Source organism: Dermochelys coriacea, chromosome 7 (assembly GCF_009764565.3).
Source record: "Dermochelys coriacea isolate rDerCor1 chromosome 7, rDerCor1.pri.v4, whole genome shotgun sequence".
NCBI lineage: Eukaryota > Metazoa > Chordata > Testudines > Dermochelyidae > Dermochelys > Dermochelys coriacea.
In genome coordinates this window covers 48,435,072-48,497,175 of record NC_050074.1, presented here as the reverse complement: position 1 = coordinate 48,497,175, position 62,104 = coordinate 48,435,072, and the positions used below count along the sequence as shown (strand labels likewise).

General features: G+C 55.0%; 2 protein-coding genes and 1 long non-coding RNA gene across 9 annotated transcripts in view; 1 reads left to right on the top strand and 2 right to left on the bottom strand.

Moving 5' to 3' along the window:
* Window positions 1-3,836: 3,836 nt before the first annotated feature.
* On the bottom strand, window positions 3,837-33,041 carry RASSF1 (Ras association domain family member 1). Of its 5 annotated transcripts, XM_038411321.2 has the most exons (6): window positions 32,625-33,041; window positions 24,322-24,446; window positions 8,143-8,247; window positions 7,545-7,839; window positions 7,024-7,139; window positions 3,837-5,398 (listed from the first exon to the last, which is right to left on the bottom strand). In XM_038411321.2, exons 1-6 carry the CDS (start codon window positions 32,944-32,946, stop codon window positions 5,252-5,254), a joined length of 1,110 nt encoding a protein of 369 aa, XP_038267249.1. In that variant the 5' UTR covers window positions 32,947-33,041; the 3' UTR covers window positions 3,837-5,251. The 5 variants fall into 5 exon arrangements, with proteins under 5 accessions (XP_038267249.1, XP_038267252.1, XP_043374296.1 ...); XM_038411324.2 differs by lacking the exons at window positions 24,322-24,446; window positions 32,625-33,041 and adding an exon at window positions 20,565-21,128; XM_043518361.1 differs by lacking the exons at window positions 24,322-24,446; window positions 32,625-33,041 and adding an exon at window positions 19,990-20,295.
* A 392-nt stretch (window positions 33,042-33,433) lies between these two features.
* Window positions 33,434-44,731, top strand: LOC122460942. Of its 2 annotated transcripts, XR_006282585.1 has the most exons (4): window positions 33,434-33,536; window positions 42,529-42,795; window positions 43,418-43,537; window positions 44,394-44,731. It is a non-coding gene; the product is annotated as an uncharacterized LOC122460942 (long non-coding RNA). The 2 variants fall into 2 exon arrangements; XR_006282586.1 differs by lacking the exon at window positions 33,434-33,536 and having other exon boundaries at window positions 41,002-42,795.
* Window positions 44,732-49,565: 4,834 nt separating this feature from the next.
* ZMYND10 (zinc finger MYND-type containing 10) overlaps window positions 49,566-62,104 on the bottom strand; it is a 20,429-nt gene continuing 7,890 nt past the window's right edge. For both annotated transcript variants that reach the window (XM_038411688.2, XM_038411690.2), the window contains exons 6-12: window positions 59,605-59,693; window positions 58,893-58,993; window positions 57,439-57,611; window positions 56,303-56,428; window positions 52,427-52,548; window positions 51,913-52,038; window positions 49,566-51,051 (exon numbers count right to left, since the gene is read on the bottom strand). In XM_038411688.2, the coding sequence (XP_038267616.1) occupies window positions 50,952-51,051; window positions 51,913-52,038; window positions 52,427-52,548; window positions 56,303-56,428; window positions 57,439-57,611; window positions 58,893-58,993; window positions 59,605-59,693 (837 nt within the window). In that variant the 3' untranslated portion in view covers window positions 49,566-50,951. The remainder of the gene's footprint in view (window positions 51,052-51,912; window positions 52,039-52,426; window positions 52,549-56,302; window positions 56,429-57,438; window positions 57,612-58,892; window positions 58,994-59,604; window positions 59,694-62,104) is intronic.

Genomic DNA, 62,104 nt, shown 5'->3' with positions numbered 1-62,104 from the left:
CCCGTCCCCCTCCCGCAGCCTCCACCCCGCCCCCTCACACTGTCCCCGTCCCCCTCCCGCAACCTCCACCCCGCCCCCTTCGCACACAGCCCCCGTCCCCCTCCCGCCCCCTTCACACTGCCCCCGTACCTCCACCCCGCCCCCTTCACACAGCCCCCGTCCCCCTCCCGCAACCTCCACCCCGCCCCCTTCACACAGCCCCCGTCCCCCTCCCGCAGCCTCCACCCCGCCCCCTTCACACAGCCCCCGTCCCCCTCCCGCAGCCTCCACCCCGCCCCCTTCGCACAGCCCCCGTCCCCCTCCTGCAGCCTCCACCCCGCCCCCTTCGCACACAGCCCCCGTCCCCCTCCCGCAGCCTCCACCCCGCCCCCTTCACACTGTCCCCGTCCCCCTCCCGCAGCCTCCACCCCGACCCCTTCACACAGCCCCCGTCCCCCTCCCGCAGCCTCCACCCCGCCCCCTTCGCACACAGCCCCCGTCCCCCTCCCGCAGCCTCCACCCCGCCCCCTTCACACTGTCCCCGTCCCCCTCCCGCAGCCTCCACCCCGACCCCTTCACACAGCCCCCGTCCCCCTCCCGCAGCCTCCACCCCGCCCCCTTCACACTGTCCCCGTCCCCCTCCCGCAGCCTCCACCCCGCCCCCTTCACACTGTCCCCGTCCCCCTCCCGCAGCCTCCACCCCGCCCCCTTCGCACACAGCCCCCGTCCCCCTCCCGCAGCCTCCACCCCGCCCCCTTCGCACACAGCCCCCGTCCCCCTCCCGCCCCCTTCACAGCCCCCGTCCCCCTCCCGCAGCCTCCACCCCGCCCCCTTCACACAGCCCCCGTCCCCCTCCCGCAACCTCCACCCCGCCCCCTTCGCACACAGCCCTCGTCCCCCTCCCGCAGCCTCCACCCCGCCCCCTTCGCACACAGCCCCCGTCCCCCTCCCGCCCCCTTCACACAGCCCCCGTCCCCCTCCCGCAACCTCCACCCCGCCCCCTTCGCACACAGCCCCCGTCCCCCTCCCGCCCCCTTCACACTGCCCCCGTACCTCCACCCCGCCCCTTCGCACTGCCCCCGTCCCCCTCCCGGAGCCTCCACCCCGCCCCCTTCACACACAGCCCCCGTCCCCCTCCTGCAACCTCCACCCCACCCCCTTCACACTGTCCCCGTCCCCCTCCCGCAACCTCCACCCCGCCCCCTTCACACTGTCCCCGTCCCCCTCCCGCAGCCTTCATCCCGCCCCCTTCGCACACAGCCCCCGTCCCCCTCCCGCAGCCTCCATCCCGCCCCCTTCGCACACAGCCCCCGTCCCCCTCCTGCAGCCTCCACCCCGCCCCGGGTCACACACAGCCCCCGTCCCCCTCCCGCAACCTCCACCCCACCCCCTTCACACAGCCCCCGTCCCCCTCCCGCAACCTCCACCCCGCCCCCTTCGCACACAGCCCCCGTCCCCCTCCCGACCCCTTCACACAGCCCCCGTCCCCCTCCCGCAGCCTCCACCCCGCCCCCTTCGCACACAGCCCCCGTCCCCCTCCCGCAGCCTCCACCCCGCCCCTTCACACAGCCCCCGTCCCCCTCCCGCAGCCTCCATCCCGCCCCCTTCGCACACTGCCCCCGTCCCCCTCCCGCTGCCTCCACCCCGCCCCCTTCGCACACAGCCCCCGTCCCCCTCCCGCAGCCTCCACCCCGCCCCTTCACACAGCCCCCATCCCCCACAGTCCCTGTCCTCCCACACCCTCTTGGTACACACAGTTCCTGCTCCTCCTCCACTGCCCATTTCCCCCACTCTCAAGCACACATGGCCTCTTCCCCTCCCCCTTCCTAGGCACACACTCCCCCAGGGCAAGGCCTGACTGGGTGCAGGGGTGCTAGGGGAGGGTTGGGCTGGGGGGAGAGAGTGTAGAGGATTCAGTGGCAGGGCACATCTGCCTCCTAGCATGATCCATCAGCACCTGCCACCAGGCTGGCACCTGGGCTTCCCAGCCCAGTGGGGCATTGTTCCTGGCGGGTGAGCTTTCCCAGCTGTGGTGAGAGCTGGGGGGAGCAGGAGGGCATCTCCCCTGCTCCGGTACCTGTACCCCTTATGGTACCTTTCAGACACACAGCCAGGGCCTGCTGGAAGCCCTCACCTCCAGTCCTTATGTGTAGTCTCTTGTTCTCCCAGGGGCAGAAGCTAGGATGGGCAGGCAGAGCAGGAGTCTGGTGCCTGGGCTTCTCCTCCATTCTGCTCCAGCAGCAAATCTAGCTGGCTGGTAGCATGTGTTTGAAAGATTCCTCCACCCACTGGCACTGCCTGTCTTGTGGCCAACGGTGCCGAGGCCTCCAATGCCAAGCTCAGGAATCCAGCCTGGGCTGGCAGCAGGGTGGAACCCACCCAGCCCTCCACCGCTACATGGGCTCTGCAGGCCCGCCAGGGACAGGGGGCTTGTCCCTAGGCTGAGCAGCCGGTGCAGGGAGTAGAATGGGTTTAGCGTAAGGGTTGAAGTAGGGAACTCCTTCCCAGGAGGCAGATTACATAGTCCCTGCTCTCCCCTGACTATGGCTAATGTCAATCCACAGCACACCGTCTATTACTGTCGGGGAAAGTTCATCCCATTGACCCTCCTGCCCCAGCCTTGCTCGGCCAATTGTAATGAGTCCTCCTCAGACATTCTGTAGATCAGTACCCCAAAAATTGCTATGCCGGTGTGGGATGTAGGGTACAGAGGGGGAAGGTACTGAAGGTGGAGGTCACGGTGGGAAAAGGCTGCATGGGGCAGTTCTGGCAAATTCCCAGCAGTAAGAATTCATTTTCACCTCCCTAATTCCTCCCTGTGGATACTGGCATCAGCTTCACTTCCTGGTCTGCACTGGTGCATATCACTGCCATGGGTAGTTGGAAACAGCTGCCATGCTTCACCCCAGAGGGACAGAAGAAATGAGCCTTGAATTTCTAAAGGGGTCTGGGTGCAGGGGTGCTAGGGGAGGGTTGGGCTGGGGGGGAGAGAGTGTAGAGGATTCAGTGGCAGGGCACATCTGTCTCCTAGCATGATCCATCAGCAGGGTGAGTGGTGCCATACCACTGTAATTTGTTATATGCTCACCCATTCTTCCTCAGGCCAGGTTTCTGGGAGATGGGGGGGGAGAAGAAGAGGGCTGCTGCTCTCTATTTGCATGCATGGGGGCAGGGGGAGCTGCACAGGTTGCATGGTGCGTAACTCATGGTGTGAGACAACAGCCTGAATCCTTATAGGTTGACCCATTGCTCACCAACACAATTTGGGCTACTGTAGTGGGCCAGCCAACTCATGACTCAGCAAACCTCAGTGACTGTGAATCCAGTGTTACCAAACACGCACCCTGCAGAGAAGGGCAGCCTTCTGCAATAGCCATTAGCTTGCAAGGGAGAGTGCAGTGCACTTTCTACCCTCCCTGTCACCACCACCATTCCCCTCCCGAGAGAGAGGAGAGCATTGCCTGGACTGAGACACGAATAACAGACCAACAGGTCCTCAGGTCACATCAGCGCTGATCACAGGTCCATGTGGAAGATGTGGGCACAGCTATGAATGGCAGCAAGTGGAAGTTGCATGGAAAGCAGGTCAAGATGAACATGGCAAGGGGCGGGGTCAGTTTGCCCCCTGTGGTTCAATGGCCCCTCCCCCTTTGCCTCACTCTCCTGGGTGGCTCAGGCCTCCCCACTGTTGCACCTCTAGGAGGCTTTGCCTGTTCCTCTGGCTGTGGCAAAGCATGGTGAGAGGCCACCGCAGTGCAGGTGGGGAACAGGTTCAGGAGCTTTGGGGTCTATCATTGATGCTGGGCAGACAGGTTGTCATTCTGCACCCAAAACTGGCTCCAAAGAAACAAAACAGCCTTGCCCTGAATCGTTTATTGATCCACACAGAGCCAGCACCACGCACAGGCCGAGCCACCAAGGAAGCGCAGCCCCCCTGGAAGCTCAGGACATTCAACAGAGTCGAGTTCAAAAACATTCACTGAAAAACTCAAATCCCAAAGCGAGGCCCTGCTGCAAAGAGGGGGGCCTCTTGGGTGCATTCGCACGGCCTCAGGTCCCAGGCACTTATGGGGAGTGGCTCAGCTGCTTCACTCCAGCCTTGCAGCCCTGCACTAGTGCCCCAGCTCCCTGGGCACAGGGGGTCTGTCGCTCCTTGGGGGAGGGTTGGCAGTGCCTAGCAGGGTCTGTCCAAGGCTAGAGCTACCATCCCTTGCCCTCCAGTGCTATCTACTTGCCATTGCTATTGGCCCAAGCTCCCGCCAGGATGCACCGAGCTTGCTGGGGGCAAGTTGTGGGGTGTCATCCCTCCATTCACATGATGGACCTAGCACGCAACAGTGCCCAGGGTCTCTTCTCCAGGATACCTATGGGGGCAGATCCATCCCTGGCACCAGGTCCGTTGAGGCTACACCTGGGGATAGGGTTGCCCCATGTGGTCCCCTGAGCTCCTTTTCCTGGCCTTCCTTTGGATGCTGCCCTCTACCGAGGCCACCTTTGGTAACAGGATCCTGGAATGACCGACACAGGATCTTGAGGACTGCATTGGTCCCTGGAGCAATTCCCCTAGCCTTGCCCCTCAGATGGCCCCGAGCGTGGCTGAATCGAGAGTCTTCAGCCCTGCCAGCACAGCGCCCTGTGGCTGCACCTGTCCAGGGACCTAGGGTCTGGCCACGTCAGGCAGTCTTGGTTGTCCTGCTTAACGACAGAGCAGGGCTGAACAGATCGAGGGCCTTCCCACTCTCTGAGTCCACTGTTACCCCCAACCCAAGGAATGGGGAACAGGTTCAGGGGCTGCCATTAAGGTCCACATTGAGCCTCCATCTATCCCCAGACACGGCTAGGCCCAGCGGAGCCCGAGGCCCTGGCAGGAGGATGAATCTGGATCAGCTGTACCGCCCCACCTCTCCCCAAGGCGCAGCCAGAAGCAGCCATCCTGGCAGTGACCCAGCAGCCCCACTTATACGCACACATGATGGGGGGGTCAGTTCACTGCCCCCCACCCGGGGGAAATGTCCCCATGCACACAGTCCCTCCATCGCTCACATTCGCGCCTCACACGGCACTGGGGGCCCCCCCGCGGGGGAGCCACCCACCTCCCATTCCTCTGCTGCCCCCTCCCACACTCCCCCCCACCTCCCTGCACCCACACAGGGGAGCTCCCGACCCACAAGCATAGTCCCGGAGCGGATCCGTCCATGTCCACCTGGCCTCGCCGCCTCTTCTCCTAGCCACCTGGTGTCGGTTGGAGTGTCAGGTCTGGGACGGGGGCGGCTCAGCCCGGGGTGCGGGTAGTCAGTGCCTCCTGCATCTTCTGGCGGCAGCGGGCGTACTTCAGCAAGATCTGGCGGACGTGCTCCTCCTCCTCACGCTGCAGGATGCGCAGGAAGTTGTGCAGCTCAGGCATGCTGAAGGCGTCCCACTATAGGGCAAGAGGGCAGAGGGCCCATCATTCCGGGAGCCTGCGCCACGGTGTGCAGCATCACCTAGGCAGTGGGTCAGGGCTGCGGGGCCTTAGCAGAGCTCTCAGGAGATTACAGGGTTGGAACGCAAGGCTGGACTAGCGTGCGGCGGGGGGGGAGGGGAAAGCTGTGAGTCAGGATGGAGGGGCATCAACAGAGTTGTGTGGGATCCATAACAGAAATAGCAGGGTGGCTGCAGGTTAGGACTGATGGGCATTGGCAGGGGGAGAAAAAGAGGGAGCCCAGGGCTGCAATAAGAGTGGCTGCGAGTCAGTTGAGGGGCACTGGCAGTACTGCGTGGGGGCCACAACTGGAATAGCAGAGTGCTCCAGTCCAGTATCCTTCAACTACACTGCCCCATGCTGACCAAACCTTACACGAATCAGTAGTGATCTCAGATTCCCTCCCAATGGAAAGGTGGGGGGGGGTTCTCATGCTGGGGTAGTGCCCTGCACCTCACTGTGAGCATCTCATGGTCTCAGCCTTCTGTTTCTACCTCTCCCATGCCCACGTCCCAAATGAGGCCTTGCTGAGCTCCCCTATTTACTCCCATTGTTCTCCTTATCCTCAGGAACGGATGATTTTAGGACATTGTAGCATGAACTGACTGTGTCAGGGAACACCTGTCTATATGTGGATCCCCCAAGATTTAGCAGGGTTGTGTCTGTCTCTGCCAGGCCAGAGACAATGGGGACTAAATCAATCGTGCATTCGAAGTAAAATGCTTTGGGACAAGGGGATTGCTCCAGCTGGGAAAAGACACTTCCTGCCCATCTGAAAGGAGGGGGGTTTGGAAAGTTACCAGGAAGAGAATAAAGGAGCTCACCAGGGGGAAAGGTCCAGGAGTGAGCTATTTTTGCAGCTGATGAAGAAAAGGGAGGTTGCGGCAGGGATGTGCCCGCCTGCCGGAACACAAATGTTCCCCAAGGGAAGGGTGAGCTAGTGAAGGACATCACGTTTAGGGTGTTTGTTTGTTTGGTACAGTCTAATCTCCTGTGCGTCACATCAACAATATAAAGAGCATCAAGTTGAAAGACTGTACAAAGCATGCGTGCGTGTGTACGGCTGCCCAACTATTCTGTGCCCCCGAGACAGTTAAATTGGAACCGGCGTCACCCCTTTCGGGAGGAGTTCTGGGGGCGGGGTGTGTTCATGCAGCCTATGGGGAGTGTGAAGGGTCAGTGCTGCGCCCCAAAGGGCAGGCAGCTGGACAGCAGGTTCCAGCACTTGAAGCGGGGTGGCCCAATGCGAGGTCTGTGCCTTGAGTGTGCCTAGGGATCCTGAGACCAGGGCAGTGGCTCCGTTCAGGCTCCAGGAACTTGAAGCACCCTGGGGATGCGGATGACAGAGGCTCGGATTCCCCCTCGCAGCAATCCTGGTGGGTGGCCAGGAAGGGGCGCTTACAAGAATCCCTGACACCCCTCTGCACTCAATTCCCCCTTTCCAGCCGGCGGCCCTGCCATCAGGGCCAGTCAGTGAGGCAGCCAGCAGAGGGCAGTGCTATAACACCCTTCCCACAACCCATAGGCTTCCCAGAGGGACTCAGGCTCCCCCTTGAGACACATCAGGCCATTCCCAGACTCACATTGACCTCTCCGGTCTCGTTCTCCTTCAGAACGAAGCTGAGGACCTTCTCGTTGGGGCCAGCCAGCAGCCGGAGATGCAGGGGCTGCTCCTCATCTGAGAGCTTCCGCAGGTACACTGCAATGACAGACAGGCCACGCAGCTCAGTACAGTGGAGCAGACGGCTCCAGCTACTCCAGCCCCAGCCTCTCCCAGCAGGAGGTGCTGGGGGAGTGGGGCAGGAGTACTGGCTGCAGGGGGCTCCCAGCCACTCCAGCCTTGGCCTCTCCTAGCAGGGGGCACTGTGGGGAGCAGGGCAGGACTGCTGGCTATGGGGGGAGCTCCCAGCTACTTCAGTCCCAGCCTGGGGCACTGTGAGGAAGTGGGGCAGCCATTGTGGCAGGGCAAAACTTAAGCCCTGGCTAGTCAGTGTAATCTGCACACCAGGAATAGCTCTGGCTGGTTTTAAAGCCGGTTGAGATGGGGACTGTGAGGCGGACGTGTGGAGGGACTGAGCCCAGGGGAGGAGAGGAGGCCAGGTACCTTGGTCGTCCTTCTCAGCTCGCTCGAAGAGGGCGAACTTGCGGGGGTTGTCGACCACCATAAACTTCTTGAGCAGGGCCTCGATGACCTCACTGGCGCGGGTGCGGGAGATGATGTGCAGGTGCTTGACCGTGTCCTTGGGCAGGTAGAAGGATGTGCGGCGTGTCACCACCTGGGAGCGCGGTGCCTTATTGGCATTCTGAATGGAGGGCGCCTTCTTGCTGGCCGGCACAGAGACCGGCCGAATCAGCTTCAGCTGCACCTTGATGAAGCCAGTGTAGGAGCCGTCTTTGTTCTGGGAAGAGGAAGAACCAAAGAGAGAATGAGCTGGGCAGAGCCAGGGAACGGGGCAGCGAACATGAAATGGGCTCTGGGTGCAGCCCCTGAGAGCAGGGAACACCCAGAATGGGATCCCTGTGCTCCCTGTAATGGGCTCTGGATGTAGCCCCTGGGAGCAGGGAAGACCTGGACATGGAGCCATGACCTCCCTGGAATGGATTCTGGGTACTGCCCCTTTTTGAGAGTTCAAATCTGAAGCTGTGAGCTCCTTGCCCTGCCCCATCGCCCAGGCGCAGACCCGCCGTTCTCCTGGCCTCACCAAGCTCATGAAGAGGTTGCTGTTGATCTGGCTGTTGTATTCCTTTATCTTCTGCTCGATCTCGGCTTGGGTCAGAACCGGCTTCTCCCAGTCAATCTGCTCATCCTGCAGGAGAGAGAAGGGTGGAGTCAACCCACCTCCCTGTTCAGCAGGGGCTCCCATGCAGCTCCTGTCCCCACAGCTACCCTCTGCCTTCTGCATCTCAGCCCAGCCATAACCCAGGCCCACTCGATGACGTGGCGATTGGCACAGCACCCACAATGCCCTGCTGCAGGAGTTAGGACTGCTATGCTTCCCCCACCCTGAGAACTTCCTGCTGCCTGGTCTCCAATAGCCCTGGGCATGGTTGTTCTGGATCCTGTGCGCCCTTCCCCCACCCGGCCCCCTCAACCCTGCCCTGGAAAGTTCACCTCTAGAAAGAAGAGGCTCCCTGACCTGGCCCGGCTCAGGAACCCAGCTGCACCAGCACCAAGAAGCACCATGACAGGGTCCATGCCCCATTTCCTAGGGGTCTGTCCCTGATGTGGTGCACATCAGGAGTGACACTGATGTAGCCAGTGGGTCATAGTGAAGCAAGAGAGGGGGCCAGGCACTGTGTGTGACACGGATGGCTGGATATCAGTCCAGGGGGACGTCCTGCTGGTTTGGCCTGGGTGAGCCAGACAGCTGGGGGGGGGCAGAGGAGTTCCCTGCCCCCACAGGAGACGTAGATACCAAGTCTGTTTTAATCACACCTGCTCCACACAGCAGACCAGAAACCCCCATGGGCAGATACCTCATGCGAGGGGTGCATTTGGGGAGAGATAAAACCCTGCTGAGCCCTCCCATAGGGTCCCCCTAGGCCTGGCTGGGGAGAGCTCCCTGGACCCACAGGCAGGATCAAAGTGGGGAGTCAGGAATCATCCCCCCTGCTTGTTATCCCAGAGGCTTCTAAGAGGCAGCGAGCCAGACAGAGGTTTATATCATGCAGCAGCCAGCCCCACACAAGCCAGGTGGACACTAGCGGAGTGGCAGGCACTAGCAGGTGGACACTAGCGGAGGCCGAGGGCAGAGGAAGGCTGTGCCCATGTTGAGAACGGGGGGGACTATGCCAGCCAGCACGGCAGACTGTCATTACCACTGGAGAAACCACTTCACAAAGCCAAGAGCTACAGCAGCTGCTGGCCTAATCCAGGGGCGAGGAGGCACTCACTGCCGAGCAGTGCTCACTGGCAGGTGTATTGCTCACACCCCCGTGCTGACACAGGGCACTCACACAGGCGGGGCTGGGGTGCGAGTCAGTGACCAGCCTCCAGAAGGAAAAACATAGGACACTCCAGCAGGAGATCCCATTTCCAGGGCACCTCAGGTGATTGCATCCCCGATCCTGCCAGCAGGCCAGATACGGGGCTTTCCCATAGTGCATCTGTGCCACCCTCAGCCAGGGGGTGATCAGTAGATGCCCAGCATTTGAACTAGAACAGGCTACTCAGATCACCTGCTCTGAGCCCCTGCAAACACAGGCCAGAAAATTTCCAGGATTGCTTTCAAGGGGCTAAGTGGCCCTGTGGTACTAAATGGGGAGCAGACACAGCACGGGGGTTCCAGGCTAAAGACCTGTCCCCCCTAACCAATGCAAGGCAAAGAACAGCTGCTTGGTCTGGGGTATTCGCTTCAATGCAAATGTTGCTCTTCAGGAGCTAACTTGGCATTGCCCATGCCATTCAGGGTTGGCACAGAAGATCTAGACACAACTCTCCACTGGGGCATGTCCCCAGCCAGGGACACCACAATGACAGGCCATCTTACAATACCTCAGTAGGATAATGCAGCCAGCTCATGTATTACCAGCTCTTACTTCCCACAGATCACACACAAACACGCCCAGGACACACATGCCGCCAGAGCAGGAAGGCCAACCCTCTCTCTTTCCGCTGCCACAGAACTTCATTGCACCCTCTTGCATCAGCCTGGTTTCCTGTTGACACTCCCCCCCCACAAGGGGAATTACAGATGAGCTCACCACAGACCAATCAGAGCTCTCCTGGAATTTCTGGAAACCACTTCCTTTCCTTTCCCACCGCAAAGCCACCAGCTGCCTGCACATGATGGCAGTGGGGGAGAAGAAAGAAGCGAATGGCACATGGCACACACACCCCTTCACTGCATGGCACACATCTGACATGCATGGACACACTAATGGATGCTCACACACATGTACACACAAACAGATACTACATAGCGTATGGGTAGTAACCCGCACCTGGCATTAGCACTTGCCCAGTATGCTGTCCAGAGGAGAGAGATGGCCAATGAGAGGGCAGATTGTGCTGGGGAGGGGGCCCCGAAACCACCCAAAGGGACAGCTGCCAGAAGTGTTACAGAAGGAGAATGGAGATGCTGAGCTAGCGGGCGAACCGGAGGTGGGCCGAGCAAATAAAAGAAGAACAGAAGAATACAAGAAGGGGACTGGGAAGAGAAAAGGAGGAAAGAAGGAAAAATAGGAAAGGTTTCAGGTCAGGAAAAGCAGGGGGGAAAAAAACAGACCTGGGTACATGCACAGACACTGTTAGAGAAGGGAGGGAAATCAAATCTATAGATTTACCAGAGAGAGAGAATCAAGGAGAAAAAAATCTGAAATATAATTGGGGAAAAAGGGAATTGATCAAAGCTGCGTGAGATGCAGACAGATCCTGAAAATGGTAAACAAGAAACCTCCTCACAAAACACTTACAGTTCTTGTAAACAGAGAGAAATTCTTTGAACATCTTTGGATAGAACACAGATCAAAAGGTGCCCTATGGCCAGGTGAGGGCCCACTAAGTGTGGATAAACTCGGCGCAGAAACATAGAATCTAAGGAGCACTTTGAGCCGAAGAGGAGCAAAAAAAGAGGACAGCAAGAGTGGAACTGGACTTACAGCCAAGGAGAGGAAACGTTGATTCTTCTCCGAAGAGATGCAGGATATTGTTGAGTGAGCTTTTGTGTTCTTGTTAACAGCAATGCATTTGGTGCCAATCGCACAGTGTGGACAAGCACACAAAGGTTAATGAGTTGGTCACCTATATAGCTTATTATTATAAGTAGTAAGCCTTTGGTAATGTTCAATATTATTTGTGCTCCTGGTACAATTTGGGGGTTTTCCCTATAAAATGTAAAGTTATCCCTTTTGCCTTGGTTTGCCTCTGGCTCTCCTCACAGCTAGCACAGCCTAGCCAGGTCACCACGTGTGCAACAAACACACAGTTCAGAGACAGACCATGCACACACACCCCCTGCTGGTGTTGCACATCAGAGACCAACTCATCTCAAGCATAAGCTACAGCAGCTTCTAATTTGCAATTGCTAGACCTGTTTTCTCCTCTTAATCAATGTCCACCTGCCTGCCTGAATCCAACTCTAAACAGTGCCATCAGCCCCTTACTACCATGCACACCACATTTACCCCATCAGGTCCAGCAAGCATTCATGGAGGGTGGCAGGACTGCTTCCCTGTCCCCAGGCTGCCTGCTAGTTAATATCTATCAGGTGTTTGAAACTGAAGTGCTCTGTGGCTTAGCTAAGCTGCTTTATCACCCACCAAGCTATGGTTGCTACTGTGGTCTTTCCCCCAGCTCCCATATCTCTGACCCTGCAGATCAGTCAGTTGATGATCCTCTAGGGCAGTGGTTTTCAAACTCTGGGTCGCAACCAGTACAGGTTTGCGGAATGTAAGGCACTGGGTCCTGGCGGCTCTGGTCAGCACCATCAACTGGCCGTAAAAATCCTGTCAGCGGTGCTGCCCGGCTAAGGCAGGGTAGTCCCTACCTGTTCTGACACCACACTGCGCCCCGGAAGCAGCCATCAGCAGGTCCAGCTTCTAGGCGTGGGGAAACCCCATCGGGCTCTGCGCGCTGCCCCCGCCCCAAGCACTGGCTGGCCAATAGGAGCTGACATGGGTGGGTGGGGGGGCACTGCCTGCGGGCGAGAGCCACGCAGAGCCTCTTGTGTGCCTCCACCTAAGAGCCAGACCTGCTGCTGGCCACTTCCAGGGTACAGCGCAGTCCGTGCTGCCAGGACAGGGCCTGCCTTAGCACCTCTGCTGTGAAACTGACTGGGAGCAGCCTGAGGTAAGCCCACACCCCAATCCTCTGGTTGAGCCCTGACCCCCCCAAACCTGGAGCCCCTTCCTGCACCCCAAACCCCTCATCCCTGGCCCCACCCCAGAGCCTGACCCCCTCCAGCACTCCAACTCCCTGCCCCAGCCCCCTCCCACACCGTGTACCCCTCATTCCCGGCCCCACCCCAATCCTCTGCCCCACCCCCGAGCCTCTCCCACACCCCAAACCTGTCATCCCCAGCTCTGTTGGGTCGCGGGCATCAACAATTTTTTTTCAATTGGGTTGCCAGAAAAAAAAGTTTGAAAATCACTGCTCTAGGGAATGGTTCTCCAGCGTGATCATTCAGCCCGCACTGCCCTAGCTGTGGGCAGGTGCTTGTCCCCTGGTTGTGGGGGAGGGAGCAAGTACCCAGGTTTTGCTCCACAAACAAGAGACCAGGAAGTAACTCTGAGCAGCAGCTGGGGGCCCTTCAGGCTGAGCCAGAGACGCCGGAGCCTGAAGCACATTAATAGCATGACACACCACGAATCACGAGGAATTATCCGACATATTCAGGGGTGTGGAATCCCACACAGCCTCCATCTAAAGCCGGGGACAGATGTCTGGACACTGCAGACCCATCTCCTGACAAATGCGATTAGATCAATGGCTTGTCCCACCAACACAGTACAGCTGGGCATTACAATTACCCTTATTTTCCCAGAAGGCTTGACAGGCAACTGGAAAACTGCGGGGTTATGTCAGCAGACACCCGAGGGATGAACGATGATTAATGAAAGGGAACGAGAGCGCAAATGCTCATACCGGTCTGTCTTTGTTAACACCCATCTAATTCAAATGCTCAACAAATAGGCAGGAGGAAAACCCTCCCTGTTAAAGTTTCAATACCTTTCAAATAAAGGCTGAGAAAGCTCTTGCCCCATGTCACGGAGTCACCAGAGTGATGTTCTGGAACTACTGCATATGAAGGCAGTCAGGACTCCGGGGGAGCATAGTGTCTCCAGGGCAAGAAGCTTCCACAGCTTCGACCTTCCTGGGTCTGACCTTAGAGCATTCAGCCTCCCCTTCCACACTGTGCGCTTCCCGCAGTGAGTCCGCCCATGTGGGGCTCCTGGGGAAGCCAGAGGGCCCTGCACCCCAACTCCACAGTCAGATGTGACTCTCAGACAGCTAGTAAAACAGAAGGTTTATTAGTCGACAGGAACACAGCACAGGACAGAACTTGCTAGCACAGAAATCAGGGACTTTCAGCCAAGTCCAACCTGGGGGGAGGGGAGCCCAGAGCCAGGGCTCTAGTCCTCCCCCTGTGCCCCAAGCCAGCCAAGACTGACTCACTTCCAGCTGCCTGGCCCCTGCCCTGCCGGTTGTTCCTCCTCCAGCCTGTGTCTCACTTCCCCGGCCCAGAGTCGCCTGGTCATCACCTGGTTGTATCCCCCTCCCGGGTCTCAGGTTATGAAGGGGTGGCCATAGCATTCATGTAGGCAGCTGGAGCAACCCCTGCAAAAGTCACACATCCTTATTCCCACCACCTAGACACTGGTGCAATACACAGGGAAACTGAGGCACACACAGCATTAATACAAAACAGCAAGACTTGCATACAACTTGCATAATACAATTCCTAACAAGGGAAAATTCCCACTTCGTCACACCCCAGTTCTCTAGTCCTCCAGGGACATCTCCAGCAAAAGCAGGAGACACACAATCGCACATTCCTGCTCTTTGTACAGAAGCAGTCCAAAATAAATAAAAATAAAAATTTGAGCCAATGCCTAGTTTTCTGGTTGCCTTTCCAAGTCACATTTAGGACAGGAAGTGCAGAGCTGCTTTAAACTCCTGCATGCTATGGTTGTAATGTGCTCTGTTAAAAAAAGACTGCTTCCCAAGGCCCAGCGTCTGGCTGCCCCCAAGTCTGGGAAAGAGGTTGGGTCACATGGATTTTGCCTCGTCCATGTAGACGTTGGGAATCAATGCATTAAGTGCAAGTTACTAGCACTGTTCTCGGTCCACAACTGTAATGCCATGGGCGGGAAGCTCTGCTCTGCGACCAGGCCTGCTGCAACTTAGGCAGAGGCTTACAAAACCCAGCTTGGCTACGCGCTGACAGGATGAGGGAACATGGGTGTGTGTCGGGGTGGAGCACGTTTCCCATGTGCAGAGATCAGATTCAAGGAACTAAAGGGGGAAGTCTCTGTATCCTGAGGCCCAGGGCAGGCGGAAGCCTGCGAGGGTAGGGTGCACAGTGCAGGGAGCCCGGCCCATCCCAGGACGGAAAAGGCTCGCTGAGAGCTTGTGGCTGAAGGATGAACAGTAACAGGGAGGGACACAGGCATCCTGTTTACAGAACAAAAAATTTTCTCCAAGGCCCATTTGCTGGGACATTACATAACGCATCACCCCCTGCTCCAATGCCACAGCGCCTCCTACAGGCACCCCTGGCTCCAAACATTTCCTGCCAACTAATGCTAGGGCAGCGATAGCATTTCTGCACACACAACGGGGATACCCTGGCAGGGTATCTCACACGCCTCCCCCACACCAAGACCCTCAGCTGTTCCAAGCCCAGCTAGGGGAGTAGCTGCCACTTTGCTCAGTTCAGTTTTGTTTTGCTTAGAACAGCTTTGAGGTCGGCTCTGCTGCTCCGCAATGGAAATAACACAGAGCTGGTTAGTTACCAGGTAACGGCAACACAGACGCACAGGGCCAGGGTGTGTTACAGGCCCCCTCACCCGTGCCAAGCCACACAGGAGGAGTCCGCCACAGCCCAAGCTAGGCAGCCACAGCTCTGTCACTCAGCTGCTTGTGCATTTAGACCTGGAAGTCCCCGCAGAGTCAGCCCCATGTATGCAGGAAGAGGCCCCTAAGCGGCGCCTGAAGGGGTGGTGAGATGCCCAGCCCACCTGCATGAGCTGCATGTCACGATCAGCACAGGCCAAAGATGGGCAGCCTGGAGCACTGTCACAGGACATTGCGCCAGGGTGCAGCGGATACTGGGCACTCACTGTATGTTGGACCCAGGGAAAGGGGGGTGTGCCCCCTTGGAATGGGAGAGGGAGGCCCTGGCAGCAGCGCATCCTCCCAATGGCATTAAGTCATTGCAGCCACACCCCGCCCACAACATGGCACACGGCACAGGAGACAGCTGCTATGCCAGGGTGTAGACAGCAAGGTGCCTAGCAGGTATGGGGTGCCCTGCCGGCTGGGAGTGAGCACCCCCCAGTGCCACATGCCCAGCTGCCTGTCACCAGCACCAGTAGGCATGAGACAGGGCTGTGACCCAGGAGGGAAGTTCAGCAATCAGGGCGCAGGAGGCCAGGGGTGCAGGTCAGTGAGGTGCCACTGCAAAGCCCGTCAGCCGATCTATGCTGCCTACACCCCCCGTGCAACACAGCCAGATCGTCTCCTCTCCTGGCCCCAGGCTGCCCTTATCACTCCCCTGGCCTGCGATAGGCCCTGCTCACTCCCTATCCCAGAGCCAGCAGCACCTTGGGTTATCACGTGGCAAATAACCATATACAGGCATAATGCCCTCTCTCACAACTGGGACTGTGTTCTTGGGGATGGGATGGGCCCTGTGTTCTGTGGCATTGACATTATACACACACACGCTGCAGCCTCCAGCTTGCAGTCAGCCAGTTTGTCCTGAGTCCATGTCCCGTCCCCAGCTCCCCACAAGAGCACCCCACGTTCCAAGAGCCCATCAAGCAGGAGCAGGGCCTGGGCTGCAGAATGGACGAGATCTGTGTTTGGTCCCTCTCCTGACCCTGGGCAGCCCGGCTGGGCGTGGGGACCACAGAAGATTTTCACCTTGGCTCCAGCAAGGCCTGAGAAGAGCTGTTTACATGTTTGAGAGGCCTGGGATTGTTGGATCCTAACAAATATTTAACCCCTGGTGCCACCCACTGCCTCGGCTGGGATCTCACAGCCCCCTGCCTCTGCTCAGTGGGAGAAGATGGGGGTGGGGCAGGGAATTCCTTCCCAGCCCATTCCCTTCTCACTTTCTGGCTGCATTTCTCCCTCTCCTTTCTCCAGTCTGGGGGCATCCTGCCCCTCCAGTCACTGCAGCTGGGCTCTCAATTGCCCCTTTGTTGGGCAGGGCACCAAAGCTACAGCCAGTCCAGGGGCATTGTTCCCAACTGCCTGCAACCTCCCTATCTCTCTTACTGCCCCTGCTGAGAGGGCTGGCTGCTCAGGGACATGGTGAAATGGTTAACAGCTGGTCTGGCTGCCTCCTCTCTTGGATTCTGAGTCAGATAGATTGTATTACAACCTTGCTCCATCACCCTTAGTCACGGGTGAGTAGCACTCCCACTGGGCACAGCACCTGGGGGGGGAGGGGGAGGTACCACTCCCCCAGTGCGCAGACACCACACAGCTGGGGTGAAGGCAGCCCTTTGCACGGAGCCGGAGAGCAGCAGCCCTGACTCCCCTTAAACCTCCCGAGCAAGGGACGAAGAGCCAGAGTCACCTGGAAAGGAGCAGACAGGGTTTACCCTGGAGAGCAAAGCGCAGCCTAGAACCATCCGCAGGAGAAGGCCCTGCGCTCTTCTGGCCTGTGCCTGGGGGTCAGCCTCAGCCCCTCCCCATCCAATGCCCCCATTAAGAACCTCCTGCTTTGTGCTTTGCCAGCTCTCAGGGAAGCAGCAGCTGGTGATGCTGGGCAAGGCCATGGCGACGCTAACCCAACAAGGGCAGCACTTGGAACGTCTCCTGGAATCCAGGATGTCCAGTCGGCCACAGCCTTGGGGTCTGTTCAGACTCCTGGGTGTCGGGAGAGGCCCCCAGAGCCATGAGGCCAGAGATGCCCCTTTCTTATTTGCCACTGGCCAGAATAACTCACCCACCCTCCCCATCAGAGCCAGTATCTCACACAGTTGTTGCCTCCAGACATGAAGCTCCCCACCTTGAGAAGCCCAGCAACACAAATCACTGCCAGCTGCCCTCAGCCCCTCCACAGTGCCCTGCCCTCTCCCCATTGAACAAAGAGCCCAAGGCAAGGTCCCAAAGCCTGCCACGGCCCTGATTATCCAAGACACATCTCTCCTGCTACGCCACAATCTCCAGTGGACCAACAGGGAAGAAAAGGAATAGGGGCCAGTAGCTACAGCACGGGACTGGGGCTCAGCAGATCTGGGCTCAATGCCTGGCTCTAGCACTGGCCTAACAGGTGACATGGGATGAGCCCCAGATTTTCTGAAGAGCTCAGCTCCCCCATAGGCACCTAAATGAAGTGGGCTGATGAGACTAGCTGTGCTTTCCCGTGGTAGTCTCAGCACAGCCACTGACTCATGCACAAACACTACTTCTCCTGCAGGCCCGCCGGGGGGCGGTTTCCATCATTAAGTGCTTGGTAGTGCTCAGATGGTGGCCAAACCCAGACAGCACCAAGGATTTGAATGCACATTACACCTGGGAGCGAACCAAGCTTCTCAATCCAGCACGCCCAGGATCACTGTACAGAATGGGGAAACTGAGGCACAGAGCTTTGAAGTGAATCGCCCAAGATCACCTGGTGAATCAGTGGCAGGGCTGGCAACAGAACCCAGGAGTCCTGACTCCCAGATCCTCTCCTGTAACCAGTAGATTCCATTCCCCACAGATCTGGCAACAGAACCCAGGTGGCCTGGCTCCCAGCACCTCTGCTCTAACCATTAGGAAACACTTAATCACATAAACAGGAGACTAACAGGGCTCTGCCACTCACATAAGGACACCTCACAGGGGTGTCCCCAGGGGGTTTCCTGAGCCAGCTGGGGAATTTACTCTTCTGTTGGGGTCTCAATGTATCACAGCTGGGAGGCTACAGCCTTTGCCAGCAGCAGATTTGGCACTCAGGGAACAATTCTTTCCCACCAAGCCCTGCAGAGTGGCGGGGGGGGTGAGGGGGGGGTCACGCCTTTTGCTGCTGACTAACAAAAGCACCACACAAAGGCCAGACTCTGCTCAGCAGCAGCCCAAGACTGTTACAGCAGAGGGTGCTGCAGGGTAGGCTTGAGGAGCATCAGTCAATCTGGGGGTCAGGACAGGACCAGCAAGGGAGCTGTGGCCAGGAACATAGTGCACTAGCAGAGGACAGGGGGTTGAAGTTTGACCAACACTCATTCCCACTTTGCTTAGTTTTTGCCAGCTAAATCAGCAATTCCCTTTGGGAAGTATTGAAAACTCCCCCAATTCATCCACGCCTCCCCATATGTATGTACACACACATACATACAACCTGTTCCAGTCACCAGTTGAGTGGAACCAACTCATCCACACCCACCCCACCCCAGAGGCTGAGATCATCCCATGTGTCTCCTGACCTCAGATCATCTGCCAAAGCCACAGGCTGAGCCAAAGGTCAGCCAGATTCGCGGTCCTTTGGTGAATGGCACCAAGGGGCAACACTTCCCACAATGCTGGCCCAGCTCAGCTCCTGTAGGGCCACAGGCTGAGTGGCCCCAGAGCGCTCTATAGGGCTCCAAGGAGACACCATGTGCAAGGACCTCCCTAGCCACCATTACCCACTAACAACGCAACCTCCTTTGGCTGGTGGCAGCTGGAGGTTTGTCATTGCAATGCTGGGCACTGGTCCATGGAGCTCTTTGGAGCTGGAGTCCTTCCATGGCCCGCCATACAATTTCTATTCCCAGATGTGGCCTTCAGGCCAAAAAGTTTGCCCACTCCTGGGCTAAGAAGTGGCCAGGATCACAGAGCTGGAACAGCCCTGGGCCCTCCAGGAGGGGGGTCTCCATCTCCACACCAGCTTGCCAAGTTCAGACACCTATGTCCTTCTTCCCACCAGCTTGCCCTCGGGTAGCACAGAGCCGGGTGGGCTGGGCCTTCTCAGGCACAGAAAGAACCTGGCAGAGGCCCCATCCCAGGGCGATAGTACCAGGTGGCAATTTGAGCCTGTCCCTCAACGACCATTCACCTTTCTGGTTGCCAGACACAGCTCAAACTGCCAAGGGTCCTCTGGGGCAGATCTCCCTAACTCAGCCTCCATCTGCCACCTCCCCAATCTGCCAGGATGACCTGGGAGTGTTGGATAGATGCGTAAAACCAGAGAGCTCCTCCTGACCTTACCACCACCTCAGTGCCCAGCACTCTGGAGACAAACACCACAGGAACTGGAAGCCCGAAGACAGAGGGAAAAGGTGAAGAATTCAGAGAGCTGGATAACAATGCAACTGCACTCAATCTCAACCCACAGTCCCTGCCTGCTGTTCCAGTCCTGGGTCCCCCCCCAGTTTGGCTGATGCCCCTCAATCCTGACCCACACCCTCCCAAAAGCCAAGTCTTCCAGTGGTGCCAAACTAAGTGAGGGTTTTAAGCTAAATGCCCATTAAGGGGCTGGCAGAAGACCCACCAAACTCATGCCATGTGTGATGTCATCACAGCTGAAGGGCAATACCCCACCTCTTTTTACCCCACAGACCTCGGCAAGCCATGCGCTGGCCAGGCCAGGGAGACAGGAAACCCCCCCTCCCGACTGGCCCCCCATGGCATTTGGCCAAGATACTTCAGCCCACATGACAGCAGCGTAAGGGTTAGTTTCACTCCCACCCCCCAAAAAAACCCGGTTCCCGGAAAATCGCCTACCCAGGCAAGCGCATTTGATACACCCATGGGAAGACTCAGTGGAGGCGTATGGAGGACTAGCCTTTTCCCCCTTCCCCCCCCGTACCCTGGGATGAGCCCAATCAGTTTGCTTGCTAAGTGCCCAGAGCCTGGGCTGGCGGGTACGGCTCGCTGGCTAGCTAGACACCCTCCACCGAGCTTCGCTCACCTCGGAGACCCACAGGGCAGCCCCCCATCCGCGGCCGTTCAGCTCGTGTGGCTCCCCAAGGCACATAGGGGACCAGCCAGTGGAGAAGCAGGACCCAGGAGTAACAGGATGGGGTCCGAAGAAATCGGATCAGCCGGCAGTGAGATCTTTTGGGCAGGGGCCTTGTTCACCCACCCCCCAGTGTGTCTGTGCAGCGCCAAGCAGAGCGGGGCCCTGGACACACGAAATGATAGTCATCTGGTTCAAAGGAAGGGGGGCAAAGTCCTCCTTGAGCAACCTCCAGCTCGAGGATCTGGATCTCCCCATCCACACACGGCGAAATCCGGATCCCCCACGCACACTCCCAGTCGGAGCTCCTCTACCGGGCACTGGGGGATTCGGATCCCCCCCCACTCCGAATCGGGGCTCCTCTACCGGGCAGTGGGGGGATCCAGGCCCCCCCACTCCGAATCGGGGCTCCTCTACCGGGCAGTGGGGGGATCCAGGCCCCCCCACTCCGAATCGGGGCTCCTCTACCGGGCAGTGGGGGGATCCAGGCCCCCCCACTCCGAATCGGGGCTCCGTCTCTGCCTCACCTTGTCCTTGGGGGGTTTGCGGACGAAGGAAGTGCGCGCCGTGAAGTACTGCTCCAGCTCCGAGTCCGAGTCCTCCTGGCTGCAGTAGCCGCTGCTGGTGGTGCTGCTCCAGGTCATTTCGAAGGACGGGGTCCCCGGCTCGCACTCGCTCATCCCCTCCCCGGCCGCTGCTCGCCTCCGACCCTGGAAAGCAGCCTCGCCCTCCCCCGGAGCGCTCGGATCACCGGCCCCCCGACGGGCCCGCTCTGCCGGCAGCCCCCGAGGCTAGCTCCGAACCGGGCTCGGACGACGGAGCGGGTGGGAGCGCAGCGCAGCGCAGCGTGCGCCCTGGCGAGGTTCCGTGCGCCCACGGGTGGGAACCCTCGGCCCGAAGCGGCCGCCTGCACGCCCGCGGTGCCCGGCTCCTGCTCGCCTTCGCCGGGCTGCGGCCGGGCCGTTGAGATTGAAACGTACACACTGCGCCAGGGGCCGGCCCGGATTGGGGGAGGCGGCGCGGCCAGCTGGGGCGGGGCGAAGGCGCGCCGCCCCCCCCTTTCCGGCTGTGATTTCATCCCCAAAGCAGCTCGCCCTGCGGCTGCCGCGCGTCGTCGGCACTTCACAAACGTTAGCCAGCCTGGGCTAGCATCGCCCTTTATGCAGAGACGCCACTACCACCTCCGCCTCGCTCAGCGTGTCTACATGAGCCGGGCAGGGCGCCCGTCATGGCGGTATCTGGGCGCTTCACAGGCCTTTTGCATTTATTCTCCCAGACCCCCGTGCCAGGCAGGGAAGGGCCAGGACCCCCATATCACACATGGGGAACTAAAGCTCAGGGACTGTCTAGGGCCAGCTCCTCCGAGGTCTTTACGGCTCAACTACCTAGCAGGAGCTGGGCCTGAAGTGACTTGCCCAAGGTCACACAGGACAGGTGGAGGAGCAGGGAATTGAGGTCAGGCCTCCCCTGTCACACCTGAGTGCCCTAAGTCAGCCTGCGAATAGCCCCGATTCTCAGGCCTGTGCTCTAACCATCCGGCAATGCTCCCAGGTTGGCAGGTAGGTAGGTGTGTGTGGAGTTAATCAGCCCATTCACCCAGGAGTCAGAGGTGGATGCATCTTAGGCCAGAAGGACCAAAGGAAAGAGATAGACACTAACTCAGCAGGACATGGGGACCATTTCCATTAAGACAAAATTGCCTTTCTTCTGCATGAGGGAGGTGGTGACAGCCCCAGCAGCAACATGGAGTTCAGTGCGGGGCAGTGCAGACAGGGGATAAAACCTGGCTGACCTTTGTCCCCTCCCAGATCTGCCTCAGTGATTGTTCCCCAGCAGCTCCTTGGAGACACAGGCAGGGTACTGGGGCTGACCCTGCTTTCAGGTTCTCACTTGCATTGGGAATCCCAGGCAGTCTCACTTCCTTGCGTTTTTTGATCACAGAGTGGCAGCCCAATTTGGAAAGAGTGAGAATCGTGGGAACCTCCCCCCCAATGCAGACTGACCCCCCCATCTTAGCCCCAAAATGCAAACCTCTCTCTCAAACTCAAGCTAGCCCCATAAGCATTTAGCCAAACCAAAGCACAGTCTAGCCCCCCCCACTCCAAAGTTTCCCCCAAACACAAACTGAACTCCCCTTACCTAAAGCACAGAGCCCCCGATTCCCTGCAGAGACGGCAAGGTTTGGTTCGCTTCACTCCCCTCTGTGTTCCCTGGTCATGGCCAGTAGTAGAGTCACCAGAAGAGACGCAGCTATCAATGGATTTCTGATTGTACCAGGAGGAACCAGTAATACCATGACAAACCCCGGCCCTTTATGAATTCCAGTCCGGATTCGCAGGCCGGGGCATTCAGACAGCTCCAAAAAGCACCCAATTGTCTGGGAGTGGGTCAGACCCACTGTAGGAGGCAAAGTACTATTACAACAGCCCAACAGGGCCACAAGGAGCCTGCTCATCAGTGAACCCCTCAGCTGGGGCAACGAGAGACACGCAATGACCTACAACCCAGCCAGGACCCACTCTGCTTTCGGGTTTTCCTGAGCAGGCTACACAGGGGATGGAGACCTTCACCAGCTCCAGTTCAGCCATCTGGCTGTGATGATTCATTGTTGCTATGGCCCCCGGAGGGCCCAGTCAGCATCACTCTATTAGGCCACATTGTACTAGGCGCTGTACAGACAGAGGAATATGGGCCCTGCCTAGGGTGAACACATGTCCCGATTTTATAGGGACAGTCCTGATTTTGGGGTTTTTTTCTTATATAGGCACCTATTGCCCCCCACCCCATCCTGATTTTTTACACTTGCTATCTGACCAAGTGGGTATTCACCCATGAAAGCTTATAGACTAACAGACATATTGGAGCATAAGGTGCCACAGGACTCTTTGCCGCACTTGCTATCTGGTCACCCTAGCCCTGCCCCCACAGGGTTCCCATTGTCACCACCTAATGGCTGCATGGCAGCCCCGGGCATGTGCCCCAGAGCCAGAGCTACTTATATAGTGCTCATCAGGGTTGTCGGAGCACCCCACAAGGGATTGTACATTCAGACCCCAAGGAGCTAGGGAAAGATCCCCATTTTAAAGATGGGAAAACTAAGGCACTGGGAGTCTGTGGCTGAGCCAGGAACTGAGCCCAGGCCTCCCAACTCCCAGTCCAGTGTCCTAAGCACTAGATCACACTCCCTGCTGCTCTGCAAATGGATCAAGAGCCCCTCGGACTCCATTCACCAGCACAACACTCACTGCTGTTTAAAAGGTCGTCCCTTCAGGGTGGGGCTCAGACAGGATTTCCTTTGCACTGGATTTCATCCTGAGAACCTTTCCACATGCTCAGAGAGGGACAATGGTGGGTCTGTGGGAGACGGGAATTGGGGTCTATAATGTGGGTGGGTGGGAGATGATGGGCAAAGGGCAATGGTGGGTCTGTGGAGGGGGGAATAGGGGTCTGTAATAGGGTGGGGGGTGATGGGCAAAGGGCAATAGTGAGTCTATGGGGGAGGGGATTTGGGGTCTATAATGGGCATAGGTGGGGGTGATGGGCAAAGGGCAATGGTGGGTCTGTGGGGGAGGAGATTTGGGGTTTGTAATGGGGGTAGGTGGGGGATGATAGGCAAAGGGCAATGGAGAATCTGTGGGAGAGGGCATTTGGGGTCTAATGAGGGTGGGTGGGGGGTGATGGGCAAGGAGGCAATAGGGGTAATGGTGGGTCTGTGTGGAGGGGAATTGGGGTCGGTAATGAGGGTGGGGTGACAGGGAAGGTTCTGACGGACTCAGCAGCCAGCGCAGGGGAGGGGCGGGCAGTAGGGGATCCAAACCCTCTGGGTGTCCCAGACAGGGGGGCCGGGTGCCCATCTGCAGTGTTGGTAGGTGTCAGGACAGCCACCCCGGCACATGGCGTGGAGTTAATTAGCAATGCACCCGCCCAACTGGGCGAATGGGCCTCATCTCCCTTCCCCCACTGTTCCTGCCCTTGGGGAGGCCCCAGCTGCGAGGAGTGGAACCACAATCTCAGGATGAAATTGGAGCTGGCTCCTCCACCAGGGCCACAACAAGATTTATGAAGCTCTCCCTGGACACCAGCTAAGCCCCACATGCACACTGCTGTGCATGGAAGGGGCAGCACTCACGCCTTGGGCTGGGGACAGACAGCAAGGGGAAGAGCTTGATGAACACCAGCCCCAGCCTCTCCCAGCAAGGGGCGCTGTGGGGGCCAGGGCAGGAGCCCTGGTTGGGGTGGAGTTCCTGGCTGCCCCTGCCCTGTTTCCCCCAACTGCTCTCCTACCACGTTGGTGTCTTTCTCCACCGTCTGTTCGTTGGCCTCAGCCGGGTCGCTGTCCTGGTACCGGGGGCCACTGCAGTCCAGCTGGATCAGGGCGCGGCACCGATAGTGGCAGGTGAACTTGCAGTCTGGGGGTGGGGAGAGGAAAGAGGAGACAGCATTAGGCAGGCGGGAACCAGCCTGAGGGGGAATTCAACAGCCTGCTGGAAAGAGCAGCAGTCCCCAGGCTCCAGCGCTTGCCAGAACCCCAGGGCTGGGACAGGGCCAGTCTGACACCATTGAACATCCTGATCAGCTGCATGATGGCTCAGTATTTCCTATCCCAGCTCCCTGCTTACATCCCCAGGTCCCAGGGAGAGCCCTGCTGCATGGGAACTCGGAGGGGGGCTGTATGACAAACCTAACCTTGGATCACCCCCACCCCTGGCCAGACCAAGCTCAAGCCAGGAGGGAGTCATTGGCCCCCATCTCAGCCAAAGCTGGTGGCCAGTGTGGGGTCCTCAGAAGCAGAGAGGCCCCTGCTCTGGGCTGAATCCTGACTATCTGGGCCTGCGCTTTGGGATTTCAGGAGGGAATGGAATAAAGGAGCCAGGGTCCCATGAGATCCCCACCAGAAATCAACCAGCAAGTGCACAGGCCTCCTTCAGCTACTTGGAGGGGACCGCACCTTTACAGTCATGCCAGCTCTGCTGCCTGCCCCCAAGATCAGCCGGGGAGGGATGGTGGGAGCAAGCTCCGGGGACACTTACACACATGGGTTGCCCAGCCCATACCACACCACACACATCCCTGCAGAGCTGAGGTCTGCTAAGGAAGTGGCGTAGGGGGATGAGGAGACACGAGCTGGGTGCTCAGCCTGGGAAGCGGCTGTGCGGGTGGAGGGGAAAGGACCAGGCATTACAGGTGAACCTCAATCCCAGGTGGAGCCAGAAACAGCCTCAGCCTCCAGGGAGAGGGACAGAGGGGGCAATGTCACCCTTGGCAGGTTCCTGTTCTGCCCTCTTTACTCTGGTGGTGGTGGAGCACCTTCAGTGGCACACCCAGCATCTGCCAGCGGCCAGGGAAACAGACCCCAGGGGATGCTGCTGCCCCTCCAATTTCTCTGTCCCTGTGATTAATGCACCGTGCAGCTCTGTGGCACTCGGACGCTACCCTGCCAGCCCCAGGATCTCTGATGGACCCAGCAAAGCCCCCTGTGCTCAGCCATGAGGCCTCCACTCACACACCCTCCATGGGGTGAGGGAGAGAGCGATCCCTCCAATGCGCACAAACTTCAAAGGGACCAAGACAAAGAGTCTCTGTCCCAGCAGCATCGCCTTTCCCCGGAGCCACACTGCCACCCACCAGCACAAAGAGCCTATTAACGGGCACCCGGCTGCCCCCGGAACCATTCGCCTGGATGGGCTGCAGCCGGACGTGGCTCCTGCAGCGCAGATGGGCTCGTGCAGGAGGAATGCTCCAACGGCAGTCACACGATGACACAATGCAGCCTAAGAGATTTCCCCTCACTCGCCCCGTGTGTCCCCTGATCTCTGCAGGGATGCCCTTTTCCCCACCTTCTATCTCACAGGGGTCTCCTCTCCCCCATAGCAAAGACTTTTCCCTGTTAAAACAAATTCTCCATTTCTTTCCCCTTGTTCTGTGTTACTGGCCTTAGTCCTACCATGTTTGAGCTCTGCTTGTGGCATCACAATCCTCTTCATTGCAACCTGTGATGTCACAAAAAGAGGATGCAGCTTGGTAGCAGGAACCGGTCAAATGCTCAGGAAAGAGAAATGGTTTGGGGTTTCCCTCCCTTCCCCCAGATCTCCCAAGCAACTAAGATTGAGGCAAAGATTAGGGAATCTTGGTATTTTTTTAAAAATTGGAGAAACAACATGGTCCTCATTTCATTCCAGGCTGCTTTGTGGCCCCAAACACATCACTTTTCCAGCCTTTCATCAGAAGATGAATTTCAAAATGTTCCCCATTTTGAAGCAAAAGAATAACTGGTTGGATGAGACTATGGTTTCATATGCCAAATATGTGGCTTGAAAAACAGAGCTGAATTCACTCCTAAGTAGTCCTGTGTTCTTGCCAGCACCCCAAGCCCCTATGCACCCAGGTGGGGAGCGGGGAAAATGGAAACAGTTGGGCACCATAGAAAGAAAATAAGAGCACCTCTGATTTTGGAGATGTTAGCATTCAGTTGTGATTATTTCACAGGGCCCCCAACAGAGACAGAGAGAGAGAAAAGCATGGCACTTCTGTTCTCTTTGCAGTATCTCCAATGCTGGGAGTCCCCCCCCCCAAAAAAATGGCATCAGGCCTCTGAAAAAGTCCCAAGATTGGCTTAAAAAACCCCAAGACCGTGACAAACACACACCTTTTGGGTGATTATTTGCCTTCTGAGCCTTTGTCATGCTTTCAAGCTGTTCTCTGTGCGAGCACATGGGCTAGACAGTGACTTCAGAAGAAAATGAACTTGGAGAGTCTCATGTAACCCAGAGACAAAAGCCACCACATATTACAAGAGTCACGATATAATCGTGACAGGTGTTGACAATGGGTTCAGGCAACTCAAGGGCCTCTCTCTCCCTCTCCATAGACCGGGACATCAGAACAATCCCAGTGTCTATCCAACACATGAGCTTCCTTCCACTGAGAGAGAAGCCAAACTTCCATTTTGCTGAGACACTTGAATGCCTCGTCAGCTTCTAACTAGCCAACTGAGTCCCAAGCTGCCCTGTTCCCTGCTGTAGCCAGGCGGCTCTTTAGGAAGGAAACCCATGGTGATTTCCAACCCAGCCTTTCCAACCACTGGCCCTGCGAGCAGCAGGAGAAAGAGGCCCCATGCCCCAGCTTTGGAGAGCAGGATTTAGCTGCAGAAGCAGAACCATCACACTTAATTCTCCATGGAAAGTTCCTCCCAAGTTTTCCATGGATTGTCAGCTGTTCTTTTTAGAGGGGAACTATGACTTTAAATAGGGCTGTGGCACCCTCTTGTGGTTATCACTGCAGCACAGCAGGACAATGAATCCGATTCTTTGACACCAGTGGCACCTTAGAGACTAACAAATTTATTTGAGCATAAGCTTTCGTGAGCTACAGCTCACTTCATGCTACAGCTACAGCTACACGAAAGCTTATGCTCAAATAAATTTGTTAGTCTCTAAGGTGCCACAAGTTCTCCTTTTCTTTTTGCGAATACAGACTAATAGGGCTGCTACTCTGAAATTTGACACCAGTGTCACTCCACTGGAGTTACTCCAAGTCACACCAGAAAGGAAGCAGAGGATCAGATTCATGGATTTTACAGTGCCGCACTCCACTTATCTTAGACACCCGCTGCTAATAAAGGCCATGTACAGAGGCAGGGGTGGCTGGGATGGTTGTCGCTTATAACTAGGCCTGGCAGAATTAAATTGTTACATTATCATCATTTTGATGGAGAATCTCAAGGTTTATTTTTAACTATTTTTTAGATTTTTATCCATTTCAGTTTTCACAGTTGCTGGAAATTAAGGGGCGGGGTCAGACAATTGGGTACTGAGAATAGATGCTGAGATTCCAAAAGGTAACGCTTTATAACCGCTAAACACAACATTGACAACATCACCTGTCAAAATGCACAAAGTAACTGTCCTACAATCAAACTCTAAGGACTTCTCAAGCAGCATTTTCCTGACATCGCCAATCGGTACGTTTGGATTATTACTGACGGAAATCTTTGGGTTTGTAGGTGAAATTGACATTTATCAACACTGACAATAAAAATCAGATCCTGCCAAGCCTGCTCACAACCAGGCACCATGTCTAACAGGCTCTGCAACTGCCTCCCACTGAACTGTTGTCTCGTTAGATCTCACATATAAGTCTGGTGAGTGCTTGCATAGAACTGGCCCAGGGGATGCAGAAAGTGGGGTTGGTAACTAAGTAGGGGGCACTCTCCCCTGGCAGTCACTGCCCCAGGGCACTAGGGGGTGCTGTGCTGCAGGAATTAGGGTGGGTACTCAGTAGGGGACCCTCTCCCTGCTGAGTCAATGCCAACCCCAATGTCCCAGCGTGATGGTAGGGCACAGTGTGCTTCAGGAAGCGGTGTTGGTGGGTCAATAGGGGGTGTCCTCCTCTCTGATGTAGTATTGACCTCGATGCAGTACTGACACCTTGTGGCCAGTCACAGTCCCTTGGCATTTATAGAAGTACTAAGTATGATTATTATTATTATTCTTTTCACAAGAATTGTTGCGGGTTAAAGCCATTTTCGGGCCAAAGTGCCACATTGGTGACCTGGCCTCCCCCCGAAGTTTCAGTTGGACACAGTTTTGCTTCCTGTCCCAGGGTTGCTGTGTGCTGTTAAACAGCTGCTGCGTTCCACCCGAGAGGCAGCTGCATTCAGCAGGGTGGGAGTCAAAGAGTTTATCTGTAACTGATGCAGCACTTTGGGATGACAGATGCTCTCAGTGATAGATTAATTACAATCAGAAGGACTTTGCCACACTGGCCTTCATGCTGTTCAGTTACAGCCTTGTCTGCTTGTCCCTCTGGGGAAACAGCTCTCCTGACATTAGAGCAGACACGGATGGGACAGGAAGCAGCAGACCGCCCCAGGGGAGATGCTGAGAGTGTTCCCACGTCCCATCCTCTGCGGGGGTCAGGGGCACAGAGCTCAGTGACAGCTGCAAGCAACACAGATTGTGGGGGTGGGGTCACTGGGCCAAAGGGACCCAGCAACACAAGAAGGTAAAGCAAGAATTAGCTCAGCTGTCTCTGGCCCAGCATCGGGGCCAGGCAGATTTCCCCATCCCTTCATGGCAGGGTCACACAAGCAAAGGTTTCAGCTTCCTCCTTCTTCCCAGGAAAATTCAAACTCCACCCCCTGCCCTTTTTCCAGGGTTAAAAACAAACCGAAGTCTCTGGCTTCTCCTTTGGCTCAGAAAGGATCACGGTAAATCTCAGGGCTGATCTACATAGGGAAAATCGACCACGATAGCTACTGCAGAATAGCCTCTTCCACTGTGGATTCGGGCACCACAGGGAGCCAGCTGGCCTGGGATACTGCAAGCCCGGGAATCCCAGCCCTGGGGCAGCCCACATGGCAGGGCTGCTGTAGGACCACAGAGCCTGGAGGCCTTTCTCAGGACTTTCATGTTTTCTGCAGCAGAGCCGGGTGTCAAGTCCTGGCTAGAGCTGAGGCTCCCAGTGCTTTCAAGCTCCTAGCTCTAGGGTAGGAAGCCTGGAAACTTGTCACGGCAGGGCTGCCCCAGAGCCCCAGCCCTCAGAAACCTTGGGGTCTTCAGCCCCTCTCCTGGCCACCTGCCTGGGATTTGCTTGTGGCAAATGGAGACCCAGATGCCACTGGGGAAGTGGAGGCAGAGGTGGAAAGGAAATTACACTAAAGCAGGTTGGCAGCTGGGGCATGTTAATCAGTTAGGATGGGTGGGGCCTCCCTGTTCTTCAGCATGGGACGCTCCTGCCTCCAATTATTTCCATCTCTAAAATATTCTGTTCTGCTCTAAACATTTCTCCCTGCTCAACAGAAGCAGGATGAGCATTCCCTGAGCATGGGCCCAAATCAGTTGACTGATACAGTCTCTAAGGGCACCAGTTACCACCATCCCATTGCCCCACATCATGGCCCTTGCCGAGCTCTGTGCCTTGACCAGTGGGCTGTCAGGTCCGTGCCCCATGCCCTGACCCCCAGGGGCCCCACCGGGCTCCATGCCCACCATCTCCAGCAATCACATCACAGTCCCTGCCAGCATGGCTCCCCACCTGTCACTCTCAGTGCCTGTTGCCATGCCCAGCCTCAGTGCCCAGCCACTCCAGAGACACTCCTTGCCTCTGCCAACTCTCTCAACCCATACAAACACCCCCGTGCCATCCTGCACCCCTCCAGTCAGCCTGAACCAGACCTGCTGCCTCCCCTGCTCCCCAGAAATGAGCCCCACCAGCCTCTGCCTCTTCTAGCAGAAGGAATTTGGGAGCTAGCAAATGGTTCCATTCCCTCCCTGTCCCAGGCTCGGCGAGTCGGCCCTGCCTCAGTGTTACTGTCCCCCCAGAGAGATCTTCCTGCTCCACAGCTGCACATCACTGAAATACAGCTGCCTCTGAGGTGGAATGCAGCAGCTGGTCGACACCACACAGCGATGCCACCCAAGCTTTTGGGATGGAAATGGAACCTGTTCTTCTGTGGAGAAGATTGAAGAGGGATTCAGGGGAGGCAGATCGTAACATCGCCCAAGGAGGGACCTGGCCAAGCCCTTAAGGTTAATACCCTCAGTCTTGCAGAAAGTGCCTCTCCATCTTTAATGCCCGCAAGCAGGCAGGGCCTCAGGTTCTCACAGCAGAGCTCTACTCCCTGGCTTAGAGGGAAGGGTGCCCCCTTCCTGCAGCACCTTGGGTTTCCCTAAGACTGCCTCTCAACCAGCCCAGCTCTGCCTGGCTTTAAGGATCAGAAGAGATCCCAGCTTGACATGCTATGGCTGGAGGAGAGCCTTGGTCTGTCTGTGCCACTGGGACCTTGCACCCACACCTGCCTAGTGCCAGCACAGCATGGTAAACAGATCGAGGTAAAGAACCCATTAACCCCAGGGTTTCCTCCCGCACCCATGCTTCCTGTGATTGGCAGGTGACCAAGCCCTCCAATTCTTACTGACAGCTGCATCTGGCTGGCCGGGGGTTCCTGAGCTGCTGTGCATCTGCTGGGAACTCCAGACCCCACAGTGCCAGGGCTGGGGTTTAAACACTTCCAAGTGGAGTTTTCGAGCTTTCCTCACCCACACCAGTGCTGCATCCGGGGGGCCCTCTAGCTACAGTGGCTGGCTGTGGTTCTCTCCCCACTGTGCTGAGCACTGGTCAGAAGAAGATGACTGGAGATAAGCATAGGGAACCATCTCCCCTTCCCCACAGTGTCCCCACTCCTGGGTGTCGGGTAAAGCACCATTGTGAGATGGTGTCCCAGGGCAGCTTTTGCACCATGCGGGCAGACCCCAATGCCGTGTGTGTGTGTGTGTTGGGGGGGGGTTCCCACATACCCACCGGATCGCCATTCTCACAGGCCCTGGGCTGGCTCCGAGTCCTGGGAGCTCTGAAGTCTTCACATGGCTAGTTAATTTCCTCTGTGCACCATTGTGTAATCACCAGCAGGGGGAGCCCGGTGGGATGATAGAGTGACTTGGCCAGGTCGCTAGGCCTGGGTGCGATAACACGGCAGAATGACCCATAGCAGTAAGCACTGCTTAGCGGAACAGAGAGTTTGCTGTGCGTGATGATCCCAAACGTCATCAGCCTGGAACTGACCCTACTACGGGGCCAGGACATGCAGGACTTGGCCCCAACTCCATGCATGAGCTAGCACTGGTCCCACTGTGGAGTCTGCACATTGTGCTTAGCCCAGAGCAGGCCAGGAGCTGCTGAGCTGGATTGGGGGAGGCGGCAAAGTGCTGGCCACTGTGGGGACTGTTTTGTTCATTCCCTCTGAAGCATCTGGCACTGGCCACTGTCAGAGGCAGGATACTGGGCTAGATGGACCATTGGTCTGACCTAGTATGGCCGTTCTTATAGGTTTGAAGAGCTGAGCCCTGAGTTCATCCCAGGCAGAGTGAGGTCTGGAGAGAGGCGAGTGTCCCAGAACTGGGCTGCTCACACCAGCTCACTGGCCCCCCACATGGCCCACCCCATGCCACATGTGGCCTGGCAGCGACATGGATACGGGATGATGCATGGCCTGGCACTGATTCTTTGTCTAGTGGAGCCATGTGCTGGGCACTATGCTGTCCCTGGCTGGAGAACGGCAGGGAACAGTCCCGCCATCCCCTCAACCAGAGAGGCAAGCCAGGGAGAGAACAGAGGAGGAAAGGAAGTCTCCTGCTCTCTCTCAGACTACAAGGGGACCCTTGGGTGGGTTGGGGCAGGAGGCCTGTGCCCTGAGCTGCTGCCTGAACTCTGGGAAGGAGGAAGCTGTAGACCCCTGGTTCCCGCCCCTCACGTCCTCTCCTGGCTCCTGTTCTGCAGGCTTTGGCAGGGGAACAGCTGACAGACTATGGCTGCTCCCCTCTCCACTAGAAGGGACAGGGCTCTCCGCCCCCAGCCCCAGATGGATGCCTCCGGCCTGACTGCTGGGAAAGGTGCCAGGCTGAGAGTTTATAGCCTGGGCAAGGCAAATGCCCCCGCCGAAAGCCCACCCCCCATCAATGGGCCTCAGAGCAGTGGGGGGGGGTCCCTCTGCTGGGTTACCAAGAAGGGGCCAACAACCCAGCCTCCGCCAGTCCCGCTGCCTGCGCCCCCCTGCAGGGGAGGCCCGCTGCCCCCGCTGCGGTACTCACAGGCGCACTGCAGGCTCTTCCGGGGACCCCCCCAGACGAAATCTCCGCACAGGTCGCACCAGGTCTGCTGGCCGCGGGTGCAGGGCCGGAAGGCGTGGCCCTCGCCCAGCTGGCCCGTCAGCCGGGGGTCGTTCTGCCCGCCCAGCAGGCGGATCTGCCGCACGCGGCTCAGGAGCTCGGGCACCTTGCCGGGCGTGATGCGCAGGGCGTTGGTGCGCTCCAGGCGCACGGGGCGCTCCGCGGTGCCCCGGGTCAGGTCGATCCGCTTCTCCAGCTCTAGGTTCTTCAGCTCGATCATCTCCTGGGCCGGGGCCGCGGCCATGGCCCCGGGGAGCGCAGGGAGGGGGGGCCCAGGGCAGAGCCCCTCCGGCGACGGCACTGGGGTGGGGGAAGCCTCAGCGCGAAGCCCGGCCCCCGGCCCTCCCTTCCTCCGTCTGCCTCGCTCCCCTGTTCAGCCCGCCCGGCTCTTTCCTCCCCGCCCCCTGGGTTTGAACGAGGCGCAAACTCCGCGCAGACGCTGGCGGGGATCAAGGCGAAGCTCCCGCCGGCTCCTGGCTCGGGACGCGTCGCCCCAGCCTCGCTCAGCGGGGCCGCTTTGTGCTGGGCGGGTGCCCCGGATTCTCCTGGTTCGTGCCGCTCCGTCCCACGGGCGGAAACACCCCACAGCGGCTGGGTCTGCGAGCGCAGCGGTCCCGGCTGGGCGCCCCGGAGCGCCCGAGGAGGGAAGGACCGGGCGGGAGCGCGGGGCAGATTCACGCTGAGACCTTGGCGGGGCCGTGGGGAAAACTCCCCGGCAAAGGGGGGACGTACTGAGCGGAGAGCGCAGAACTAACCCCGCGGGCGGCAGGAAAAGCGTATCCCAGCGCGCCCCCGAGGCTGCAATGGCAGGATCAGCCCCCAGCCCGGCTGGAGGTTCATTTCCTGCAGTTCCTGGAACGATGCCTGCGCCCGGCGTCTGCACTGGGGAAGGGGAGAGAGCGGGGGCCCCTGAGAGAGAAACTCGGGGCTGCTTGGGGCCCTTCGGAAAGCTGGCTGAGGGGAGTGGGCTGGGCGCTGGCTCTTAACCCTTTGTGGGGCAGGGTCCCTGCAGCTGGCCTGGGTCAGCCCCTGGTGTCCAGCAGCGGGGTTAGGGAGCAGGACTGGTCGGTCTGGTGCAAGGATTTCCCTACCCCTCCCTAAATTTACCCAACACCCTTCCCTACCCCCGCAGTTTTGTGAACTAGTTACATGCAGTGTTGCCAATTTAGTGGTTGTTTGGAAATTTGAATTGAAATTGAAACATTAATAAGCACTTTAAAAGCATACACAGTGTATGATAAAATACGTGTATCTGAAAAAGTATAATAGATTTGAGTATGAACATAGACTAGCTTCCTTGTTTTTTATGCCAATGTCAGTGAATTCATTTTGGTGATGTTGGCCAACCTAATAATTTCAAATGATTATTTGTAAGCAAAGTCTAAATGAGCTCTCCCTGGCAGCTAGTGATGAGCTGGGGGGAAAGGCTTCAGGACCAGATTGTATTTACATTCACACCTAATCTACCTAGGTATCCAGCAAACAGAGCTGTGTTGCCCAAGTGATAGATTTTCGCTGGGGTTGGGTTACAAATCACTTGATGGGGGTAAAGAAATGTTGTTGTTCTTATTGTATGAGTAAGGGGCAGTAGAACTGTACATAGCCTGTGCTGATTGAGGGCATTGAGAGATGGTGGGGGCAGGTGTTTTGCTTGATGGTCTGCCAGAGTCCCAAGGATGATTTGACCTGCCCCTCTCCACTGTTTAAAGACAGAGCTGATTAGGCTCCATAGATAGATAGTCTTTGTTCTGTTAAGTGACTACTGCAGCCGAAATCACTGATAATCAGGTCTAAGTGCTTAGTCCTGCGGTGGGGACAGTGTTTCTGTGGAAGAGAGGGCCCAGACTGCACTAGCAGCGAGGTTCCCTCACTGAGAGCTCATCTGAAATCACTGGGAGCTGGTGGAACCTCAAGAGACCAACTCACAGAGGTCACAGGGGCAGGTGGCAGCAGAAGGTGACGGCGCAGGGCCACGGGCAACAAAGCGATGGAGTGAACGGCAGCACAAGAACAGCAGTGGCCAGAGAGAACAGTGAGCAGCTGGAGGAACGAGTAAGGTGCCTTCTTGTCCCCCATTTGGGAGGTGAACTCACATGAAAGCATCTCTGAACTCTGAGTCTCCACTGACCAAGGACAACACCGGTGAGTGTTAATGAGGCTGTTAAGAATGCTGGAGACACAACACAGTTCATGCAGACAACCACGGCTGTGGCATCATACTTTCTATTTCAGCAAGAGATACCACACACTACAAACTGGAGGCCAATGTTCATAGATACTAAGGTCAGAAGGGACCATTCTGATCATCTAGTCCGACGTCCTGCACAACGCAGGCCACAGAATCTCACCCACCCACTCCTGCGAAAAACCTCACCTATGTCTGAGCTATTGAAGTCCTCAAATCGTGGTTTAAAGACTTCAAGGAGCAGAGAATCCTCCATCAATGTTAAGTGCATTGTCACTTGTTCATCCTGAACACTGGTTCTGAACAAGACCAGCAAATGCTCACTGTCTTTCTGCAAGGAACTCAACTGACTGGCTAGAACAGGGGAGAGCAAACTTTTTGGCCCAAGGGCCACAGTGGGGTGCGAAACTGTATGGAGGGCTGGGTAGGGAAGGCTGTGCCTCCCCAAACAGCCTGGCCCCTGCCCCCCATCCGCCCCCTCCCACTTCCCACCCCCTCAGAACCCACCACCCATCCAACCCTCCCCCCCTCGCTGCTTATCCCCTGACCACCCCCTCCCAGGACCCCTGCCCCTAACCACCCCCTGCTCCCCATCCTCTATCTAACCTCCCTGCTCCCCATCCCCTGACTTTCCCCCCTGAACCTCTGCCCTATCCAACCGCCCCCTGTTCCCCATCCCCTGACTGCCCCCTCCTGGGACTCCCTGCCTCCTCCCCAGGATCCTACCTCCTATCCATCTGCTCCCTGACTGTCCCCCAGGACCTCCTGTCCCTTATCCAACCCCCCAACCCCCTTACCATGCCACTCAGAGCAGCATGTCTGGGAGCCGTGCTGGAGCCAGACACGCTGCCACTCTGCCCTGCATGAGTGCTCAGCCCCGCTGCCCCGAGTGCTGCCCATGCAGCGGCGTGACTGCGGGGAGGGAGACAGCAGGGGAGGGGCCAGGGGCGAGCCTCCCGGGCCAGGAGCTCAGGGGCCGGACAGGATGGTCCCGCAGGCCGTAGTTTGCCCATCTCTGGGCTAGAAGCATGTGGTGCAACAGTGAAAGACTCAACAGTTGGAAAAAGTGAAGAACTTTCTCTCCCCACATTCAAAACAATTGCATACATGGCTGATGAATGCACAGATGCAAATGGGCATCAAGTCATTGTGTCCATTATGTTGATGTCATGGGTAGGCCAGTAGATGCATTTCTAGATGTTCAAGTTATGGAAGACATATCGGCTGCATCTGTGACAGCCCACATCTTAGAAAAGTTAAATGCTTGTCAATTGGACCCCAAACAGATGGCTGCTTGTGCATTTGATGAAGCTGCAAACTTCTCTGGAAGGCACTGTGGAGTACAAGCTTTGCTCAGAGAAAAGCGTAACCCTAGTCTCTCTCCAATACGCACTGCAGAGGCCATCTACTCCAGCTAGCGCTAGTACGAGCTGCACCCTCTTCAAAAGTCATTTTAAAGAACTACAGATTTAATGTCTTCATTATGTTCTTTTTTCAGTAAGAGTCCAAAAAGACTGAATATCTTGGAAAATATAGAAGACACACTGGGACTGAAGTTCAAATTAGTCTAACTCTGCCACTCTGTGCCTCAGTTTCCCATCTGTAAAATGGGGATAACAACATTGCCGTCCCTCAGACAGGGTGTGGAGAGCGATGGCTGACAAGTTCTGTGTATTGTTCTTCCCTTCCTCCAGTGGCTCTTCTCTATCCCTGCTGCTGCTGCTTGGTCTTAGCTGCTGGGTGGTTGGTACATCTTCTCGCTTTGACGCGTTACACAACCTCTCCAATAAAGATCAACCTTATTTGAGAAGGAGTCTTTTTGTTACAAGAGCTGGGCGAGGCTTTGGCAGGCGGTAAGGAAGGAGGACCACAAAAAAGAAATCTACCCCAGTACCCTCTTCTTAGGGAAAGGGGTGGTGCAAAAATCCACAGAGAGCAGGCAGTGGAAGCAGGGCATCACATTGGAGATTCACCTGGTCTCTGTGCCCAGAGAGGGACAGAGATGCCAGTCCGTACAGATTCTGCACCCCCCCCACCTCCATGCTTGTGCCCAGAGAGGGACAGAGATGCTTGTCCATGGAGACTTCCCCTGGTAGGTGAAGGCACTGCTGCTTCCAGTTTCCAGCACTGCAGGGTGAAGGCAGAGGAGAGGCAGCCCTGGCTAATGGTGCCAGCACCTCCCAGGCCAGTGAGGATCCTGCAGTGCCCTGGCATGGCACTGAGGCGTAGAGCAGCCCCCAGGGCAGGGAGTGTAGCTAGAGCCAGACAAAAGTTCTGTACAGACGATTTATCCTATTCCCAGTAAAGCTCACAAGCAGGGCAGAGGGCAGCATCCCTCCTGGCTGGGGGTGAGAGGGCAGGGTGAGGGGAGAGAGCAGGATGCCCCCAACCTGCTCTGACCCACTGCCATCTTCCAAAGGGAAATGCCCCTGGCTGGCACAGGAGGCCCATAGTCTGAGCTGGGGAGCCCCCAGCTTTACCAAATTCAATCCCAGTTTGCGGCATCAGGATCCACCTTCTCCTCATCTGTACTGCAGAGCAAGAGAGTGGCCCTGGCCCTTCACTAGCTACTGTCCCCTGCCCTCCCCAATAGGATGCACTGCTGCAGCCTGCGTCCTCCATACACTTATGCTGGAAGTTTGAACCCTCTGTTCCAAGCCAAGATGCTCCTTGGGAATTCAGGAGCTGGGCTCTCTGTGCCGTCCCTCCCAGGCCCCCTGAGGAAGAGAGTTGGCCCCAGCCCAAGCAGGGAGCATGCCTCAAGGGGTGGGTGATGTCCCAGTTTGGACGGGGTACTTCATGCCTGAGAGAAGCCGGAATGAAGCAGGCCATAAAGAGGGATGGGACCAGAGAGGTGACCTATCATCACTGAGGCCCAGCAAAGAGAGGAAACAGCTAAGCTGCATGTGGATAGAGGGAGCTGCCTTGGGAGGGGGCCCACCCTGCTTAGCCCCACTTTTAGCATTAAGATCAGCAGAGTCTCCTGAGAGCCAGCAAGTAGCTCAGCTGCAAGTTAGAGCTGCAGGAGGCCCCAGCCCCTGTGTGACCCCACACAGGCAGCCTGTGGCGGGTCATCCCACAGGAGAAGGGAACAGAGATGCCCACCTCGACTCCCAAGCAGATAGCCTCTGGAGTGAGTCATGCAGGGAGTAGACTGGCCCTTGCAGAAGACCCCGGATCAGGAGGGAAGGAGAGTGTTTGATGTACTGAACTTGGGTCCTTTTGAGGAAATAAAACAGGACTGGGTTCTGTGGCCGGTGCGAGAGCCCATCGGCTTACACAGAGCCCCTGGCACGATGGGTGGGATGTGGAGGACGTTTCCAGCTGCCCCTTTCTCTTGCCACTAGCCCAGTTAAGACAAACATCTTCCAATGTCAGTGAGCTCTGTTGATTAGCTCCTCCAGTGCCCCCCACATCCCCTGCCTGTCTTGCCCTCCCTAATCTGCCCCCCAACCTCAGTCAGAGGTTGGGCCCAGTCCACAGTGAAGTGCAGTCACCCAGCTTGACATGGGTCATCTGGTTCAGACTTTAGGTGACTTCTCCATGAAGCCCATCGGCACGCAAACTTTGGTGTCTTCTTTTTGTGGCCCCTTTGGAAAACTTTTGCTTGAATCCTGGTGCTGGTGACTTGGAGCCTTGGGGGAAGTTGCATGGCCTGTGGTACGTGGGAGGTCAGACTAGACAATCACAATAGTGCCAGCTGGCCTTGGCATCTCTGAATCTAAGCCTGGAGTCCAACCCGGGCAGCCACATCTCCTTGCCCTGCAGGCACTCCTGGAACTGATTGGGGGGGGGGGGTGTGTGTGTGTGTGTGTGTGTGTGTGTGTGTGTGTGTGTGTGTGTGTGAGAGAGAGAGAGAGAGAGAGAGAGAGAGAGAGATTCATTCAGTCCAGGGCCTTGCTGTAGAGCACTTTCTGGGGACAAGGACACTGATTCACTAGGACAATGCTTCCCCCCTTCCTCACTTTGGCTGATGAAAGGGGGAAGAAGAGGACAGAGAGAAGTGGAGGAGGGAGAACTTGACCCATAAAGTCGCTCACTGAACGTAAGTAGCTCCAGCTGATCTGGGTGCTGGAATCTTATCCCCATCCTCTTGCCAGTTGCACAAACCCTGGTGCTGTTCCAGCTGCTGCATCTCAAGTCCAGAACTGCTTGTTGCCGGTGATCACCATGGCATCGCAGTACAAAAAAAAACAAAAAACCCAACAGTCAGCTGTAAAGACTGTCTGGTTTCAATGGAAAAAAAAAATCAAGCCAGAGAGATGGGTGGACCCAGGCAAACCAAAGGAGAGTGTCCCAGGGCACTGGTTGTGGGTTCTTGCTGGCACTAAAATAGAAATGAAGAGATCCAAAAATATCCCAGCAACAGTCTAAAATCGCTCCCAGGAGGAACCATTTCTGGGGCGAGAGTACCAGGGAACGATTAATGTTTTGCAGGAGTTTAAAAGTCAGCACCAGTTCAGGGAGAACAAGAATAAAAGGCAATTTCCCTCTCCCTCCATGTGTTCTTGGCCTGATCCATCCAGGCCTTGGAAAGATTATTTCCCTGTGACCAGACTTCAAGCTCTATAGTACTAACCTGAGGTATTAAAAACCCCCATGCAGGGCTGACACAGTCCAAGTACATGCAGGAGTGTTAGCTGCAACACGAAACATTTAAACACATTACTCCAGATTCTAGCACTAGTGTAAATACAATCAGTGCCTGGGAATCAGTGGTGATCTTTGTCCAGTGTAAATCTGGAGTCACTCTGCTGATTACTGTAGGCTGACTCTAGATTTAGATTTGTGTAAATGGGATCAGAATTGGCTTGAGTGTCTTCTAGACTTGCTCCCTACCTATAATGTGGGTTTCAGGCTTTTCTGGGCAGCTCGCATCCCACAGGCAAATCACACCAGCAAAGCCCATATTTTAGCCATGTTGATCCCTGGTTCTCTCAATAGAGTTTTATGCTCTGTGTAAATAGGGCCTAATCCTGTAATTCCATAGCACTGGAAAAGGGAGAAGCACTTCCTGCCTTACCCCTCTGCTGAGATCAGCTTATGTCCTGAAACATGAGGACTGATCATTTATCCTTCTAGCCCAGCCATTTAAATACATCACACGAAACCAGCTCCCTCACCTGAGTTTTCAGAGTAGCAGCCGTATTAGTCTGTATTCGCAAAAAGAAAAGGAGTACTCCTTTTCTTTTCACCTGAGAGTGCAATTCACTAGCTGTTTTCTCATCCTCCTACAGAGGATGCAGCAAGGCCAGCCAAGGCCCTATCTGTTTTCTACGGCAAACCAACCCCACTGAGTTCTGCTCACAGCTAGGAGGGTGATGCGAAGCATGAATGGCAGCTGGGGCCTGATCCTGAGAGTTGTTAAACATCCACCATTCCCAGCCAAGATGACTCAAAACACCAGACCTATGGCAGAAAAGGCCAGTGCTCTAATTGGACACAGTGGGTCCTGTTCTTCCACAGCTGGGCTCAGGGGAGAAGTGGGCCTCAATAGCATCCATACTATACTGTACTGTAAGAGAGGCAGGGATAGGTCCCAACTGTGGATCCAGCTTTTTAGCAGAGGCCTGACAGAAGCTACCATGCAATGTCCGGCAGAATCAGTTGTGTGCATTAATCCAAAGCACTGGATTGGCACATGGCAGCGCACAGCTCTCCATTCCAGTGCTGGCCAAGGCAGCCCAGTCCACCCCACTCAAAAGGATCGAGATGATACTGCACGAACATCTTCCTCCTGTGGCCTGTAGCTCCACTTCCCCTTCTTTCCTTCGTTGGTGGCTTGTTTACAAGATGATAAGCTCTGGTTTGCTGATATATGGCTTCCTTAGCAGGAAAGGGGGTGTGGATGCAAAGAAGAGGCTGATAAGGGGAAGGAATTTATTATATAGCAGCATGTACAAGCCAGGTCCTCAGTTCCCTGCCAGAGAACAATACTCAGCGCTCTGGTGGATGACAAGACGCAGGGGGGTATCACTATGCACATTTTACCGACAGGGCAACTGAAGCACAGAGAAAAGACAGTTACCTTTTCCGTAACTGGCGTTCTTCGAGATGTGTTGCTCATGTGCATTCCACAATAGGTGTGCATGCTCGGCCCATGCACCGGTGCCGGAAGTTTCCCCCCTAGCAGTATCCGTAGGGGAGTGTCCCTCGCAACACCTGGAGTGGCGCCTCCACGGCATGGTATAGGGGGCACTGTGCGCTCCCCCCACCCTCAGTTCATTCTTGCCAGACAACTCCCCCAGAGGGGAAGGAGGGCGGGATGTGGAATAGATGTGAGCAACACATCTCGAAGAACACCAGTTCAGGAAAAAGGAACTGTCTTTTCTTCTTTGAGTGATTGCTCATGTGCATTCCACAATAGGCGATTCCAAGCTATATCTGTTGGAGGTGGGTAAGAGTTCACAGACACTTGGGACAGAGTACAGCTCCGCGAACCCAGCCACCTCCCTGTTGGGAGACGATTGCAAAATGTGAGGTGAAAGCGTGAACCAAAGACCATGTGGCAGCCCTACAAATGTCCTGAATGGGGACATGGGCCAGAAAGGCAGCCAACAAGGCTTGTGCCCTAGTCAAGTGCGCCCTCACAATCGGTGGCAGGGGGACTCTCGCCAGGTCGTAACAGGTACGAATACAAGAGATGATCCAGTTGGAGAGCCAATGAGTGGAGATCAGCCAACCTCTCATGCATTTGGCTGAGGCGATGTAAAGCTGCAAGGACTTCCTGAACGGCTTTATATGTTGTAGGTAAAAGGCTAGAGCCCATCTCACATCCAGCATGTGGAGGCGGTGCTCCCCACTGGACACGTGGGACTTGGGACAGAGCACCGGCAGGAAAATGTCCTGACCCATATGGCAGGTGGAGACCACCTTGGGGAGGAATGAGGGATGTGGTTGGCGCTGGACCTTTTCCTTATGCAACACCGTGTATGGGTGTTCAGAGGTCAGGGCCCAGAGCTCTGAGACCTATCTAGCGGATGTGATCGCCACCAGGAAGTTAGCTTCCACGAGAGGTAAGACCAGGAGCATGTAGCTAGCAGTTTAAATGGGGGACCTGTCAACCTGGTCAGCACCAAGTTCAGGTCCCACTTAGGGGACTGGGGGCCTAACATACAGGAAGAGACGATCCAAACCCCTACGGAATTGGCCAGTCAAAGCATGGGAGAACACCGTGTGGCCCTGCACTGGCAGGTGGAAGGCCTATATGGCCGCCAAGTGCACCTTGACAGACGAGGGCACTAGGCCTTGGGCTCTAAAGGTGAAGGAGATAGTCTAAAATGAGCTGAATCGGAGTGGCCACAGGCCTTGATCAGCTGTTCACCAGGAAAACCAAGACTACTTTGCCAGGTAGGCCCGATGTGTGGAGGGCTGTCTGCTTTCCGGGAGGACGTGCTGAACCCTTTCCAAGCAAGTCCTCTCCTCCCGGCCTAACCATTGAGCAGCCACGCCGTGAGGTGGAGCGCTGCCAGGCTGGGGTGGAGGCAGTGGCCCTGGTTCTGGGATAGCAGATCCGGGCGGGATGGCAACAGCCATGGTGGGGCAACTGCCAGGCTCGTGAGAGTCCCATACCAATGCTGCCTGGGCCACGCTGGGGCAATCAGGAGGACCCAGGCCCTGTCCGTTTTTATCTTCTCCAAGACCTTGCTGATCAGCGGGATCGGGGGGAAGGCATAGAGAAACTGACCCAACCAGGATAGGGGGAAGGCATCGGAGATGGTGCCCTTGTCCAACCCCCACAAGAGCAGAAGCTGGGACACCGGTGGTTCTGCCATGTCACAAACAGGTCCACCTAGGGAGTGCCCCACACTTGGAAAATGCTGTGCACCACCTCTGGGTGTAGCAACCACTCGTGCTGAGAGGAGAAGTGTTGGCTCAGGCGATCCGCCCAAGAGTTCTGGGTGCCTGGTAAGTGGTGGGCTTCCAGGCAAATATCATGGGCTATACAGAAGTCCCACAGCCTGAGGGCTTCTTGACAGAGGGCAGAGGAGCAGGCCTTGCCTTGCCTGTTGATGGAAAACATTGAGGCAGTGTTGTCCGTGAGAACCCTGACCACTCTGCCCTCCAGGTGCGCACGGAAGGCCATGCATGCCAGATGGACCGTCCTGAGCTCCTTGACATTTTTATGTAGGGCAAGGTCCCATGCGGACCACAGACCGCATGCACGGAGTCTGTTCCCCAGGGAGGACCACCATCGAAGAGAGGTGATCACCGGTTTGGGCACAGTGAGGACTTTGTCCATCCTGTCTCTGGACTGGGAAAACACCAAGGCCAACCAGAGCTGGAGGGGGCCTCATCCTGAATCTGGTGTGGTGAACCACATATGTACACGTGACATGTGACCCAGGAGCTGGAGGCATGCTTTGGCTGTGGTCACAGCAAACCTTGTGACTGTGCTGATGAGCTCCCTTAGAGTCTCAAATCTGTCCCGTGGGAGGGAGGCCCTGGCCGACATCATATCCAGGACTGCCCCAATAGCCCCGGTGCAGCGCATAGAGTTTAACATGTACTTGGTGTTGTTTGCCAACAGGCCCAGAGTGGTGCAGGTGGACAGAAGTAGTGCCACAGGACCCCGCACCTGCAACCTGGAGCTGCCCTTGACCAGCCAGTCGTCGAGATAGGGGAAGATCTGGAACCCATGACGTCTGAGGTAGGCTGCTGCCACGGACATGCACTTTGTGAATACCCTGGGAGCAGTGGACAGGCCAAATGGGAGGACCATAAATTGGTAGTGTTTCTGCCCAACTGTGAAATGGAGGCAACGTCTGTGTCCCTCAAATATATGAATGTGGAAGTACACATCCTGCAGATTGAGGGTGGCATAGCAGTCCCCAGGAAGGGGATGATGGAGACCAGAGAGATTATGTACAAGCTCAGACCTCGCAAGTCCAGGATGGGCCTGAGCCCCCCTCTGGCCTTCAGGATAAGGAAGTAGTGGGAGTAGAAGCCCTTGCATCTGAACTCCTCCAGTACCACCTCCACTGCTCCTAGGCCAAGAAGCCACCCCACCTCCTGCTTGAGCAGGGTCTCATGAGGGGGGTCCCCAAGAAGGGACAGGGACGGAGGGTGGGTGGGTGGGGTAGAGGTAAACTGGAGGGGGTAGCCCCGGGAGACGGTGTTGAGGAGCCATTGGTCTGAGGTCAGCCGCGACCACTCCGGGAGAAAAGCACACAACTGGTAGAAGGGAAGCTTTATTGCGGGTGGATCCCTCGTATGAACTGGTAAGTGGCCCTCAGGCATCCCATCAAAACTGATGCTTTCCTGCCTGTTTACCCTTGAAGGGCCCAGGTTGGGGTGCAGACTGGGATTGCCTCTGCGGGCGTTTCTTATAGTCCCTTGACTTTTTATAAGGGTGCTCATATTTAGAATGGGTGGCCTGGGATGGGAGCCTGCTCCGGCTTAAACTTGGTCCTGGCCGGGGCTGGGACATAGAGGCTAAGGGTCTTAAGGGTGGTTTGTGAATCTTTCAGGCCATGCAATTTCACATCCGTCTATTCCACAAATAGGGCCTTGCCATCGAATGGAAGGTCCTGTAAGGAGTTCTGTGCCTCACTAGACAGCCCAGACAGCAGGAGCCATGACGCCCTCCTCATGGACACCACAGAGGGCATAGACCTTGCAGCTGTATCTGTGGCATCTGAAGCTGCCTGAAGGGCCGCCCTAGCAGCAGCCCCACCCTCTTCCAGGAGAGTCTTGAACCCCTTTTTTGTCATGCTCTTAGAGGGAGTCCTCAAATTTGGGCAGAGAGCCCCACAAATTGAACTCATATCTCCCCAGTAGGGCTTGGTGGTTCGCTACCCTCAGTTGGAAACTCGAGGACAAATAAACCTTCCTCCTGAATAGATCCAGTCTCCTCGAGTCTTTATTCTTAAGAGTAGGGGCTGATTGGTCCTGTCTCTCCCTGTGGTTGATCAACTTGACCACTAAGGAGTTGGGAGCAGGGTGGGGTAAAGGTATTCATGACCCCTTAACGGGCATGAAGTAATTCCATTCAGCCCTCTTAGAGATGGGGGGCAAGGAAGCCGGAGTTTGCCACAAGGCATTTGAAATCTTTGCTGTCCCTTCATGGAGCGGGAGAGCCACACTGCCCGGTGCCAAAGCAGAGAGGACATTGAAGAGGGAGTCCAAGGGTTCCTCCACCTCCTCGGCTTGAAGGTTGAGGCTTGATGCCACCCTTTTCAACAGTTCCTGGTGGGCATTAGAGTCCTCCTGTGGGACAGGTGGAGGAGGAGCCTTGATTGGCTCATCCGGGGAGAATGAGGGTGCAGTACTCTGCGTACCCACCAGTGCCGCAGGTCCTACCACTTGGTCCCCCTCTGGGTGTGGAACCAGTAATGAATGCTCCACCGACTCCTTCCTGGGAGGTTGAGAAAGGGAGGCCGACGGTCTCTCTGAGGCACCGGCCACTGAGCAAGCCACCACTGGGGGCTGCATCGGGGGCCATGGGGCCGGCCAAGGAGCCCGGTACCACTGCACCTATTGTGAAAAAACTTCCAGCACGGTGCACGTGGTGAACACACACACCTATTGTGGAATGTACATGAGCAATCACTCAAAGAAGGAAAAGTGACTGACCCAAGGCCACCCATTAAATCAGTGGCAGAGCTGGGATTAGAACCCAGGGCTCTCAACTTCTAGTCTAATGCCTTATCACTTGAACCTCTCTCCAAAGAAATCATGGGTGTTACCCAAAACTGGGCCAGCTAGTAAGGTTAGGGAGGACTAATGACCCACCAGAGTTTGGCAGAAAGCAGCACGTTTATTATTCTGATAGCTAAGCTCAAAAGAAGTGGGGTGCGGGGGAATCACACTCATACTTGCATACTCACACTCCCAGGACAGACACAGCACTGGAGATGTCAGGATCCTTCAAGGTAAGTGTCCCACAGCGCAGCAATGGATGGTGTGATGAAGGTAAGTCTTCCCGAGGCACGATGGAATGCAATGCAGCAGACCACTGGCCAGGCGGTCCGTGCGAAGGACCTTCACAAGAGGTCCAAGCTTGTGAGTGCACTCCTGAGCACACGGCCCCTTCCCCTTTTAAGGACCTGCTCCTCATGGCCTGTGACTAGAGAGCATCTGATTGGTCACACTCTACCTCAGACAGTGTCCATGCATTGGGTATATGATCACTGTCTGATTAGAGTCCCAGACATGCCTTGTCTACCTTGGAGCTCTTCTGATCTTCTAGCTGTTCAAACAGCCCATTCATCCCACAAGCATTCCAGGAGGGAGGTGGAGGTGGAAAGCCACTTCATAGGTATTCAAAGAGGGAGAGGAGACAAGGTGTGGGGGGGAGTTGGTAACAGATTTTTTGAGCATACAGGTATACAGATCACTGCTGCTCCTACAACAAGGGGCACTTCCCATAAGTGTCAGAACAGAAAGTGATAGCAACAGCTCTTCCAGAATCGTTGACCACTTTGCCCTGCGAGCTGTAATACCCTCAGGCTCCCACTCCATGCACTGATTCTGGGCCCTCTGCTCTACAAAGGCTTGGAGGGAACTTAAGCATCCTGACTGAAAATATACCTAGACCCACAAGTTAAAAGCCCAGCTTGATCAGCTCAGCCCTTCATCTTCCAGAGCCTCATACACTGAATTTCATTTTTTGTTCGTTCACTATGTGATCTTCTGGCCAAACCTTTCAAAACTAAAGCTCTTAGAGGGTCTGAAAGATCACACAGGAAAAAAGATCTGAGTGAAACAGGTAATGTTACAGCTGCGGTTTGCCTAAAGGTTTCCCTTAAAGTGCAGAGTCCACCCCAGAGGTGGCTGTATCTCAGCATGGAAAAGGTTCCTCTGTGTGCACTTTTGAAAAGTTAGAAGCATTTCAAAGCAGCCTGTTACCTGATTATTTCCTGCTCCACTAACATTAAGCACCCAGATTGTAAAATCACATCATGGATGAGTCAACAAACTTCTGACAGAGAAAGTTTAGTGGCAGCAGCAGTTTTAACTGCAAGTGCCCTCTTTGTTTGGTGCCCGAACGTCGTCATATTTCTGTGCTCTTCCAGTTCAGTCTCTATCACATGTATGGCTAAAAGCAGGAATTTCTAAACCAGATCAATCTCAACTGGTACTTTCTAATTCCCAGTCACCGCCCTCCACACAGAAAGCGTCCGGGAGGGGTGGGGGTGGGAGGGGGAAATGTCTGTCAGTAGTCCACGTTAGTGTGGTCTCTGAGCACCTCACAATTTTCAGTGTAGTTCTCCTGATCACTGTTCCCTCTAAGCTGTGGGTGCACGCACACACAGATCCTAAACCCCGCGCACACGGCGAAACACCGTGCGCACAAAAATGTGCGCAGAAGCACAATTTGCACAGAATAAAATGCCTGTCAAAAATTAAAGGGAACATTGCTCCTGACCCTTCCTCCAGGACAGGACTGGGGCAAACCCAGGGCCAGTTGAGATGCCAGAAAGGGGCTGAGAGGGTTGAAGGAAGAGGAAGATCTAAAGTGTGGGAAGCTGGGAAAGCCCTGTCCCTCCAGGCTGGCCTGGCCCAACCTGCTAGTGTTTACATTTTTGCTTATCTACAAGGAAAGATTAAAGAAAATGCTGAATCTAATGTTCACAAAAGAAAAACTGCTCTCTGAAGTCACAGGCTGGACCCTTCTGCCCGGCTCTTTAGAGCAACAAACATCTCTGTCTAAACTAGCATCCACCCAAGAGCCGCATCCAGACACAGGTGACATGGGCCTCAAATGCCCCCACAGGACATTTCCAGGAGTTTGACTTCCCAGCCCTACTTCCATTACCTAGTTTTTGCACATACTTGTGGTATTTCCCATTCACTTCGCTTGTTCCATGATTGCTGACACTTGGGATTTTATTGTGAGTCTCAAGGTACTTGATTTTCTTAAAGCCCCAGCTCCCGGAGTCAAACGATTAACAGAGCATCTCGGCTCACACTTAAAAGAGAAGTATGTTTCTAGCCCTTGTGGTTGTGGAGAAAACCTTGATAACATGGCCACTAAAGGGTGAAAAACCAGAAGACCAGCACTGGTTATTTTTAAAAATCTTGTTTTCTAAGCCAATCTCATGATTTTGGGGGCCTAATTAATGTTTTTTGAACACGGGGATTGGTCAGCGTCACTTTTTCTAATGCATCAGATAGAGAGGAGACTAAGCTGAAAGTTCAGGTGAGAACAGCATAGCCTTCAGAAGTGTTCAGAGCCGGATCCAAACTTCACTTCTTTACTTATCATGGGTGGAAGCAAACCACAGCATCCAACATCTCAAGCGTTCAGGTAAGTCTGACTCCTGATTCAACTAGCTTAGACCTATCTCTAACATCAAACCAATCTAGCAGAAGCAGCCCTCTCTCCTTTTCTGGAGGTATATTTATACAAGCCCATGGCTTCTGGGCAGGATGACCTGGGGTTCAGCAAAAAATAGACAGCCAGAGAGGCCACTTTTGCAGGTACACGATGCCATGGGACAACTCTTGCAGGACTATTTGTTGTAACTGTCCACATGGTCATTAGTGAGACAAGGTGTACGAGCATAAGATTGTTTAGCGCAAGTAGTTAGCACATACTGTAAGGGACTGTAGCGAAGCGAAGCCTCACCAGCACGGTGCCTCCTGCTGGTCGTCTTGGGAATTAGCTCAACTCCAGCCCGGAGCACCCTCTGTTGGCTGGTGTCTCGCCTACCTCAGGCCCTGTGTCCCTTTACCTTGGGGTTCTGCCCCCAGCAGTACCCCCACACTCTGGGTTTCCCCTCCCACCTCTTAACCCACCTTGCCTCAGTGGCTACTGCCAGTCATCATCTAGCCCCCCGCTCACTGGGGCAGACTGAAGTCTGTAACAGCCACGCATCATTGGCAAGGGGTTAGGACCTGCTGCCTTAGCCTATCCCCAGGCTGTATCTCTGCAGCCCCAGTACCTCTGTAGGCCTGGGGTTTTACCAGGCTGGAGCTCTCCAGGTCTCTTGCCCTATTCCCCAGCACTGCTCTAGTTCAGGTACCTTGCTCCTAGGCAGTGAGCCCTTCCCACTCCAGGGCTAGAGTGAGACTCCTCCAGCTCCTGGCCCCCAGCCCTCTTATAAGGGCCATCTGGGCCCTGATTGAGCTGGCCACAACTGTGGCTGCTTCCCCAATCAGCCTAGCTTGGCTGCTTTTAACCCCTGTTCTCCAGGAGTGAGGCAACTGACCCACTACAGGGACCATTCAAGGTGAAGTGGTCTGTTAACACCTCAGCAGCCATAGGACTAAAAGAGGGGAGTTAGTGGGTTACAGATTGTTGTAACAAACCATACACCCAGTATCTATTCAGTCCATGATTTTTAGCATCTAACAGAGTAATGAATTTAAGTTCTGCTAGACATTAAAAATCTGTTCCACTTTACATTTTGCTGTGAGGCTGGGAGTACCTTTCCCAGACTTGAAGAAGAGCTCTGTGTAACTCGAAAGCTTGTCTCTCTCATCAACAGAAGTGGGTTCAACAAAAGATATTACCTCATCCACCTTGTCTCTCTCATACCTTGGGATGAACGCAGCTACAACTATGCTGCATTCACATACATGGTCATTAACAGAATTGAGCTGGCAGGATTCAGGCTCATTGGAGGCTAACACTGGGGGAGCCAGCACACCTCATAGCATGACCCAAACAACTGGGGAAGTTACTCATGAGCTTAGCTGCAGGGTTTTCAGGATGGGGGGGGGGAAACAGATGGGGATGAGGGGGCGGGAAGATCAATATCAAACATGACTTAAGACAAGCTGCATGGGGACTGATCCTTGGCATTCTGACTAGAACACGACTTTGGATGACCAGGGCTGACACAAAGAGCATGACTTGGGCTGCTTTCTGGATGGAGCTGATTGTTAATTTCATTTCTCACTACAATGCAGAGAAAATCCTAGAGCAGGAGGCAAGTCCCTCGGTAGCCACCAAGATACCGCATTATGCTCTCAACCATGAAACAATGAGCCTCTGAAAATTGAAGTATTTGTCCTAACCACATCCTTTCCTCTGCCCTCCCCCAGTCTACACTGCAAGGTCTGTGCAAGGATGTTATAGAACTGAGCACCTAGATAAGGAAGGCACAGACGATGTCACTTTCTGGGCAATTCCCTCCCTGCATATATGGCCCTGACTGGCATTTGAGCATCAACAGAGACCTTGTAAACTCATTACTGGCAGAGATGGGGTTTATAAAATCCTCCCCAGTAGGACGATGCTGGAAATAAGTGAGGAAGTGGTTTTGTCATCTCTAGGGTGGCTGCTGCAGAGTAATGCAGAAGGGAGATGAATGAGAACAAGATGGTTAGTGGCTCAACCCATTTACTGGAGAACAAATTGTAGGGGGGGCGGGGGGAGTCCCAGCAGAAGAGGGTCCGAGCCCAGTGCGGCTATTGCTGGCCTCTGAGCCCTGGGAGCAGAAAATGTATTTTTCTTAAGGCCCATGGTGCATTCCCAGCAGCATGTAGTGAGAGCAGCAATCAGAGGTTGGTTCCAGACTTGCCAGCTGCCATTGTGGTGCTGCTGGGGACTGAGCAGAGTGGTGAGATCAGTGCTCATTGCCATGCTGCATGACTGCAGGTGGCACCTGCTTCAGGCAGGATGCCCGGTGACAAAAGCTGCTTCTGAGTCATGGGTGGCAGCACGGAAAAAGCTGTTTAGCATAAAATGAGTCACCGAGATCAGGAGCAGCCTGTTCTCAAGCAAGGAAGGGTTCAGAAACTAGGAGACAGAATGGGGTATGAGAGAACCAAGGCTCCAAATCTCAGCAGGCAATTTTCCTAGCTGCCTAAAGGGAGGCATCAGTTGTGTCGGCCAGTGGCTGCTGCATCCCACTGAGCTGAGCATGATCCCATGGTAGTGGATCTGGGCCTACTGTCCTTGGCTGCAAGGCTGGGATCTGGAGCAGCCCATGCACTACTGCAGCATGCACAGTTACACAGGAGGCAGGCAGCAGTGGTGCACTGAGCCCAGGTTAGATGAACAAGATGAACAAGGGGCTGTCTGTCTCCAGTTCTAACTGGCGACCCTTTGCTCTCGGATTACTGGAATGCCTGGGAGAAGTAGTCCCTCTTTAGAAGGCTCTGGCTCTGCATTATGGCTGCACTTTCAGATCCTCTTTTATTTTCTTCAGGGCATCAGCCATCAGGTTGCATGCTTTCTTGTGCTTCTGCCAGTGCTGCACCTGGCACTCCCTGCAAAGGGAAAGGGGACAGAGGGGCAACGGTAGAAAGGACACATTGGGAACTGGGTCAGGGGGTTTGTATGCGCTATGAAGGCCTTCTGCTCAACATGTCTGCTTTAAATAAGGGCCAGCCAGTGACAAAACCTGTTACCATCTACCCATGGTTCAGTGGTCTGTGTGAAACAGAGTAGGGGTATCTATCTGTTGTAGTGGTCAATTGCCCATAGCCATCGTCACTGACTGGTCCCCTCTGCTAGTCTCAGCAATGAGGCTAAGGAGTCCCAAAGAGGCCAAGGACACTGAATTCCCACCCAGGGTGGTTCCCTCAAGGTATAAGGTGAAGCACATTCATTGAGGAGAGGTTAAGGTGGGGAATCTCACGCGGCTGCTTTTGTTATGGATAAACAGGGAACTCTGGGGTCTCAGCCCAGCAACTTCCAGCATCAGCACAAAATTCACTTGGATCTTCATAAAAGGGAACATGGAAAGGTTGCTTCTGCTCCAGCTTGTGACATAACTGACCCCAGTGGAGATTCACTGTGGTGCAAAGACAGCTGACTTCACAGTTCCAGTGATGCTGATCAGAGGGTTAGGGGCTGTGAATTCATGCACTGATTGGAAACTCCATGGCAGTCATGAAGCCCAGGTGCATGGGGTATAACACCCTCCCTCATCATGACAGGTGCAGAGACCAGCCAGGGCTGCTAAACCCAGCATGATTCAGGTAACAGTAAGCACCAGCATTGGCATGGCCAGGTCTCACAGCCGGACTCTAGTACCAGCTGCGTGCCCAAGGGAGAGGTGAGATCCCAGCTAAGCCCTGAGGGCAGCAGGGAACTCTCACAGACCAGACAATGCTAAGCATCATTACCGTTTGCAATACCACTCATTCTGGCAGCGAGAGCAGCGCTTTGTTGCCTCCGAGCCGCATAGCCCACACTTGGGTTTCTCTGGGACGAGAGCCTCAATCACATCCAGGTTGTATGTCCGCGCCCACCTGGTTGGGGATAGAAAGCAGGCGTCAGCACCTGGAGCAAGAGACTTATGATGTGAAAGGTGGTGCCTGTCCTGCACAGGATGGAGCCTTTAGGTCTGACCCTGCTATCCCTCCCATCCCACTCTCCAAAGGGACCTCCTGCCACAGGCTAGGATTACTGCATCACTCCTCATGGACTCCATTATCTCAGTCCTCCGCAGGGCAGTGAAACTTATGCTGGCTATTTTCTCTTGTCAAGAAGCCCCTGCTCATTGGGACAATGGCTGTGCTGGGCCTCCTGTAGCTAGCAGCCTCATGGCACAAGAGGAAAATAGGGACTGGCCTTGCAAATGTGCTCTCCTGCAGAGGGAGCTCAGAGTTGCTCACCATACAGCGGCTGGGATCTTACCGGCACGCCAGGTGTTTCAACTCGTCCTCCGAGAGGCTGAACACGTGTTTCACCTGGTACTTGGCGATCGCCTGCCACTTCCCAGAGTTCTCTCTGACAATGCGGTCCCTGATGATGGGAACCTGTCGGGACGGCAAAAAGGGTGAGAGGAGAGTCGTGTCCCAGCATTATAAGCCTGCCAATAAGGGGGTGATTCTGCGGCAGGACATGCAGGGGCAGAAACAATGCCTGGGGTCAGTGTAGCTCAGGCAGGTGATAAGCTCGGACTTGTATGAGAGCAGGAAGCAGGGATGAAGAATATATGTGGGATGAAGGAAGATGTGACCAATGTGTGTGTGTACATGTTTATGTAGGGAGCTAAAAGAAGATCTGACAGAGCTGTGTGTACACACACATTTGCACGCAGGACCATGGGCAGCGAGTATCATAGGCTGGAGGAAGCTGTGCCTCCCCAAACAGCCTGGTGTGGCCGTGCCCGCACTCCACCCCCAGACCTCCTCCTGCCTGCTTCCAGTTCTCCTTCCTGCTCTTCTGCAGCAGAGTCTGGGACAGGCAAACTGGGGCTGGTGCTCACAAGGCTCACGGCTGGGGGTGCTGGGGCTGGGGCCACGCGGTGCCGCCCGCCAGCGCTGGGGTTGGGGGTGCTGGGACCACGCCGCTTGCCTGCCCAGCGCTCTGGGGCTGGGGGGCACTGGGGCCAAGCCACTCGCCTGGGGCTGGGGGGGCATTCTGGTTGTGCCACCCACCCGGCATTCCGGGGCAGAGGGTGCTCTGGCCACGCTGCCTGCCCAGTGTTCTGGGGCTGGGGGTGCTGGGGCCAAGCCACTTGCCCCAGGTTGGGGGTGCTCCGGCTTCGCTGCCTGTCCAGCGCTCCAGGACTGGGGCTGCTGGGGCCACGCAGGAGGCCTGGCAGCCATGGGGGAAGGGGATGCTCTGGGCTCCAGCAGGGAAGAGGGGGCAGAAGGGGAGGGGGAAGTGCAGGGCCTCGGGCAGAGGGGGAGGGACTTGGGGCTAGCTTCCCCCAACAGCTCGTTCACCCGCCGCCCATGCACAGGGCGGAAGGAAGATGACAGATCTCTGTGTATACACACAAAAGTGTGTGTAGGAGTTGAAGGAAGATGTGACATATCTGTGTGTGTACAGGTTGAAGGGAGCTGTACACATAGATCTGCCAGTTGTGCATGTACGGGGTGGAGGAAGATGTAGCAGATCTGCAGAAGCAACAGCAGTCTGCTATGAGACGAACCCCTTCTCAGAGTTTATTGAGAAGAGGCCATAGCACGTGCCTCCTAGCTGCATGACACTGAAGGGAAAGCTCAGTTGTGAACAGCATTTATTCTGGGGACTGCTTTGATCCCCCGGACCTGCTGCATCTTCCCAGTGCATTTGCTTCCTTAAATTCTCCTAATTTCCTCCCTTCCACCCACACACTCCCTGAATTCCCATGTCAGCCCCAGCCTCCCTTCTCTCCAGGAGGATGGAGGTGATGAGACTTCTTTCAGATTCCTGCACCGACAGAGGCGATAAGGGCTAAGTGAAACAAGGCTATACCTCCCTCTAATCCTTGGGAGTGAGAGATCAGCAGCAGGGCTTGAACTCCAGTAACATGAAGCACTCTCACCAAGCTTGGGGGGGTGGGGGTGGGGGACAGGGACAGGCCCAGATGGGACCTGAACCCAGCACTCCAGAATCTCTTGCCTGATTTGATCTTTCTCCCTGAACTGAGAACTTTTTCCACTCATCATTTCTCTGAACAGAAACACCCTCAAGAGCCTTTCAGTGCAAAAGAGCAAATGCCAGCCAAGAACAGAGCACAGAGCTCAGGCTCCAGAAGAAAAGCTGCCGTTTCAAAGGAGCTGTCATCCCTGCAGAATAAAACAGCCAAGCAGAGATGGTGAGAGAAGGACTGCTCTCTGAGAGGCAACCAATGGAAAAAGCCTTTTTCATCATCGCTTGGCACAGTGACAGTGGGTGAGTTCATTGGGCAGGATGCGTGATCAGCATGTGTGACTGCAGCTGGCTTCCCCCAACCCACTCAAGATGCTGAATTCCAATTACATGCATGAGGCTAGCGATGCACGCTGAAAAGATTGAGGAGATTAGAATGGCAGCACATTGAAGGGCCACACAAAACCCTCCAGAGCGATAGCTGCCAGCCTCTGCATTGCTAACTCACTCTGGGCTGGCCAGATGTGGGAGCGGAGAGTGACACCCGAGCTACTTCCACTCCATCCTTACCAAAATCATTGTCATCCCTTGGTCCTTGGTTTACTGCACACCTTCCTCCTCTACAGCCTCCCAGCTCTCTGGACTCCAGCCTGTGCAGAATGATGCTGGCCTACATAAAGAGGTGTGGCTACAGCATCCGTCCTCAGTCTAATCAAGGTCCAGGTCAAAACTGCCCTCTGTTATTAAACCCCTCGAGCCAACTTTAAGTGCAATGTCTCTCTCCCTCTTCCCCGTCCCATTCCTCCACTCAACACTAGCCTCTTCTGACCCTCCACAAAGTTGCCACTCTGGGTATAAGAGCCTTCTCGTCCGGAGCGCCTGCCATCTGGAAGAGTCTCCACTTTCCCATGTCTTTGCAAATCCTGTCTGAATGCACCTATCTTCTCCCCATTACATGCCTCTCTGTTTCCTTCTCTCCCTGCTAGTATTTAAGTGCTCCATAAAAGCATTTGAGGATATGCTTCTGTGGAGGATGGAATGCAAATTACACAGGCTCATGCTACAAAACTAAGGACTCCATCCCTCACCCCTTACTCAACTCCCAAACTTCCCAGAATTCAAGGAGATTTTAATATTAACACCAAGGCACTTGCAATCAAGTTGCTTGAGTGGCACAACTTTTCTGGCCTTCTCTCTTGGAGTAGAGGGCCAACTGTGCCAGGGAAGCGTGCATAATAAGGAACTCTTCCACAGCTCCTACCATACATGGAAAGGAAATTAAGGGTTCTGGTAAACAAAGAGTTAATTGTCACTGCGAGGCAGCTGGTGTCTCCCCCTCCACTCAGACACCTTGCTAAAGAGTCAGTGTAATCATGAGGTTTATAACCCAGTGTCATGTTATTAATTGTTGGCTGCTGCCTTGCTCCCCACACAGCCCTGGCTGCAGCATGAATCAAAGGCTGTCCCACAAAGACGCTATTGGAGCGGAGTGAGCAGGAGTCTGTGTAAGACTCCCATCCAGGTACTGTGAGAAGAACAGGCAGGCACAGTTTGACCCATGGTACAGATATGGCTTCCATTACCATGGTAGCTGTGCACCTCACAATCTACAGCGTGTGTATCCAGACCTCATACACCTCTTTTGGGGGGCAGGGCTATTATCTCCATTGTCCAGATGGGGAACTGAGGCACAGAGAGTGTGAGTGACTCACCCAAGGAGTCTGTGGCAAAGCAGGGATTGAACTCAGTTCTCCCAAGTCCTAGGGTAATGCCCTAACCACTGAGCCATCCTTCCGCTCCATAATATAGAATTCCATCTCAGGGCTCAGGTGATTTTGGCTTTGCCCTCAGATCACCATCGCCTGATGCAAGGACGAACTCCCCGCTTCTCACCTGCCTGTCTGGCCTGTGTGGAAGCAAGCCCCTAAAGGGATGGCAGTTGATAGAGCAGAGGCCCATTACTAATATGAGGAAGCACTGGATGCCGTTGTAGGGCCAGTAAAAGAAGAGTGCAAAGCACAGGTTCAGTGCCAGGGCACATGCCCTCTCTCATCACAGCACCATGTCTCCAAGCGGTGGAAATATACTCTGCCTTTGGAAACGGGAGATGGGATTACAGAACGCTACTGAATATGAAATGCAGCAGCCTTGTGCAGCTGGAATGGAGGAGACAGACTGGCCTTGGGAGAGGGATGGTGCTGGAGGTACCTGCTCCAGGATGAGGTCCTTTTTGGGTGGAACAGGCTCTGTCACTACGAGGTGACTCAGAAATCTCTGCATCTCCACCAGATTTGGCAACTGGTCAATGAGGACATCAGTCAGGAATGCACGGAGCTAAACCCAGAGAGGGAGAGAGGAGAGTGAAAGGAGAGAGATCAGAACAAGGAAAAGAAATAATCCACTGGTTAAAAAAACAAGCTGCTGGAAAAGTGGCCAGGTGGCCACATGCCAGCTCAACAATGCCCCACTGAGCAGAGCACTAACTGCAAGAGAAAGAGTGTACAGAAGGGTTAAAATCATCTGGACTCCATTGCTCAACATCAACAGCAAAGCTAGGTATTAAGCAGTATCAAAAGCCTGCAGTACTTGGAACTGCAGGAAGTGCTGTATGTGAGGACTGAGGGGCATTTTCCATAATGCGTGGGGAGCTTAGGGCTGGAATATCAGTGGGGGCTGTGTGTTGGGATTGAGGTGCATTGTCAGAGTTGTATGGGAGCCCAGGACTGGAAAAGCAGGAGGGGGGGCCGGTGGGCTGGGACTGAGCTGCATTGACAGAGCTATTTATGGGAAGTTTGTATAGCACCTGCCAGCATGGTGCGTGGCTCTAGTGCTCTCAGACTCATCCTTCTACAGGCACTAAATCCATACATGGCATAACTCTAATTAAAGCAATAAAAAAACCTCTCCACCTCAGCAAGCCACTTGTGAAATTCTCACTAAGGTGGTGGATTGGCAGCCCTATATCTCCATAGAAACTGCTGCAGCAGTCTGAGTTTCTCAACACACCCTGTCAATGGGTCTCAAACCTGGCCTGGAGAGACCATTCTAGGGCGAGTCTAGTCCCCATGGCCTTCTCTGTCCTTGGACTCTGCTGATCAACAAGATGCTAATTCATGCCAGTTGGTGGGGTATTTGCCTCTAAACTTGACTGGCATGAACAAAGAAGCCATCTTGGAACTGATGACATGGTATTTCCCAGCTTGTGATACAGGTTTCAACCAGGAAATGTTCACCTGGCACATTTTTAAAGTGAAGACAAGAGGGTATTTATACCTGCGGGAAGGTCCCTGTGCCTAGGCACCATGCTGCGTATATGTATGACTATGCACACTGAAGTCTTGTACCTTTAGGAGCTGGCTCTTGTTGAAACCATCCAAGTTGTATTTCCGCTGGCATTCTGGGCTCAGGAGGAGGTTATAGAGGGAGAGCCACACCTGCCCATCCAGCTTGGTCATCCTCACGTGGTCTTCAGGAGGCACAAAATGCCACGCTCCATTCTCAAACTTCTGTAGCTTGCCTGAGAGACACAACCAGTAAGACAGAGGGTGAGACTGAGACACCAGAGAAAAGAGGGCCCTGTGGTTAGGGTGCCAGCAGGGACTCAGACCTTGGTTCAATTCTCTGCTCCAGCACAGACTGCCTGTGTGATCCTGGGCAAGTCAATTAGTCTCTCTGCACCTCAGTTTCCCTCTGTAAAGTGGGGCCAATAGCACTTCCCTACCTCACAGAGGTGTGTGAGGATAAACATATTAAAAGATTGTAAGATGCTCAGAGACAGATGATGGGGGCTAGATAAGGATCTAAGAGAGATGAACAGAGCCCATGGTTTTATCATCTGTGCATTCACTCAGGAATAGCACTGCAGACAATGCTCAGGGCCAGGGTCGTTGTGGGAAGAGAAGAAACAGAAGAACTGATCGTGGGTCTGTGGCAAGAGCAAAGAAAGATGATGTGTAGCTTCTGGGAGCATCTTGGACTCCTAGAGGAGATCATGGCTGTGCTTCCCACACTTACCTGCCTTTACTTGCCATTCCAGGGATGTGTTGTGTAGCTAGTGGTCCTGCCTACATAGGCCTTGTGACTAAATTAACCACCATGCTTATACTTGGTTGTGGCTGAACCCCTGTAATGCGAGTGTGGACTAGCCAGCCTGGTTCTGAATCAGGTTAGCTCTGCCAACACTGATTTGATCCACCGTATCAGAACCCACTTTAAGGTGGCCTGGAAGCATGCTTGTTAAACAGTTTGGAACTCCAGTTTGGATGGGGCCTCAGTGCACACAGCAGGGGTGGGAAGAGGACATTTGCCAGGGAGAAGTGGGCTAATAACCAGGTCTTTCTAAGCAGAACCTGTTGCTGCTCACAGGAGCATGGGATTCTCTGCAGAGCAGGATGGGGTGGGTGAAGGGGCTGGCAGATACATTAGGGTTTTATTGTGCTCTTTTACTGCATTGGGGACATCAGCTTGGGAGCTGCCAGATTTGGATGAGAGACAGCCACAACAAGCAGGGACCATTTTTGAAAGTGCAGCTCCTCAATCTCAGCCGAGCAGTGTCTGCTTAAGAGCTGAGCCAATGGGCACATACAGTCCCATGCAGGAAGTGATCCCATGTACATGGATGGGAGGGAGATGGGAAGGCCAGATGGAAACCCATGTGAAAGACGGAGAGTGAGAACTAAATCTAGACCGGAGCTTTCAGCTATTTCTCCCTGTATGGGAGCCACCTACCAGATGAAGCTCCAGATAAAAAGTGCTACAGCCCCATGGATGCCCTAAGGTATGAGCGCATGATTCATACCTGCTTCACAGCGGCTCCAGGGACAATGCTCCAGGAGCTCTATCAAGAGGCAGGGCAGGTTATGAGTGTTCAGCATCCGTGTCAGGGCACTCAATGGCAAACTGTAGAGAAATAAGAGAGGAACTAGTGAAAACACCTATTGTGAGCAGTACAAGATCAACTACAAATGGTCCCAAGGCTCTGGGGAAGAAGCAAAAGTGACAAAATAAAATAAATTACAGTCAGACCAGGGGCAAAATCCACACAAGCAGCCATTGAGACCAGCCTGATCCCACACCAGGATCCACACAACCAGTCACCAAGCATAGCAGGATCTATACATCAGGGCACTAGTACCAGGATCCACACAGCCAGTCACTGGGTGAAGCCAGATCCAACCCCTTGTGCTAGGTTTGATACTTTCAGCTGCTAGGTTTGATCTGCAAACCAAATGCCCGGCAAGATTCACTCTGAGGGCCAATCTGCACACTGAGTTCTCAGTGCCATCTACTGAGAACATGAGGAAGCACACACCAGAGCTGTAGTGCCATGATCTGCACATCCAGCTACTACACACAACGGGATCCAGACACTAGGGCACTAGCGCCAGAACTGATGCTCCCAGGCCCTGAGCACAGGAGGACTGACGCCTGCAGACCAGTGTGATGACTTAAACAATCCCACCCCAGTTCTGAGACTCATCTCTAGATTCTCCTGTGAGCCAGCTGCTTACCTGTCTACCTGATCAGTGATGAAACGAAGCACAGAAAGAGCCCTCAGGGAGATCTCAAACTCCATCATCTCTGCCTGCTTCTGTAATTCCTACGGGGGTGAAAACACAGACTCGTACAAGCACACCAAATATAGGGCTAGATTTTTTTCTGCAGAGTAACAAAGGAGGCAGCATATGAACTGGCTCTCAGGAGCCCAGGACTCATTAAGAAGCCCAAGCCACATAAAGCTAATTCCTTCCCCAAGACCAATGTAAACTGCAGTCACACAAACGCCTTTCAGTGTTGGAGAGCTGAATGGTGTAAGCACTCCTAAAGATAGCAGCTAGTCCATGACGTGAATGCACCAGGCTCCCCATATGAAGTACACCATAGGCTGCTGCTGGCTGTGTCACATATAGCCAGGTCACAGTAGGACAGATCATTTACCCATCCTGATGCTGAGCGCTCAAGGCCAGCCCAAGGAAGGAATAACTGCCCTGATCCACCATTTCAGAGATCCTAACATTAGAATGGCCCCACCTCCAGATATCCACCCCCGAATCCCTTCTGTAAACTCCAGTGTCATGATCCCGCGTCTGGAGCCTCCCCGGGTTGAGTGGCTGGATATAAACTGGCCATCAAGAAGTTTAGGCTTGAAATTAGGCAAAGGCTTCTAACCACCAGAGGAGTAAAGTTCTGGAACAGCCTCCCAAGGGGAGCAGTAGGGGCAGAAACCCTAACTGGCTTCAAGACTGAGCTTCATAAGTTAATGGAGGGGATGGTACAATGAGACTGCCTACAATGGCATGTAGCTGATCTACGACTGCTAGCAGCAAATATCTCCAATGGCGAGTGGTGGGACACTACTTTTTCCTCCAGGGCAGATTGGAGAGGCCCTGGAGGTTTTTTTGCCTTCCTCTGTAGCATGGGGCATGGTTGACTGGAGGGAGGCTTCTCTGCTCCTTGAAGTTTTGAACCATGATTTGAGGACTTCAATAGCTCAGACATGGGTGAGGTTTTTCATAGGAGTGGTGGGTGACATTCTGTGGCCTGCGCTGTGCAGGAGGTCGGACTAGATGATCAGAGTGGTCCCTTCTGACCTTAGTATCTATGAATCTATAGATCTACAGCTGACAATGATGGATAACATAGCATGGGCAGATGTGGGAAATACCGGTGATCCCACAAATCACGTCTGTTATACTAGATGGGGAGGGCTCTAAATTACTACAGAGAATAATTTCCTGATGTCTGGCTGCTGGATCTTGCCCACATAACTGATCGTCATATCTGGGATCAGGAAGGAATTTCTCCGCAGGTCAAATTGGCAGCGACCCGAGGGGGGTTTTGCCTTCCTCTGTAGCATGGGTCACTTGCAGGTTTAAAACTAGTGTAAATGGTGGATTCTCTACAACTTGAAGTCTTTAAATCATGATTTGAGGACTTCAATAATTCAGGCAGAGGTTAGAGGTCTAACAGAGGAGTGGGGAGGGCGCAAGGTACTGTGGCCTGCAACGTGCAGGAGGTCAGGCTAGATGATCATGATGGTTCCTTTAGGCATTCAAGTCTATGAATCTATGAGAGTCTGAGTCCATTGCATTAGGGGAATAGGGAGCTGAATGACCAGGGCAGAGAGCTAGGGAGGATGACAGAGAATACTGTGCTCTAAAGCAACTGCAGTCCTAGGCAATGGATATGACTTCATCTACCATCTCTATGCCCATGACTCACAGATCTACCTCTCCATTCAGGACTTGTCTCCTTATGTCCAAACTAAACTCGTCACTGGTCTCTCTGACATCTCCATGTTGGTGTCCAGCCATCAGCTTAAGCTCAACATTACCAAAAAAGAGCTCCTAATCTTTCTCACCCCATAAGCCTCCCTCCCTCCTTTCTCAGTTACTGTGGACACTGCCACCATCCTCCCTTAGGCCCAAATGCTGGTTGTCATCTTTGACTCGGCCCTCTCTCTTTGACTAGGTCCTCACATCCAGGCTCTCTCTAAATCTTGCTGATTCTTCCTTCCTAACACCTCTAAGATACAACTTTCCCTATCCACCCACACAGCTAAAACTTTTGCCTAGACTCTCATCACCTTGCGTCTCGACTATGGCAACATCCTCTTCTGGCCTTTGCAAATGCAACCTTGCCCTGCTATGCAGAAGTATTCTGACAGAAAAGATCGTTTCCCTAGACCTCACTTTGATCACATCTCCTCTCTTTGAGTTCTTCTACTGGCTCCCCTTTCTCCATTACAAACAGGAGATCAGACTAGATGATCACAGTGGTCCATTCCCGTCTTAGAATCCTCGCAGGATAAGTGGTTTTCAATACTGCAATAGCTAAGACTGTCATTCTCCCTTGAGCCAACTCCAAGGGTTAAGAAAAATGCCCAGGGGGGAAACACTTTCCTACTGTTCTCAGGAGTCCCATGACTTCCTCTCCAGCTTTGAAAGATGAGCATAACTTTGGGCAGGAGGCCAAAGGGTGAATGCAATTCTGGAGACTACTGCTGAGGTT

Coding starts and splice junctions, on each gene's coding strand:
- RASSF1 (XM_043518360.1), bottom strand. CDS start 20,717: ATGAGCGAGTGCGAGCCGGGGACCCCGTCCTTCGAAATGACCTGGAGC. Junction 8,248..20,564: donor GCAAACCCCCCAAGGACAAG/GTGAGGCAGAGA, acceptor TCTCTCCTGCAG/GATGAGCAGATTGACTGGGA. Junction 5,399..7,023: donor ACGAGACCGGAGAGGTCAAT/GTGAGTCTGGGA, acceptor CTTGCCCTATAG/TGGGACGCCTTCAGCATGCC.